The sequence below is a fragment of the Xiphophorus maculatus genome, chromosome 22, assembly GCF_002775205.1.
Source record: "Xiphophorus maculatus strain JP 163 A chromosome 22, X_maculatus-5.0-male, whole genome shotgun sequence".
NCBI lineage: Eukaryota > Metazoa > Chordata > Actinopteri > Cyprinodontiformes > Poeciliidae > Xiphophorus > Xiphophorus maculatus.
In genome coordinates, this window is record NC_036464.1 from 17,621,684 (window position 1) to 17,686,169 (window position 64,486).

The following is a 64,486-nucleotide window of genomic DNA, read 5'->3' on the forward strand; positions in this document are numbered from 1 at the left end:
CAATTCCTTCTCAGATGCCAACAACATAAACCTACTGTAAACATGCTACGTGTTGTCAAAAAAACCTGCCTTCGGCAAATATAAGAAGATGAACAGATGGTCTGTCCCCTTGATCTTGTTAGTCTGGGACTACATGAAGTGATGGAAGAAACTGTGACAGGCTACATTCACAACACAACTGATGAGTTTTCCAACATGATGAAAGCGAACTATCTGGAAAAAGGATACACATACTAGATTTGATTTGAGTGATGTTTTTTATTATTATTTTAAAGGATGCATCATCCTATTTTAGAGCTGGAAACCCCTAAAATATTTCAAGTGTAAAAAAAAAAAATACACTCAGCCTTTATATTCATTCTTGAAATTGATGAGTTAAGAAAAAAACTGTTTGGTGCTTGTTGGGTCCCAGCAGTCTCTGGTCTGTAAGGAGCTGCGTGTGACGGCTGATGGAGGATGTAAGAATCTGGATGAGCTTATGGCAAATGTGAGTTTTGTTTTAGGGGCCAGGAGTAACCAGTAACGCTGACCAAAACTCTGGTCAGGTAAGTGTTCACTAGGTTAATTCAATAATAGCTGACTATCAGGCATAGCATGACTGCCATACATCTCTTTCAGAGTACCAAGGATAAAGAGCAGATTCCTGTCGGGTATAGCTACAGTATTCAGTGTCAGATTGCAGTTGAAAGACCTGCATTTATGAAGAGAGAGACATGAGCTCACACACTCCATAACAATGACATAATTACAGCATTTCTTTTGGTGGATTTATTGGTTTATTTATTGGTGGATGGAAGCAACTCACACTTTTGGGTATTAAACATCGAAGCTGTAAAGTGTGTACGTAATTCTACACATTTAGAACCAGAGTATGCCACTGTACAATTATGTTGTAAATTTGCCCTTGTTGTAAAGCATTATATTATTTTTTATCATATTTCATTCTTGTGTGAATTTGCATTAGCCTTCAACCTTGCTGCTGGTATGCCTGAATTTCTTCTACTCTATTCCAATGTCTGATGCTTTCTAGATATCTTCCAAGATGAGTCTCAACTCATTTTTATAATAACAAAACAGGTGCTTGATAAGCAAGGACAATAATTTCATGACAAGTACTACTGCATTTTCATACAGTGGTAGTACCTCAGTGCCTTTGAAGTTAACTCCCCAGGCTGACCAATAACACCGATGACGCAAATCTGTCAGAATGTCTCAGAGACAGATGAGAAGGAGGGTTTACTTCAAGTTTTCAAAAGAACAATCCAAAAACAATTAAATAAAACCACGACTGGTACAAATTTGGCTCACAGTTAAGCCAAAGCTATTCATACAAAATACAGATTTAGAGAATATTTTAATCACTATTTGAAATTATTTTCATCAAAAACTTATGTTACACTGAAACATCTTGTTTATATACAGGTTTGTTCATCTGATGTTATTTTCAATCTGTTGTGACTTTTGTGCCACACAGATATCAAGTGAAGGTACATCAGATACTGTAAATGCAAGTACCATACATACCCTGTTAAACATACATATACTTTACGTACTGCAGGTATCTGCCTGATTTTATTTTCGTAAATTATGTTTATAGAATTTTAGTCCTAAAAATACCAGACTTTGCACACAACGTCGTAAGTTTGTCTATCCAATGACGTCACATTTAAATCATTAATTCAGATGTTATGATCGGTTACTCACAACTTAAATAGCCTGTTTCACGAAATACTTTTATACTCTTCAGTAATTTCTTGGGATACTTTCACGAGGATAAAAATATGTTGAAGTTGTAGTGCATTTAAGTAAATTTTTTTGGTACTCTCCACCTCTGTGGACTGTATGTTCTTCATGTAGAGGTCATTTTTTCTCTGACTATTCAAACGCCTTCACAATAGTTTAATGTAAACCTGTCAGTGTCCATGGAGTCTGTGTTGGCTCTGACATCAAGGTGTACTCTGCTCCGTCTCTTCTGCACACAACCCCACCTCTTGATTCCAAACAGGATTAGAAGGGTGCAGAAAATGGGTGAAGTTCATGAATAAAACTAATTTAATTTGAATACGCTTTGATGATGACGAGGAAACTGCCAAACGATATCTGTTCAGCTGGAGCCACAAAGTATTTTCTTAAATTCTTGCTTCAAAATGAGTCCAAATTTCAATGGAAGATGCGATTAATATGTGTTCTAATATTACCATTAGATAACCGAGTCCTTAATGTTTGACGCCTTTTGTGTTAGCTGAGCAGAAAACATCACACTAATTCTGAGTATCACGCTCTGTTATTTTGTTCTGATAATATGTGAGATGGTTTGGTAAATGTTGTAATATGAGCTGTCCTTGAAACATCTGACAGTTTGAAGGTGTGGATGGAACCCAGCCCACCGAGCATCGCTGTGGCCCAGAGATCATTTCTCACTTTGATGTGTGCTCCAGCTGCAGTCTGCAGTGTTGTCACAGACTAGGGGCAAACAAAATTTAGACCATTATTTATTTAATGGCAGAAGTGAATCCCTGGAGATCACAAGTGTTACTTCTTTGGTTCTCAGCAGGAACGCAGGGGCTTAAAAGCAACCAGACATTGTCATACTGTTAATGGGAAAATATTAGAGCAGCTGTTCTGAACTGTGACTGAAAACAGTCGCTAAAAAAGAAGAAGGCTGTTTGCCGGGATTTGTTTATATTTGTCCTCGAAAATCAGAATGTTGTGAAAAAAGTAAGAATTAAAAACCCATGGTGACACACCCTCCAGCATGTCCAAAGGTTTGCTGAGCCTTTGACAGGTCTCTCGCACTGGGTCAGTATGCTAAACAATCATGGGGAAGACTGCTGACTTGACAGATGTTGACGCCCTTCAAACGGAGCATGAGCCACAAAATGTCATTACTGAAGAAGCTGGTTGTTCACAGTGTCTTGTATGGATGGATATTAACAGACAGTTAAGTGGAAGGAAGATGTGTGATAGGAAAAGGGGAACCACAGGGAGATGACTGGACTGATGAGCAATGGTCCAGAGTTTGGTTTTCAAATTAAAGTAAATTCTTGGTCTGGAGGAAGAGTGGAGAGGCACAGAATCAACATTCATAAGAGTTCAGTGTGCAGCTTCCATAGTCAGTGATGCCATGTGTTGGTGCACTGTTTTCTGAAGCCCACACTCAATGCAGCCGTCAACCATGAAATTCTAGAGCACTTCATGCTACATGTATTTTTTGATTGGTTACTAATTTTTTGTAATACCAAATGTTGGATTTTCTTCACCCATAAGCCATATTCATCAAAATTTCAAAATCTAAAAGTTTGAAACATTTTCCTCTATGTGTAATGGACCTTTGTAAAAATGACCATGTGACTTTCTGAAATGCAAATAATATTGCATTTTTACACAATATTTGTGTATCTTTTTTATTTTGCTTTGTTTTTTTTAAATGTACTAGTGATTCCTTTTTCCTCTGCTACAGTTTGGTGATCCATCAAACTTGCAGTTGTTCCCAAGCGCCAGCTTAGCTGTGTTTGAAAGTGATCTCAGGAGGACCGGACACACAGTGCATATGCAAATAGATTTACAGACAACCAATTAAAATGAAAACCCTTCAAACAAAAGGGGGGGCTACAAAAGAGAGACCTGTCACAGCTGGAAGGAAAACATACAGAGAACAGAGACCCAAGGAGTCAGAGTCACAGTGTGTAGACGTTTTAATTATAAAGTTTTAGGTCATGCGCTTGTTCGGAGCAGGGCAAGTGCGGCTCGCAGTCTTCCTGTCAGCGAACTTCACACTCAGCACAGTTCATCTTTGGGGACCCAGCCTATCCCCCTGTGGGCTGGGAGTAGATAGTATAAACGGTTGTCATATGTTGTAAAGATCAAGGATAAGAACATGTGTAGACAGAGATTCCCTGCTTTGCAGTTGGAACATGACAGGGTCAGGCTGCTGTTATAGGCAAAGGAGACACTAAAGCTGGTGATTTGTTACTGTGTTTACACACCATGATAAATAGTTGCCCAGTAATCATCTACAGCCAACTGAGAAATTACAGATCATGTAATGTTTCTATACAACATAAGTTATTTGTTTCCATGCGGGTGTTGCTAAATGAAAACAAGTTAAATGACAAAAAGGGTGGGCTTCTCTGTGGGAGTTTTTACAGATTGTTAAGCCAATTTTCCAAAGACATTAATGGTGATTAATGATACTGTGTTATTAAAGCTATTTGTGGGATACAAATGAGGGCAGTTGGGTGGAAAGGCTCCTGAAATAGAGCAGGAGTAAATACATTAAATACTTGTTATCACCTTACAAAGGGCATTATAATTTAGCCTTGTAGCAGGAGAATGAGTGCCATTTGAGTTCAATGGGGTGCACAGTTCAGAATGCGTGTGAGCTCCTTTTGTCAATTTTTTAAAAGTCTTTTCTGGATTTAATATTAACCTTGTCAGAAACAAAAGTGCTGGTTGGGAATATTTACATCATCTACTCAGTCTGCCTAGGGCATGGGCGGTTCATTTCTCTCAAGGTATATACAGAGAGTTAATGGTGTTTTCTAAAGCTGGATGGAGCATAATGATGCAACTCTACCCCTCCTGCCCCACCTGCTATGGAACACAGCAAGTCAGCTGATGATAGTCTCTAACTTCTCCCATTTTTATAAGTAAGACAAATCTGTTGTCGTGGAAAAAAACTATTTCCAAGCACTGTTCAGGTAAAATCACTCAATCAGGTTTATTCATGAATTGTGCACAACTCAGAGAGCTCACAGGACAGTCAATAATGAAGCAAGTCTGAAACGGAAAGCTCTGCCAGGCAGAGCCAACACCTGAGTTTTGTACAAAGGGATAAGGGATCCAAAGCATGGGAAACAGACTGGTTCCCATGCAGCTGGGGAAAAACAATGTCCGACCTTGTGCATGTAACCCAAACAGCTTTAACTTGGTGGGAATACAGAACTTAGAATAAACATATAACAATACAACTAGCAGGTGTTGAGAAAAAGGATTAATTTTACTGCTTAAATACAGTTAATCTACAACATTTGTAACAGTTATGTATAATACTCTTATTTGGAACAGTTTTCTGTTGAGCATGGGGAAGCAGGGCCTTTTCCTCCCCCATTGACACAACAGAGCAATAAATTTGCATTCCAATGGGAGTGGGGACTACGGAGGTGTCTGTGAAATCTCATCTTAGGACGTTTGGCGCCAGGGATCTTCCGTATCAGGCAGCGATGGGCACGAAGTGGTCCGCCCTCTTACTTAGATAAAAAAACAGACACTTTTGCCATAATGAGGGGACTGTCCAAGTTTTCTGAGTCCCTACGGAGTTTCTAATAGGTCAAAGAACGGAACGCCTTGACTGCATATATTAAATAGGGAAACGCCTCTTTGATTTAAAATGGCAGGACAGAAAACGGAGAGAGAGTTTTTTTTCCATCTTTTTACTCCACGTGGGCGCCTTTGTATGTCTCTGTGTTTCGTGTTGTCTGTTTCCCCTTGTCTGTATAACATGTATATCTTTGTTCCTCTGCAGCTTTGTTGTCGATTGCTTTGTATGAGATTAAACTCTGTGATCTGTGACGTCAACACGCTTTGTTGTTGTTTCGTTTTACCAGCACGCGGTCGCTGTACATCGCTGCACGGAGAGCGTCACTCGCCAAGGACTCGGGGAGAAAAGAGGAAGAGCCAAAACGTTTTGTCCAAAGCTAGCATTAAATGATCCTCTTCTTTTTTAATACAGGTTTGACCTAATTGTAATTTTTCCACATCAGTTGGGTAATGTTTCTTTACACACACGTTTGCTGTAATGACATCCCATTCTCAGTTCATAGGGTTCAACATGATGTTGCCCATTCTATGCATGCATAGCATCTTATGGAGTTAATGTGTTAACTTAGGTTCGGGAGCAGGGCCACGTCCAACCCACACCTCTAATTTTCCAGGCGGCCTATTTATACTCTGCTCATCTCAGTCTGTTATGTTTCGTCAGCTATCAGACCCGTGACTCTTGCTACGATTACAAATCTTTGAATTCAACTCACCACGGAATGCAACGTGGCTATTCAGCTGTACCCTTCTGATTCAGAGGATGATCTTCAATACATCCATCTGCTGTTCCATTTATTAGACAAGCTCCAAGTCGCAAACACTTGCGCTGGGTCATCTTCAAAACTTGAGCTCCGTTTCGCACCTCATTAATGTCATTTCAACATCCATCTGAGGTTCATCCTTCACCTCCAACAACAGTCCAGTCCCAGGGCCGTAGACCGCGTAGAGGTGTCAGCCATCAGGCTTGTTCTCCCTGACCACCGCCTCCTTCCGGAGTTACTCAGCCAAACAACACCAACACAACCACATCCCAGCGCTCCACCGCAGGCGTCTCAACTCATCAAGGCCTCAACTCCCGGGTCGTCGCTCACCTTCAACACTCTATACATAAGAAAGGAATGCCTTTCAGCCGCTCAGACAACAAGTTAAGTTTCTTCCGACTCCTTTCATATTCCGTACTTCATCAACCAGCATCGCTTTTTTTTCATTATTTTAATACTTTGTTTTAGCCTTGCATCTAATTGGTTTTGTTAACAGCAGGAGTTGTAATATTAGTTTTTTTTGTAATGTCTGTTATTGACGTGTTGTTTGAGATTGTTATTTTTGTATATTCAATAAAATAAATAAATAAATAAATAAAAAAATCAAGCAGCATCGCCTTCAGCCGAACGTCCCAGGGCTTCCGGCTTTTCCTCACCGTCTGTTTCCTCCTCTAACATCTCCGTGACGTCATTCCAATGCCGGCTCGTAGACTTCCATCGGAGCGTCAGGCTACGCCCGGATCACCGCAGACTTCCAGAGTCTCTCAGCCAAGCAACACCAACATATCATTATTTTTCACTTTATTTTACAAAACCTGTTAACCATCTCTCTTTCATTCTCTTCTTTTTCTGTCTACATACAATATATTTTTAACATGCATAATCCCTTCATCCCTCCTCCTATACATCCCTCTACCCTTCACCCCCTCTCCTTCATCCCTTCATCCCTCATCCATTCATCAATAAATCTTTAAACATATATCTATGTGGCATAGTCCTTGCTAGTGAATGAATTATTTTGGGAGGGCTGAAGGTTTAGGAGTATGATTCCACACAAAATTATTTATCCCGGGGCCTCATGTGCAAATGTTACACAGGAGTTGGCATTTATAAAATAAATGTGGTGTGAAAGTTTACGTAAATATATGCAAACTTTTTACCTGCCGTGAAAATTTTCTGATGACAATAATACTACAAAGCACAAAAAAAAATTATCTACTTACACTATACTTTCACACTGAAATCTGACTCCATTCAGCATTATTTAAGCTAAGGAGCATCAAACCCAATGTTTTTAATAATTTTAATCTTTAATTGTTTAAACAATTTCCCACATTTATCTTCATACAGGCAACACACACACAAATATGTAAATAAACTAGAAAAACCTCACAAGAGGTGGAGTCACCACCAGCAGGCAAGGAGGGATGTGTCTTGCCCAAAGACACAATAACAGAGCCGAGCAGAAATCAAGCCAGCAACCCACCTAGACGAACTTCTACAACCATTGTCACCAAGAGGCCATACTCCCAACTGGAGCATTAAATTGTCCAAAATGCCTTGATGTGTGAAACAATTAAATAGTTCCTTTCAATGGGTCCAGAGGCTCAAGCATAACTCCTGAAAAACACTTGTATCAAACTTTACACTTGACACAATACAGTCAGGCAAGTATCTTTCTCTTGGCAACTGCCACACTCAAACTCATCCATTGGACTGCCAGACAGAGAGGCATGATTTGTCTCTCCAGAGAATACTTTATGCACTTCAGTGTATTTCCAGTCACAAAGTCAAACAACAAACTGCCGACTGGCTGTCAAGTACCGACTCATTAACCAGATAACATGAGCTTCTTTCACCTTCACTATACTCTACAAAGAGCAGAATTGCCGAAAGGGATAATATGCAGTGCAATATGCACTTGAAAATCGCCATATAATATTATTATAGCAATTTATTATTTTAGTAATAGGAGGAAATTGGTAGATTTTTTTTGTTTTAAATGAAAGCAATTACAGTAGGGCTGTTGTAAACTAATATTTTAATAATCTATCGATTATTCTTACGATTAATCACGTAATTGGATAAAAAAAAGATAAAATAAAACTTTGGTAAATCTAACATAACAGCAGAGTTACTATCGGTTACCAACATCAGTCCAATTTTTCACATTTGAGCTTCCCTATCAATAACTTTCCTGTAGTTTAGAAAATTAATCTTTAACACTAATAGCTCACTTTTTAGTTAACCTGAAGAAAAGTTATACAAGATTCTGAAGTTATATTCAATTTAATAAGAAATTGAATATACTAAATATTAAAAAATATCTATACTCCAGCTTTTGGTTTTGAGTTTAACAGATGAACTCTCACTTTGCCCAGACATTTATAGCTTTTGTGTTCATGTTAGCGATGGGATTTGACACATTTGTCAGGTTTACACGTCACGATGCGCTTCGCCACCCATTTGTTGAGACCGGGATGATATGAAATTAATTTTCCGGATCATCCGTAAAACTACACTTAGGTTAATCATCTAATGCGCAGCCGCCAGCAGTGTTCATTCTATCCGCTCACCTGTATAAATACTCCAGCATCGCTCCTCCCTGCCATTCGCTCTGTACCGCCACTAGGCAGCAGCTCTGGGAGGAGACAAGCAAAGCAGGTAAATTTTCCTCGATGAATTTTAATAATCGAGGTATAATTCAAGGAATTGTTTCAGCCCTAAATTACTGCAGTAAAAATATGTAATATTGTTGAAAAAGTGTCCATATCTCATAGCTCAGAGATTCAGGTCAAAATGGGTATATCTGTACCAAATGACAATCCATTCAATAGTCATGGAAATATTTTCTCACATAAGTGCAAATGTACCTAATATTGTTCCATCAGAAGTTATTTGGAGGTAAATTCTGGTAACCAAGCAATTTTCCATCCAGTCTATGTTTTCACAATTTACAAAACAGTGTTGTGAAAATTTGAAAAACCTTGAATAGCTGTTTTACAACATCAAGTTAAAATACGTTTCAAGAACAAAAATGTCAGTCTGCCTCTATAGTGCCACATTTAAGTGAAGAGAGTGGCTTGAGTAAATAGGCTTTATCCTAAGGACACATCTTTAGAAAGTGTCATGGCAATTCATTCAACAGTTATTACCGTCTGCAGTGGTGGACCAACTGTGACACTGCTATGCCATTGGCCACCCCAGCAGCATGACTAAAAACTGCCATCTGTTGTAATGTCATCAGATACAATCAATATGTTCCACATCTTTGAAGCAAAAGAGCAGGTTTAGGCAGTTCTGTTTCCTGCAGGCTCCGCACAAAGTTTTCTCCTTTTTCCAGCAGGTGCTCTGGGAATAGAATAAAACCCTTGTTTAATCATGTTTGTGGCTAAATCCAGTTATCATCCCTATGTGTTTTCTGCATACAGTGGGAAATTCTTCATGAATAATTTAGATAAAAGATAAAAATGTATGTTTTCAACGTTGACTGTTTCATATGCTAATGCTGAGTTCTTTTTCTTTTTTTTATTTTGTACTTGGGGATCGTGTGGATCTGAGAAGGCATTTGGCAGAGACACTTTCCTTACCTTTGAGATGTTTGAGAACTCAGTAGAGACCCAAAATATTACCAGAAAAGAAAGGGAGCAATGTTTGTTTCTGAAACCTAACATTTTCCATGAGTCTTTTATATGCAGTATCTGCTGTTTTCTTGTTTGCACATTTACACCTCGTTGAGGCACTTTGAATCTGTCTGCAGTGGCTCAGAGGCTCAAGTTGTCCTCGGGGATCCAACTGTAATGAACGACTAAGCTGACAGTCATCTGCAAGTAGTAGGACTGTTTTTTTGCATAAATCTGGACACTCCCCTCACCGCCTTTGGCAGGTCAATAAAGAGCGTAGTTGAGAAGGGATTGTGGAAAGTGATGGGGAGAGGGAGGATTTTTTTACTTGTCAAATCAGTGTTGTTCCACTCATTAAGCACACAGAGGTTTAAGCTGGTGTTGTGACTGAGGGGGGAGGGGACAGGGTTGAGTTTTTTTTTTTGGCAGGTGGAATTTCCATGCCTACTGTGGGAGCAGTGAAAAGCTTGACATCAGTCTATGAACAGGCGGAGCTGGGAGAAAAACAGACAATCAAATCAATAAGGCAGCAGTCAGCAAATCTCTGTTCTGGCTTTGGTTTTCAACCCCTTTTAGAGGGAAAACAACACATTTTTGGAACTCACATTGTTGACACTGAATAAGAGAAAACCTCTCCCTTTATTCTAAAATGTTCAATAAGATAGAGAAGTAGTTCTCAAAGTTAGGATGGGGGTTTGCAAGTGGGGGCTCCTCCAGAGGGGTGAGGGTTCTTCAGAGTCTCTTCTGAAATGAGCTACATACTAAACGTGACAATAAGTATTTACTTTGTATCTATTGTATGTCTTGTTAGATTCTTCTCGCATTGAGCAGTCATTGCCAGAGGTAGTACTTTCCAGGTCTGAGTAAGTATGGAAAAATAAAAATAGAAAAGATTTATACTTCCAGAACCTGTTACCCGTACCTATAATTGTCATATAGTATTTACCCTAAAAGTTGATGGTAAATACTATATGACAATGTAGTTTTCTGAAAAGAAAATTCAAACGTGAGAGGCTCATCTCCAAAAAAACAAACTTTATAATGATAGTCAACTGCTGACTCTTTAAATAAAGGTTTAGCAAGGTTGTGCCAGTTCTGCATATTAAATGGCTTATACTTGTACTTCATATAGTCCACAGGACTCCACTATTATCATTTGTCTGCATGATTTTAATGGTAATGATTATTAGGATGCAATTTGTTACATTCACTGCATTCATTGTTGGTCAAAGCTTTTCTGATAGCTCCATAAGAGGGGCAACTTTGTCTTGGTAGTTTTACTAAGATTTTTTTAATATGAGAGGACATTAATTTGCCCTAAAACTTCAAAATCGTTCAGCTCACCAGTTCGTTTTCTTGTATTTTTCTACATCCCACACTCAGATCACCTCAAGCTGTCTGGATTTAATGTGCTTCCTCACATATCGACTTGCTTCAATGGTCTTGCAGTTAATGCTGTGCATCAGCATTGATAGTGAAAACATTGGAGAAAGACCTTAATGTAGGCTAAATAGACATGAGGAAAGCAGGGGTGAGCAAGCTGAAATAAATGGGAAATTGTGACAATATTTTGTCTTTGTGTTAACTAAAACCAAATATTGGGATACAATTTAATGCAGCCATAAGCTACATTGGGGAAAAAAAACAGCAAGACCTGACAATGGAAGTGAATTGCTGACTCATTCTCTGTGATGAGGTTTGTTCACAAGTCCCAAGGTTGTTAACATTGTTTGTACTGACTGATATTTTTTTTTTTTAGTTTGGGTTGAGTAAAAATGTACTCCAACTCTTGTGCACTAAATGTTATGTTCATGTCTTTCTCAGTGCTATGGTTCTATTTGACTTTTTCTCTGAAAATGAAAAGCCCAAAAATTAAGCTAAATATCAGTTTTAATGTTTGAACAACACAAGGCTGTGGTACAAGGAAACAATACAGTTCATGTCACCTCTACAAAAGATAGCTTGTGTGATGTGTCAACTACTCAACAATAGACTTAACTCTGGAAGGCTGAAGAATAAAATAGAAATATCCTTTATTGTCCCACAAAGGGGACATTTCTGTGCAACTGCAGCGAAGTGACAGAAAATTAAAGTAGGTAGACCCACAAAGATAGAACATAGCATATATAAAACCACAAAATTAACTGTAAACACATTTACAGAATAGCACAATAGTGCTTCATGTTATTTCAGTGGAACAACAATTTTAAACAAAAAAAAGAAATGTGCCAAGAGGTGAGACTTTCAGTTGTTTTCACTGCTGCCTTTTTTTACAGTCACTAGACATCTTGCTAATATAGCTATCCTCATAACAGATATGCTGACAGAAATAAACATTGACACATGTCCAAACATTATGGTTGTACATTTTAGATTTAAAGAACTTTCAATGCTGTTTCATGTTCAAAGCAGAAATGCAACAACAACAAAAAAAGCTGATCATCCTGTCAAAAGTTGCAAAAGACTGATAATGCCACAACAGGGAATCCAGCTTACAAATTCAATGCATTAGTCATGGTCACTCCCAAAGGAAAGCACTGTAGTTAAAGTAATGTCCAGCTAGAATGGGGTCCCATAAAACTGCTAATAAATTTTCTGGTCCAGGAGAAAATGAAGAAGGATCAGAAGAGCTATTACCTTGTATATCTAATAGACAGGCACCCAATTAATTAAAACCTTTCAGTTCTCAACAACTCTCTTTAAATTAAGTCATGCTACTGATGGACAATAACTAGAGACATTTGCCAAGTATGACCTACATTAGCTGTGTTAGCTGAATACAATATATGTGATGGTTTTGCCTTTGCCTTGCACATTTTAAAATGAAATATTATGGCATTATGAAAACATTTAATGGCTGTCCAAACAAAATTTAGTTGTTTTGAATTTCTGACATATTTAACATCTATTTCTTGTACAAACTGGAAAAAAATACTTGCAAGTTCTGAAGCATATTTAAAAAGATCATACATCAACTAGATATCTCAGAACGGTTTCTCTGATACGTACAATTCTGCTTTTAAAATAAACCACGGTACAGCAACAGCCTTTGTTAAAGTTTCAAGTGATTTGAAAATTTACCTGGACAACCAGAAACCTTTGCATCTTGATCTCACCGACCTCAGATGTCTTAAGCAATATAAAGTATTAAAAGGTGGTATTATCAACTAGTTGTCTTCATATATTGCTAGTAGAATTTCAAATGTGATCAAATCATTATGGAGTTTCACAAGGATTAAATTTTGGTCTGTGTCTGTCATATATGTTCGCATTTTGCTTTGCTATTACACAGAAAAGTATACCCTGCTCTTTATATGCTGATGATACACAGTTGTACATTTCTATTTCTGCTGCTATAGTTAACTTCATATGTAATCTTGTCAACTACCTTACTAAAGTGAAATACTGATTGTCCAGTGTCTTGAAGATAAATTATAACATAAGCAGAAATTATTATTTTCCGTGTGGATGACTTGGCCCATCTTTTTTTTTTATCTTCAGTTGAATCCATGCTGTGAACATATCATTCACATTTTTATTAACGCAATCTGTTTTAGAAAAATAAAAATTAGGGATGCTTTTAGTTCTGGAAGACTGGATTACAGCAATGCACTTTTTCCTGAATTATCAAAACATTGTTTGAATAAACAGATTCCTGGTGCTTGGTCTTTAACCAACATAAAAAGATTTGAACACTTTACTCCCATCTTAAAATCTTTCCTCTGGCTTCAAATTAAACAAAGATTTTAAAAATACCAGTTTTTTTTTTTTTTTTTTTAGGAAGTTTTACATGTTAATTCCTACACTCCTGAGATCAACAGGCACATCTCTTTTCCAAAGTTTTATCTAGATTCATGTCCTTTATCTGTTTTGGGGGGAAATTATCTGGATATGATCTTTTGTATAATCTACAATTGTGGTCTTAGTTGTTTTTTAAAAATTTTTTAACACTCACAAAATACACTCCATTATATGAAATGGACTATAAAAAAGGCTGACTTGTCAAACTTTAGATTTAAAGAAAAACTAAGCGAGAAACTCGTTTCCCTACTTCTTCTCCCTTTGCCTTTTCTTTCCCTTTTACAATTCCCTTTATTCAATCTCATCATTTCATTCTCTCTTCTGTCTCATCTTCTCATTAACACTTCTGCCCTGCTGGCGCTTTGTCTCCTCTCTCTCCCTTCTATCAAGCGGCATGGCGACCCTTTTCTTTTGCTCAGTTCATCCCCCCACATCCTCACCACTTCTAATAAACAATGTGTCAGATGTACTAAAGTAACAGGAGGGCAGAAGACATCCAATTAAAAACACAATGCATTATTATTTCTCAGCTCCCCCTCTCTGCCATTTCCCGAAGCCCTTCAGATTATATAACAGCTCGGTGTCAGGGGAGCCAGCCTGTGGAGGACAAGTTGAGGGGGTCTTTGCCGACGATGCGGCTCACCAACTCCGGACTTTCCCCAGCAGCTTGCGTACCACCCCTCCCTGCTCCACCTCCTCCTTCTTCCCCTTCCACCCACCCACAAGCCCACCCCTCTCTCTGCTCTTCCTACACACACACACACACGCACGCACGCCTACACGCACTGAATCTTGAATGCACAGGGATTGCAGCAACAGCAGCAATGTGAGATGGAGATCTCCGCTGCGTGTGTGAGTGCCTGTTCCTGGTGAGTGCGGGGACGAGAGTGGATGAGTGTCAGTGATGCTTGAATAAGGTGTTTGAGGGAGAGCAGAGGGGGGGAGGAGATTGGAGTAAAAAGGCAAGAGGAAGAAAGGGGGGAATATATCACTGTGCATTGGAGACAATGTCTGTCTGCTTTTCCCCCTCTCCCATCTCGATAACCTGAATCTTTGCCGGATGTGCTACAACTACTCCAGCTGTCACTGCACTGGCTGCCTCTCTCTCGGTCCTCCCCTACCCTGCGAGCACTGCTCCAGAGGCTGGACGGCACCCTGGCACCTGGTAAATTCATGGATGAGCAACGGATCTACAGGGGATCTGTGCTTTCTTGTCCTTTTCACCTTTGATCTGTTTTCCAAGGTAAGACACTTTCTTGCATGCGTTTTGGGGAGTTGCACACATATTCTTGTGCACTGCAGTAAGAGTTATTTGCTCTGACTACTAAAATTGCAACTAGATGAAAGTGTAAAGAAGAAGCATCCATAATAATTTCACAGATTTCTGTTAAACTCACTACATGTGCTCAATTTTTGTGACAAATCTTGTTGAAATAGAGAAGAGGAATGCTTGCAGAAAGACATTTAAAGATTAAACAGATACTCTCAAAAAACAAAGACAGGTTTAGATTTTCCTTCACAGCCAAGTGAGGAAAAATGATGAGTGGCAGAGTCATTTGACTTTGATTAATATCAACTCAACATGATGCATGTCTTTGTAGCTGCTGACAGACCTGCAGTGTCTGAGGCAAAGGCTGATTATCGAGATTGCTATACTTGTGGATTGCCAGGGCTTGATAGAGAAGAATATTGATGAGAGCTCACTAATAGACTATTGTGTATTCAACTGTAGCAGACAGAGAATCTACTGTAGGAGAAACCCTCCACCTCTTTTTTTTTACATCAAGTTCTGTGAACTACAGAAATCTCCTGATGTGATTTTTGAGCTCAAATGTGATGAAAGCTAGTTTCAGACTTATCATGGCTAATATGTTTGATCTGGAGGAGTCTAGGGTACAGCATTACACACAAGGCTGCACTTGTCTTTGGTCTCAGCTGTTGCCTCCACCCAAAACCCCTCTCCTTTTTGCAGGTCATTCCTTTGCTACCTAATATGCACTCTCCTATTCAGAATTATGTGCTTAGTATGAGCTTGCTAAATGTGCATTCATCCCAATGTACTCAACTAAACATACATTTAAAAAATCAGTTAATAGCTCTATGCTTTACTTATCCATGACCTCCTTAAAGGTGGTACTCCATAGGGGGAGAGGGGGAATCGCTTCTCATATCTACATTTTGAGCCCACTCTCCTAAAGGATCTATTTCACAGTCTGTGCTCTCATTCAAGACTAAGGAGATTGAAGCTTATTTCATCCCAGTCCCCCATAATGGATACTGCATCTCGGTGATAAATGTTTAAAGCTAATAAAGTCATAAAGCAAACTTTCACAGGTCTTGCTCGCAGCCTAGATAGATACATATAGCTCTAAGCAACAGCTGGAATGAAGATGATGTGCATGTCTTGTCTTAAAGCTACAGTTGGCACTGCTTTGAACCGAGTATGTAGGGAAAATATATCACTGCATCGGGCGCAATCTAATTGCTGCACGAACCCCACACTGAGGCAACTACGCAAAACGTACTACATGCTGATCATGTACAAGAGAAGAAGGGAATACGATGCACTCTGTCATCAGATTCCTTAAATTGCCTGTCCGGTGAAAGGTTGGTGTAGTGTCACTGAAATTAATGCAAAACAGTAAGATAAAGATTCCCACTGCAAAGAAGAGTCATTGCACAGCAGAATGCATATTAGATGATTCGCATAATGACAAAGAATAAACAGATGTCTTAAAGCATTTTACGAAGACAATGAACTGAAACACTCAAGACTGAGTCGTGCTTATGAAGCGATCAGCATGCTGTGAGAATATTAAGAAGTGTTTGGCCACAATCGTTACTTAACCATTAATGAGAGTGGCTAGACAGTGCTATCATATGTAAATATACTAGTGATAAAGTTCAGTATTTATTATGTTGATACAACCAGACAGGAATACAAGCTGAACCAAGAAAAGCTGCATCAGTTTTCTCTGGTTCGTGATGAGGAAGAAATCATGATTCAGCACTGTTGCAGGCTTGCTATTGCATTGAAAATTGATCCAAGCCAACACTAAATGTCCCCATAAACAGATATGTTTCTACAGCATTCTGGCCATAATAATGGATGATGTTGCTGTGGCTAAAGATGCTTTATTACCCTAAGCACACACACACATTCAGCACTGCAGTTTGAAGAACTGAGGGGCAATTGGAGCAGACAACGTGGTCTGTCAGGGTACATAAGGAGATTTCAGAGGATTACTTTTGCAATTTTAGACTCAATGCATTATTCATAATCCTTTGGATAGCTGGGGCCAAATCAGGGAAGGACCTCAGGTCATTAGCAGAGATCGCTTGCTGTGAGGAGGAGGAGAAAAGAAGGCATCTGAGGAGGAAAAAAGGAAATTCTCTTTAAACAGCCTGACTGCATCCACGTATCATAATAGTCTCTCACGCCTTCTCTGTGTCTGACTTCCAACAATATTAACTCATTAAGGAGCTTTTCTTCATTTCTTTTTTTTTTGTTTTGTTTTGTTTGTCGTTTAGCTTCTTTACATGTGACATGGGTGCATAAGGGAATCGCACGTGCTCAAAGAAGACTTCCTGCAAATGTGATTACCTTTTCACTGGTGTGAGATTGGGGTTTCTGAGTGTGAAATAGTATGATCTCATGTGAATCAGCCTTGAACATTTTTTTTAAATCTGTGTAACCACTTCAACAAGCAACTTGACAAATCAAAGTGCATAGCAAGCAATCATACCACGGCAACAAAATTCATCTGCTCCGTATTTCAAAACCACTGTATGTAAAGTCATGGGATACCATGTTGTTTTTTACAATTGTTTTTTGCATGATAAGCATGAGCTGGTTCATTCGTTTACATACATGAATTTTCTGCCTTTAAAGTATTGCAGTTCCTGAAGTATGGCTACAATTGGGACTAACAGTTGCCTTCTAATATTGAGTTGTGCACAAGTAATCATATGTTTTAAAATATTTCCATATTTTGTTACATCAGAACCACAATAGGTTATGCATATATTGGGATCTTTTGTAACACAGCAACATAAAATTGGTCATAATTGCTAAATTACACATGTGAATCAATCCTTTTTAGAACCACCCGTCACTGCAGGGCTTTTAAGGTATGCTTTCAATTGCTTTACACTTTTAAATGAATTTTTATTTTCAAAATGCCTCAAGCTTAGTCAGCTTGGATGAGGAGTGTCTGTGAGCATCAAATTTGAAGCGTTGTGCTCGACGAAGTCATGTCTCAGGTAAGATTAAAATAAATAACTGCTTAGGGTAATTATTTATAAAACTAGTAAATTAGCTTGAAATTACTAAGTCGGGACACCATCAAGAAAACAATAGCCAAAACTAGTTCAGTTGTCAGTTGTTTATGAATAACTTACTGATAAGGCTTAGTTTTTAAAATTCAAAAGATACTACACATATACTGTATGTACAGACAACTTCTCTTCTTTACATAAGTTTATTAAAAAAAATAATCCAACCTCACAGTTAAATAGTTTGTCCAACAATGTCGTTAAGCTAGTGAGAAAATAAAATTAAATTATGATGCTAAAACCTCTGAGGAAAAAAAAACACAATAAAATCTAAAAATATGAACTATATAATTATGTAATGATGTCCCACTTCACTATGAATGGCATATATTGAGGGACCAGATTTTGTATATGAGGAAGTATCTTTATTCATTATAACTAATTAACCTTCATTTACACCAAAATATGTTGTGTATTCTTCACACAACACCAGAAATATGTAATGAATAAAACATAAAATAACGCATAGAATAATTTATAGTAATACCACAGTGTGCTATAAATATGTACGCTTAAAGCCCATGGTATTGTATTAAAGAACTTTGTCGGTGAGGCCAATTAGCTCTAGATTAATTTAAAAATGTACATTGACCAGAGATCAATCTTACAGCTCTGTAGTTTCCTTACCTCAAACTACAGAGAGGGTTTTTTTTTTTTGCTTCCTGTCAATAATTCAATAATTGACACTTTAATTAAGGCCAGATGTTTGTGGTGTTGGCCTGGTGAAAACCAGCTCCTTGTTCTACACTTCGTTTCGTACAGAAGCTCTGGACTCTGAGCTACTCAGAAACGATTGCTTGGACCCTGTTAAGGTTTTAAATTTTACCCTGTGGCTAACTTTTAGCCGTGGCATATCTAGTGCGTCAGTTCGACGCTATGAAACTTGTTGGAAATTGCTTGCGAGGTAAACAACCATCCCACACTGTGAAGCGAGAGGTGCTAAACTGAACCATTAATGTTAATTCAATATTTGGAAGCATGGCCAATATAATAGCCAGGCTAATGGAGTGTGCAACAACTGTGCTGTTCATTGATAAGCCGTGGATCTCTGCAGCTCCTCCAGAGAAATTATGTGTCTTGTGGTTGCTTCTCTTATTAATGGTGTCTCTGCTGGACCTGGTATAGATGGACACCAATGCATCTGTAGGTTTGCAGTTGATCCAAATGTATTACATTTTGACATGACGGATTAAAGTATACTTTGTAGTATGTTCAAAGCTTAGGACGATCTCACACTGCTTTCAACTTCCCAACTGAACCGTCTGGTTTTTTCTTTGGTCTTATTTTCGATCTTCAAACTGAACAGCTCTATTTCTATTCAGAGTAACTTACCCGGAGATTGTTGACTGAAAGTAACTGGCTGAATAGCATTGTTTCAAGGGCATCAAAGAAAAGGAAGACAAATACGTATGCATACCACACAATTGAGATTGTTATTTGCAAAACTTTGGATCCTATGTAGCACTTTTTGTTCTCTTCACAGTTTTGTATTGGTCCATAACGAACAATCCCAGTAGCATAGGTTTGTGGTTGTCAAATGATAAAATGTAAAAATAAGTTTTGGGAACATCCATGTTCTTTCAAGACATTATATATACGGTGTCTTCAAAAGTCCAAGCTAAGAGTTAGATTGGCATGGGCAGATAGCACGGTGATCTACAAGGCAGGAGTTCTGCAAAAAGTACAGTCCCCTGCCTTTTGTTATCTGCTCCGGTTCTGCTTTTGTGTGTGTTTATGCCTCGTGTGAGCGGACGCGTCTTAAAATGCCGGGAAAGGTGTCTCTTTGAAAAGGTGAATACAAGGCCCACACACACCAACACTTCCTTTTCGTTTCTTCCCTCTGTCATAGTCAGAGCTGCCATATGAAGAAAAAAAAAAAGAAGCAAAAACACCCACACATGAATACAAAAGCAACTGAGTTACAAAGAACAAAGTCAGTTTGGACAACATCAAAGAGTGTGCTTCCTTTTAAAACGATCCTGACCAAGCATTTTCTTTGTAAATGTCCTACATATTAGAAATTAACATTATGGCAATGTAGACATCTTTTTATAACTTTCTAAGAGATGGTAAAATGGACAGTAAGGAAAACATCTCTTCAGTGTCAGTGTCTCATCAGAACAATCACATTGATGGATTTGCAATGTCGCGGGATGATAGAACATAATTACTTTCGGGGAAGCAGCAACACTATGAATAGCTTGCTTTTGTGTGGTTATAAATGATTCATTGGGGTTTATTTATCGCGTGCTGTCTTGTCATATGAAAATGATTAACCAGCTCTTTCGGGTGTTTCCCTTCAACCATATCAGACATCATTTCATTTCCTCATGCTGCTTGATATATTTCATGCACATGAAATAGGAAATACTTTGTACCAGCTGAGTCAGAAAAATTTTGTTTTTATTTTTTTTAGGTATGGGTGACAGCAAAAAAAAAAACTTCTCAGAATTGTCTATGAGTGGCTTTTTGTAGCTATTTTATGATACCAACTGTGTTGATGATTTATTATTATCGCTGTGGATAACTTTTACTTTTACTTTTGTTTGACCTTAATTTATGCAGGTTATGTCCTACTGAGAAAATAAATTCTCAGCTACAGGAACAATATGTTCCAATATTATATACAATCATAAGAGTTATATACAAAACAGCAGTACAAAAATTTAAAAATGTGTGAAATAATAATTGATTGTAACACTATGGTCAAGCAAAAGCATGATATTTTTGACCCACATATTAAGTTGCCCCCAAAGGAATCAGACAGTTTAGTTTCCTTTTGGAGATGATTCCATGCTAATGGTGCAGAGAAGGAGAAAACTACCTTCCCTCTATTTTGTACGGACTGAGGGAACACAGAGAGTGATGGTATCTTGGGATCTGAGGCTGTGACTGATGTGTTTGGGTGACATAGGAAGATAAGTATGAGGGCAACATACCAAGAATTGATTTGTAAATAAAAGTGTACCAATGGAAACTGCATGTCAATAGACATGACAAAATAACTAAAGAATGCAAAGTGCAATGATGAATAACATGTTTAGATTCAATTATTAAGCATAGTGCCTCAAGCTAACTACAAAATTAATCTTCACTAAACATGCATTTTGGACTTTTTAGGATCTTTTCTGTTTGAGGAGCTTACCAAAGTGCTCAACTAATGTATACATTACATCTTTGATAATTCAGCTCAGTTTTCTTCATGATTCATTAATTGTTTGTAAAGACTTATACAAGAACTTTTTCTTGCTCTATGATGTTAGTGCTTTTGTCTAAAAGAATTGCAATTATAGCAGCGTGCAGTGCTGTCTTCAGGTCACTTCCACTTGGCAGTCAGGTTGGCCTCAGCTGACCGTAACCTTGAAATCTGCATCTGGATTTGGAACCAAATAGATGATAGTGACCTGCTATGGCTATTTAAGTGGCCCTCAAGGCTGTAGAGGATCACAAAAATAGAACTTTAAGATAACAGTTTATGTGCCTAAATATTATTTTATTAGTCAAATAAAATCATTTCTTATTTGTTTAGTGCCAAATCCTATCAGTGTTCAATATTATTTAATTTTAAGGAGTATTCATTAAATACAAAAAAGCTATAATATTTTATCAGTTTAATAGGCAGTTTTATTAATACATTAATACATTCTTGAGGACAGCCATTATCTTGGTTTGGCCCAAAAGGAAAATGAGTTTGACTCCAAAGACATAGATTGAGCTTTGCTGGATTTTTTAGTGTTATATTTTATTTTATTTTTTATTTTTTTTGTAGAACTTAGCAATGTACTTTAGCACAGAAATGTAAACACATTCCTAGACGTTTAGCATAAACTAAAGTAACTTGTATTTCGGGAAATAGATTCATGAATAATGCACTTCAGTTTTAGCTCTTTATCATGCTCCATTAACAGAGATATGAGCTTTTAAACATGTTACATTTTTTTATGTAATACATAAATAATGCTTTGGGTGCTGGGGAGTAGCTCTTTGTTGCTAAGAGTTTCTTAATCTTTCTAATTGATCCGTATATGTTCTTTTTTTCTTTATCTATTTTTTTAAACAGAGATTAAGGTCATTTCATTCATCCAGCTCCCTTTAAAATGTGATCACTGAGCATGCACTGTTCATATTTTGTGTCTAGTTTTTGACCTCACCACTCCACTCAGCACAGCTGAGGTCCAGGGAGTGATGATAATAAATTTCCCCCCGGGGACTTTCAGCGCCTACAGGTGGATACAGATGGAGGAGCTCAACACCAGTTATTATTGTAAAGTGTAGCATGTGTGGGCCACAGCTGCTCCGAGGCCATTTCTTCTGCTGGCGGGTACCTCTAACCACAGGAGGAATATATTATATAGTAAACACCTTTAGCTAGGAGGCTAAGCACCAAGCACCCTCCAGCCATTTCTTAGCAAAACACCTTGAACCACTATGGTGAATATACCATTAGAATGCTCAACGTAGCAGCTCACAAGGCATAAAAACGCAAAGAAAGTTTATTGAAAAGCAAGTGAATGCTAGAGTAAAATGTAAGCAATAGGTAGCTGATTGTACTGTAGCATAGTGGTGAAAAGTAATTCAGATATAAGATATAAAAAGCAGCAAAGCGAAATGTCTTATAAGCTCCTAGATTTGAGTCTGAACATGTATCTAATCTGTTCCTTCACATACATTTTATGTGTAGCTGTATATATATATATATATATATATATATATATATATATGTATATCAGATTTTACAGTGATCCAGCAGGGATCCCCAAAGACCACATCATCTGAGTCAGTACTGCTTCAGACATGTAAATACTTCTCTTTCACAACAGCATTAAGTAAAATAAATGTGTCACAGTGTAATAACATTACATTATTAACATTACTATGAATTAATGATACACCGAAGCACACATAGCTATACCTGCTCATATTGCATGTTATCTTAACAGCGAACGGATTTAGCAGTATTAGACAGCGTCAACAGCAAACGCTCCTCCTAACCCAAGTTGTGCATAGGAGTCTATAAACAGTTTTTAAATAATGGTAGAACCCGTGCGGATGGCAGTGTAGGCAATTATTATTCCAGAAAGGTCTCGAAGCAAATCATCAAACAGTTGGCAAGAAAGCTACATTGTGAGATGCCACTGCATGGGCAAAGGCTATAAGTGTTTGTGGAGTTGAGCGGAACAGAACAACAATGCCAGCGGTGAAGAGAAAACTCTTTTGTCTCTGTTTTGTGTTCCCATACAAACATAGCGGAAAATAAAGATTATGTGGGTAATCAAATGCATTTAGGTTTTAGTCTTAGGTCAGACTGGCTTCCTTCCACAAGCAGCTCTATGTGATAGACCAACATAAATACATGTATGGTTGGAAAAAAGACATATCCACTTTTAAAAATGCTTTTCAGATAGGTATTTTACATGTGTGGCATGCATACATATTGGGTATGCTGTCTTTACTGTGTTTTTAAAAAATATATTTTTTCATTAAAATACATTGTGGTTTCAGTAAGACAAGATGTGGAAAGGTTTTCAAAGTATTAATGTTTTTGCAAGACAGTGATGTCATGTAAGCATCCAATACACACAAAAAAATTATACATCTAGCAAAAAATTGCTGTGGTGCCAAAAGTCTGTTGTTTCCTAAAGACACCAAATTTTATAATAAAAAGAGGCGTATAAAAAGGAAACAAAATAAGGACAAACTCTGGTTATACAGAGTTGGTCAGCTGTAAACTTCAAGGGTTCTTACTTAGTTTGTCTTTATTCCATGAAACCATAAACATATATTTACTCTATTTTATAAAAAAGTAAATTTTTGCTTATAAAGTAACATGCAACACTCAAACTACTTTTTCTTCTTATTTCAGGAAATATGGTGAGCAAAGAGGACACCACATGCATGGTTTTGTCAAATTCAGATGATTCAGACTCAGAGGAGGGACCTTCGCACACGTCGCACTCTGGACCAGATTCAAGCGGGCAAGAGGTGAAAAAGAGAAACAAAGCCTTACAAGTACGTTTCAAAGATATCTGTGAAGCTCAGAAAGAGCAGCGGGGAAGACATTCAAGGTCTATTTCCTGCAAGGTAACACATAGAAAATACATGACCATGCCGGCTAGGCGCTCAATTCCGAATGTAACCAGGAGCACTGGTGTCCAGACCTCACCAGACCTCACTAAGCGATACAAAACATTTCCTTTCGAGAGGAAAAAAGGACACACATTTAAACATACAGCCATGGTAGAAGATTACAGACGACAAAACAATGGTTTTTTGAGCGACATAAAGACAGGGGGAGACGATGGGCAGCCGGTTGGAGAATCCTCCAAGTATAAGGGTAAGATTATAGGACAGACAAAAGCCCTGCTTCATCACACGGATGACAGCAGCGGCACGGAGGATTTGCTGTCAAGTGCCAACTGTGTGGATGGACCTTCATATCCAGACTCCTCACGTTTTACAGAAGAGGGACATTCGAGTGAGCAGTCTTCTAAAAATGAACCGGAGTACCAAGTGTGTGGGAAGTGGACTAAACACAAAGGCTCACTCAAAGACAACACTGACCCTGGTTCATCCTCAAAGCGCCAGCTGGGGGACTCTGAGTTCTCAGAACACAAGCCAAAGAGCAGTGGCCCTGTAGCATGGAACTCTTTGACACAAGTGGAGGCCATAGGAAGTCCCTTGGTGAGCTGTAAACGGAAAAAGGGTGCACAGCTAAATGAGCGGCAGTCTCAGACTTTTCCTCATAGTGTTAAATGCTCTGTGCAGTCGCAAGGGCAGTGTCGGACGAGGCATGCGTCAGCCTCCTCTAAACTGCAGAGAACTGCTGAGGGGGATGAGAGCTTTCCACCAGGAGGCATACAAGCTCCAGGCTTGGGGAGCAGCCAGCAGATAATACCCTTATCTGGAGACAAGGATATGAAAGCACAGCTGCAGGCCATGGAGAATCTCATCAGCTCAAGCCAGGAGACCATCAAGGTTCTTCTTGGAGTTATTCAGGAGTTGGAGAAAGGAGAAGCACAGAGGGAAGGGTAAGTATAGTGCAATTAATTGTGCAATTGTATACACAAGCCTTAGGTGAGAATCTGTTTGGTTAGAGGCTTGAAACTTTCAAAGCTTCCTTTTGTAAAAATTTTAAGTCAAAAAATAAAAACAATAAATAATAATAATAAAAATCTTTTATGACTCATAGAAACTCAATGCTTGTGAATCCTGGACACAATGTGCGTTTGGGGTGCAGAAAAACACACAAAAAATGTGAAATGCTTCCTCAGCCTTTTCTACTACTGCTACTACTTCTACGATTCTTTTATACTTTTATTCCTATTAATAATAGTAAAGTTGTGAAGTACAGATCCACTTTTAATTCATAAACTTTAGCCAGGATTCTTTTTAAATTTCAACATATTTTACAAAGCCAAATTACGATGAATTTGCTCACAATAATCATGACTGTGATGTTTCACATAGTTACATCATGTTTCACAAAATAGGTGCATCTTATGTTATTTAACCTGTTTTTACTACCTTGTAAAGCTGCAGTTGGATTTAAACCACATTACTAATTAATGTCACTGTTAGCTTCAAGGCTATATTAAATTCTGAGCTACAGAAAAGACTAAATAGTTTGCATTAAAAAAATGATCCCTCCTTTTAGGTTTTAAATCCTAAAAAAAAAAGAGCAATCAACATACTTTTTTTCCCCCTTACATGCAGGGATTTATGGGGAAGCTAGATAAAAGAAACTTCACCACTCTCCAATTAACTGGTGATAGGTGAGGGTTTCAGAATTTGGCTTTTTCTTTCCTTAGTTGATTCCTGAGTTCTGTGTTGTTCTGAATAATACTTAGATATTTGTTGGTTCTTCAGGTTTTTGCCTAAACCCACTTTGTTTTTGAATTTACTTTTTTTTTTTAGTATTGGCTTCTTAGTCCTGATTCCCTGTCCATTTGTCACACATGTCCTGAATCAGTGCATCGATTTATCATGTTTATAGTAGCTCATGTAAAATTCAATTTTTCCATTGTCCATTCATCAAGCGCATATTGTAGTGGCTTCTTACCTTTACTAACTTCTTTTTTTCCGGGAAGATGTTATTATACCTTATTTTGTTGATTCTGCTTTCAGGGCACCTTTTTATGAGGGGCCGTTTAGGACAAAATTTACGTTTTGTCTCTCACACACTACCAAAAAGTCTCGCATACTCCAAAAAAGTAGCCACGCACACTCCAAAAAATTACGTTTTGTCTCTCACACACTACCAAAAACTCTCGCATACTCCAAAAAAATAGCCTCGCACACTCCAAAAAATTACGTTTTGTCCCTCACACACTACCAAAAACTCACGCATACTCAAAAAAATAGCCTCGCATACTCAAAAAATTACGTTTTGTCTCTCACACACTACCAAAAACTCTCGCATACTCAAAAAAATTACATTTTGTCTCTCACACACTACCAAAAACTCACGCATACTCAAAAAAATAGCCACGCACACTCAAAAATTACTCACGCACATTCAAAAAATACTCAAATTGCGTATACACACACTACTAAAATGTCACACACACACACACAAACGTTAACTTTCTCGCTCACATACACTACTATCAGCTCGCGCACATACACACAAACGTTAATTTTCTCGCTCACATACACTGCTAACAGCTCGCACACACACAGACGTTTATCTCTCACATACACAAGACTAAAGTTGAACACACACACAGTACTAAGACTCGTTTTATGTATGTGTGAGAGCGAGACTTTTTATGAATGTGTGAGAGCGAAACTCTTTTTGAATGTGTGAGAGCGAAACTCTTTATGAATGTGTGAGAGCGAAACTCTTTTTGAATGTGAGAGTTGTCACGGAAGAGGCGGGGCATAATTTTTGGATCAAACTGCGCATGCGTAGATCCTAAACTATAAGTTTCGATTGTTGACTCACTGTATGTTCTATTACTTAGTATATTTGTGCTTTTAAATATATATAGAACGTTTAACTTTCTTGTAGATTAAATGTGCTATAGAAATAAATGAATCTGATTGATTGATTAAAAAGAGCAAAATTGCTGTAGTACAATCTGTCCACTGGGTGCCAGTATTACAGGAATTATTAACCGGCGCCAACTAGTGCCGAAGAAGAAAGAGTTTGCTATACCGAACATGGCTAACTCTAATTCGAAACGAGAGAGAATTGGTCAGGCAGCTGCCATTTTAAACACCATTCTATCTTCTCCGGAGGCAACCAGCACTTTGACAGGCGCATTAAACGATTCAACGACTGCCCGCAGTGCTACAGTAGATTCAGAACTCTCATCTCTGTTCCGTTCCGGAGCGGTGTTTAAAATGGCAGCTGCCTGACCAATTCTCTCTCGTTTCGAATTAGAGTTAGCCATGTTCGGTATAGCAAACTCTTTCTTCTTCGGCGCTAGTTGGCGCCGGTTAATAATTCCTGTAATACTGGCACCCAGTGGACAGATTGTACTACAGCAATTTTGCTCTTTTTAATCAATCAATCAGATTCATTTATTTCTATAGCACATTTAATCTACAAGAAAGTTAAACGTTCTATATATATTTAAAAGCACAAATATACTAAGTAATAGAACATACAGTGAGTCAACAATCGAAACTTATAGTTTAGGATCTACGCATGCGCAGTTTGATCCAAAAATTATGCCCCGCCTCTTCCGTGACAACTCTCACACATTCAAAAAGAGTTTCGCTCTCACACATTCAAAAAGAGTTTCGCTCTCACACATTCATAAAAAGTCTCGCTCTCACACATACATAAAACGAGTCTTAGTACTGTGTGTGTGTTCAACTTTAGTCTTGTGTATGTGAGAGATAAACGTCTGTGTGTGTGCGAGCTGTTAGCAGTGTATGTGAGCGAGAAAGTTAACGTTTGTGAATGTGCGAGCTGTTAGTACAGTGTATGTGAGCGAGCTGATAGTAGTGTATGTGAGCGAGAAAGTTAACGTTTGTGTGTGTGTGTGTGACATTTTAGTAGTGTGTGTATACGCAATTTGAGTATTTTTTGAATGTGCGTGAGTAATTTTTGAGTGTGCGTGGCTATTTTTTGAGTATGCGTGAGTTTTTGGTAGTGTGTGAGAGACAAAATGTAATTTTTTTGAGTATGCGAGAGTTTTTGGTAGTGTGTGAGAGACAAAACGTAATTTTTTGAGTATGCGAGGCTATTTTTTGAGTATGCGTGAGTTTTTGGTAGTGTGTGAGGGACAAAACGTAATTTTTTGGAGTGTGCGAGGCTATTTTTTTGGAGTATGCGAGAGTTTTTGGTAGTGTGTGAGATACAAAACGTAATTTTTTGGAGTGTGCGTGGCTACTTTTTTGGAGTATGCGAGACTTTTTGGTAGTGTGTGAGAGACAAAACGTAAATTTTGTCCTAAACGGCCCCTCATACCTTTTGCTTTAATTTCTTCAGACATTGTTCACCACAACTGCCTCTGGAGATCTGATTATTTTGCATGCTATATTTTTTTTTTTTTACCTGTCTTGTTTTTGGCACACAGACCTGAAGATCATTTCAAAACTGCATCAAAATGCAAGATTGCAAAGACTGTAGGCTTTCATACAAAGAATACAGACACTGCCCCAGAGAGAAACATAAACACAAAAGTCAAAAGGTTAAACATTATAAAAACATTAGAATGAAACTCATTCCTTAAGAGAAATAGAGCAAAAAGGTTAGGCTGGTAAAATCAAAACAAAACAACAAAAAAAAGAAAACAGCTGCATCAGCATTAATCCTTTTCAAAATCAAACATTTCCTTTGTAATGAAATGCTAAATGATTTAGTTTTTCTACAAATTACTGAATTAATATTTAGCTTCAGAACCGTGTTCTATGAAAGAAGCTTTAAATCTGCAGCTCATGGAGTCAATCGTCCTCTGGGATTTACGAACATGTATTCTGGACATGGACGATTGGACTACACTCCACAGTACCTCTGCATTTCTTGTTTTTGGCTCAGAAACAGTGTGTTAGAAGCCAGCCCTCAGGTTTTCTATTGGATTAAAGTTCCAGAATTGGCCAGACCTCTTCATGTCATTAAGTTGTCATGATGCTGTTCACTTATTGGTGCGTTTGGAGTTGCTGTCTTGTTGAAACTCCCTTTTCAAAGTAATTTCCTCATCAGCATAAAAACAACATGACCTATTCAAAAAATTAGATGTAGTTAAATTGATTCATGAGTCCTAGTAAACAACAAATACACCCAAATATATATGGGGAATACATCCCCAATGCAGAATGCTATTGCCAAAATGCTTTTAAATGATCTGTTTGGCATTTGTAAGGAAAAAAAAAAGTCATCTATTCTTCAACGTATAAACATTCATCTTCAGGCCCGACAGTGAGGGTTTTTTTAGTCTGTTTTTGTTGTTTGGCAACTTGTAGCTAGTATAATCCATGTTGGTTTTCAATAATTTTGCTTTTTAGGAGCTTCTTGACAAGAGTTCGGTTTCACTTTGCTATCTTCTAATCATTGCTCTAGACCAGTGTTTCTCAATTCCAGTCCTCAGGGACTCGTGTCCTGCATATTTTACATATATCTTTGTTTCAGAACAACTGATTCAAATCACTGCATTACCTCCTCTGCATGCCATCAAGTACTGCAGGAGCCTACTAATCATGCACTGCTACACCTGGCCGTAACTTTTTTGCCATATAGAAAGACAACTTTTACCAGAAACAGCGATTAATAAGGCTAATGAATTTGAAATGACAAGATTTGAAGAAAATTGTGTGTCTGCCACTGCACACAGAAGTGTCTCCTAGAACTTTTCAAAATAAATCAGAAAAAAAAACATGTTTACGATCTGTTCAGAAGTCGTGCAGTTGTATTTGGACAAATGGACAAAAAAGAAAAAACTGTGGACACAAATGTTTGTCAGAGGAGGCCCCTTTTCTGAAATATCAAAAAAAAAAAAAAATCATTAACAAAATAGCAAATAACTGGTCCAACATAAAGTTGTAAAAGCTTTTTAAGATTATAATCAGCGAAAGGTGTAAAAGTCACTGGCAGTGGTTATAAGTATTCGATGCATCAGAGATCTGAGAATCAGAAAAGGACAACCTCAAGCTGTTCTTTAATTGGAACCTGAATATTAAGCAAGAAAGAATCAAACCAACATATTGTTGCAAAACTGCAATAAAATATTTATTTCCTGAAAGATAAAGGCATGACACTCTGTTGCAATTAGAAGAAATGAGGGACTAAACATGATGTTGGGCAAATTTAAATGAAGGGCAATATGTTTTTGCTTCATGTCTGCTGTTTATGGCTTCACATCTTATCAGACTGGCATATCGGGCATCAGAATCCTTTTTGAGCCCTTCATTTTTGTCATGACCTTCAAGGTATTCCTGAGCTTGTTAAACAAAGCCAAAATCTGTTTTATTGGGATAAAGGCTGTCACAAAAGAATAATACGGATTTCTGTATTTATGTATTTAGTTTGGTGATATTTCATAGTTATGCTTGAGTAAATACCAGGATTCAGATTTTAAAATCATAACATAAAAATATGTGGTTTGTGAAATTCCACATAAAGTGGACATATTTATATTTAAATTGTTTGCAGATTGGGAGAAAAGTTTAATCAAAGTGAAATTCTTTGATTGTATACACAAACTTGGCCAATAAAGTTGATTTTGATTTTGTAAGCAATAACAGGTTACTTTTGTCTGCATTGTCAGTTGACTGTAATCCTTCTCTAATACACTCATCTTGTTCAAAATACAATGTGTCCTACATATTAAGAATGAAATTTATATTGGCTAACTAAAGTTCTAGAACTTTGTTCACAGCCAGGCTCTTAAAGCAACACAAAAACAACATCTATAAAATCCCAACGAATGCAGGGCAAAATTTTATTTAAGTGTAACTCATTCCCACTACAGAAGAAGGCACCCTGGTGCCACTGTAAGACTTTGTTTTAAAGGCCCAATTAGTGTGACCTCAGAGCACTGCCTTCCATCTCTACAAAATTCTGCCTGCTTGAAGCATCTGCAGGGTGCAGTGTTTGGGCATTGTGAGCCAGTGTTGTTAGATTACCTTCTCTGGTACATTCACAAACTGTATTTTCTGCTTTGACGTGGCTGGACAGTCGGATAGGCTTTTTAAAATCTTTGCTGCACTCTAAAACATATTTCTGATGTTAGCATCATATTTTATACATTGGCCATCTTATTGCAGTGTCAGAACATCCTATACACCAAAGAAATGTATCACGAGAGAACAAAATTAACCTATTTTTAGAGAAAATCCAGTTTTGAACATTATTGTTCAGAGGCTGGTGTTGTGACTTTATTGGGTTTATGTAAAACCAACTCTTGGAGGGCCTTGAGTGCAGTGCCAGAAGTTGATTGTTGATTTTCTTTTATTTTTTAGCAATTGTTAAGTATGCAATCTAAAATCTAATGTATTTTATTGCAATTGTTTGTGCAAGAACAACACAGTAGTTCATAACTGGATCAAAACATACAAATCTGAAAACTGTGGTCATGTGTTCAGGCTCTTCTGATGTAATATACTTAGATAAAATCCATGAAGGGCAATGTTGGAGCAACACCTGTTAAAGCCTGAAAAAGAATTACAATAGGACAATGATCCAAAACACACAGATCATAGACAGAGCTATGATGGTATGGTTTAACTCAAAATATATTTATGTGGTAAAATGGCTGGCTGAAAGCTGGTCGATACATACAGTGAAAGACTGGAACAGATGGCATTAGGTGGACTTAAGGACCACAGCCACACATGAATAGCTAAAATCCACAAACAATTAAAACCCTACTAAAAACACTTATAACTTCTCATTTCAATAGTTCAAACACCTGAATATGCATCAATGCGCACAATGGAAATGGTCTTAGCATTACCGCAGAAGCTAACTTAAACAGTTTTCCTCATTTCCTACCTTAAGTTTGAGGGTACAGCAAATCAGAGCCAAGTAAAAGAAATAGCACTCCTGGATTGGCTGTTTTGCAAACAGTAGCCAATAGTGTGTCAAGGATCATTGCACCAATGTATCATAACTTAAGAGTAGCATTTTTTTCTAATAATTTAAATATATTTTTCAAGAACATCGTTGAGTAGGTTGACTTAAAAATATTAGTAATGTGTACATGTTTTTGCAGGCCAACAAATAGTTACATTTAATCCTAAACTGTTATTCTGGCTTGGTGTGTAGTCAAAAGGAAATAAAAGAGAATAACACGACAGGTTGTACTTTTTAAAGCTGCTGACTCAATCCTTATCACAGCTGCTCCCTAAAAACTATGAATCTTAAATTCCCTGTGTGGCATGTTGCATGAACCCAGGGAGAACAAATGTTCTTAGTTAATGAGTAATATCTCTAGATTTTAGACTACAGGAATTAAAAGTTCTCACGGTTTTACTGGAATGAGACTTATATCGATGAACCAGTCAAAGGGAAAGGTCATCTGTAGCCAAGCAGCTGCTGCGTACGAAATCCCAGATGGGAGTACAACTTCATCTGAGCTTCCTCAGTTTATACCAGAATGGACGATAACTCTTGTAAAAACTGGGCTATTCAGAATATTTTAGTCTTAACTGCATTGAACTGAAGACAATCTGCACATGAATAGCTTTTTTTCCATAAGTGACCAGGAACAAGATCCAGATAGTGATTCTCAGCAAGTCTTTAAAAAGGAAAATAATTTTTTTGTCATTATTTTTACCAACATGTCATACCATCTATTTTATTATTATCTTTATTTTAGAGAAAAAGATGCAATAAATACTTTGACATTTCTTCATAGAAACTTTCCCGTTTGTCATTGCCTACTGCAGTCATTGGAGTGCTTGAGCAGAATTTTCAAAAAATGTCTGCAATTTACAGAAGAGTTTAGTAATTAGTGTTCAATCTTGTTTTGAATGTGCCTCTTTCAGTTAGTCCTGATTTTGTATCAAAATGACTGGAGAAAAAACCCTCAGGAGCAAATTTAACGAGTGGTTAAATGCTGGGTGCGGTTGCAGGCGTCTGTTGCTTGATTATGACTAAAATCATAACAATTGTTTTGGTCAATTTACGAGAAGACAACATATGATTAATCGGTGTTTTCCTGTTGGGAACCAGATCTGGAAAAAACAATCTTTCTTCAGTAATTTTGACTTTCTGCCAAATATTTTTTAAAGATTTGAAATATAAAGCTACTATTGATCGAAATGCTGGAAAATGCTTGCTGTCTACCAGATAACTTAGAACTTCTTCAAGTCCAGGCACTGAGGTCTGGTGTCCTGTAGTTTAGATGCGTGTCTGCTTCATTCAACACACCTGAGTCAAATAATTAGGTCATTAGCAGGACTTTGGAGAATTTGGCTGCATACTGAGGAGGTTCAGCCATGTGGATCAGTCACAGAGTGGTTTGATTAAGACGTAAATACCTTAAATAATAACCTCTAGCTTTTATCTTCATCACAGTCTTGTGAATTTAATAGCAAAGTTAACCATTAACTTTGCCATTGATTTCTCTGGTAACATCAAGTGGCACAACATCGAGTCATCAGCAAACAGCAGCTGACTGTACTCACTGCACTATGTGATGGTGAAATGTTTTGTTTTTAATATTTACCACTGGCCCATCACATGTCAGTGAATCAGGAGTTGGTTTTTTCCCCCTCCATTTGTTATAAAACCAAAACTTTATGAAATCAAGAAACTGATTAGGAGATGGGTGCTCACCATATGTTTCACATCTCTTTAAATTTAGTGAAGTTAGACTTTCCGGGTGGAGGTTTTTTGTGAGATCCAGAGAATAGGAAGCACAAACAATCCATTTATTTGTTGCATGTTTCACTTCTTTTAGGATTTTCCTTAGAATTTTTTTTGGAAAACGTACGTCAATTACACTCAAGGTTTAATTTGAGAAGCAAAACATGTGAAGGGGAAAACTAAATGAGGTTTTTATAGGAGCTATGTTCCTTGAAATATTATTATCAAAGATGATGCAAACATTCATGCTGAAACAAATTATTTTGGTGCCTGTTTTCATAAATGATAATGGGAAAGTTTGTACAATCCTACTACAAAAAAATTTTATATACACTGCATTGCATTATAAATGAAACATGAAGGGCCACACAAGATGGTGACCTTTGTTCTCACATTATGCAGTGCTCAGGCAGGCAGAGCAGCAGGTATGTAGGCAGGGGGTTGTGTACAGTGGAGCTCAAATCTTGAGGGCAAACCATGTCCCAGGACAACTGATACGAACAAACACCTCCGCAGTACATCATTCTGTGTTTCAATTCATTGTCAGTAGATTTGGTCATAGACATCCTTTTGTGAATGGCTGTGTTAAAAACATGTAGGGACTATTATTTGTGGTGAATAACGAAGAAAAGCTGTTTAAATGACATGAACCTATAGATAAATCCAGGCTGCACATCTCTGGAGCAGTCCTTGCCTTTGCGCTGAGTTCCTGTCCTTGCTCACAGCTGTTGGAGAACCCTTAATTTGAGAACAGGGCAGGGCGAATAAACCTGTCGCCCTTCAGCGCTCATCAGCATTTTCGATCTGCGCAGAAGCAGATCTGTTCCCCTCTTCAACGAGGTCACCTCCCATGCCATCGTAAGCAGGCGGGGTCGACCTCCTCCACATGTCATCCATCAGGGTGAAGGGCCGCCGTGACAGCATGCAGTTACATGTAGAACCTGAACACGATCGTTCTTGGATGTTTCCTATGTTGCTGAAGACTGCTGCATTAAAGCGCATGCTGAGCCAGTAACAATGAGTGCACTTGGTTAAGGAAATTTATATTCAAGGTTATGAATGATCTGAGTTCGAAAGATGGAGACTGTTAGAGCAATTACAGTCATGTAGTGCATAGGAGATTCTTTCTTCGGGTGAGAACACCTGAATTACTGTTGGTGATTTGTAGAGGGCTTTTAGCATAATGATTGCATTGCTAGATGAGAGAAAAGTATGGAGTGGCACAGATTGTGAAGATTTCTATTATGCAAGTTGTGCTGCAGAAATTATAATGCACTGCTATTGCAAAGCAAGACAACTCAGCCAGATAAAATTAGCAAATCTGCTCATCAATTAACCAAATCTAAGAGATCAACAAGATCAACATTGCAGCGTTTTTAGTTCAGCTGTAACTAGAACAAATCTGATTGCTCACGCCCATAGCTGTTGACATATGCAAATGCAACTATAATTCACACAAACGTTTCTCTTTCTTTTTGCAGGCTCTCATACAGAACGGGACAAGACACAGCCAACTGTGATACGTGTCGAAACAGCGCCTGCATCATTTACAGGTTCGCCCAGCCACACATATACATTAACGCTGCATTAATTCTGAACCGTCATCAGTGTGCTACATTAAGGTTCTCCTATTCTCAAACGGCCCAGCTGTTGTCTTTGCATAATGGACTAACTTTAACAAAAGCACTCTAAAAGCTATTTTAATGTTTCAGGGATTGTTTTTTGGGGCAAAATGGTTCCACTATTTTATGTACAATGACTATTGGTAGTATTCATACCCTTGGACATTTTTATCTTTTGGCATACATAGAATTTCCGATTAGCCTTCAAAAATGATGTAAGTGGTATGATGTAAAATGTGTTATTTTTTTAATTTGTTTATGTTTTTAGAAATATAGAAATATGAACTGTGGCATTGCCTGTATTCAGGCCACCTGACATAATACTTTGTAACAAAATGGATCTTGCCACGACTTTTCAACAGGATTTCTGTCAGTACTTCATGTCATGATCTAGACATGATCATGGCCTAGATGATGTCTAGGCCATGATCACATTTATTCCATTGTAGCTCTGGCTGTATGTTTGGGGTCATTGTCCTGCCAAGAGCTGAAACCCTGGCCTGGACTTGAATACCTGGAACTGTTTTTTGTCAAGGTTCGGCCTGTACTGTGTTCCATCCAGCCTCCCATCATCATTAACTAAATGCCTTGACTCTGCAGCATAAAAGCATTCCCGCAACATTTAGGGCCTGATCTTCTAAAGCAGGGGTGGGCACTCCTGGTCCTCGAGGGCCGGTGTCCTGCAACTTTTAGATGCATCTCTACTTCAACACACCTGAGTCAAATAATGAGGTCGTTAACAGGACTCTGGAGAACTTGACTGCACTTAGGAGGAGATTCAGCTGTTGGATTCAGGTGTGTTGGACCAGGGAGACATCTAAGAGTTGCAGGACACCGGCCCTCGAGGACCAGGAGTGCCCACCCCTGTTCTAAAGGCTGTTGTGTCGAAAACAGGCGTAAACGTGATCACACACACTGACAACTCCATGCCACAGACTTCTGCTTATTTCTAAAAAAAAGAAAGAAAAACAAGAGATTTTTTTTTACTCAAAAGACAGGTCGGTAAGTTTTTCTTTTATATATATTATGCACTACCTTCTGTGTGTGTATCACATAAAATCGTATGAAGAAGCTTGTAGCTGCAGACAATCAACATTGGCAACGGACGGATGCATTTTATCAAGCAGATTAGACTACATTGTAAATGAACAAGTTATTAATTATTTGATGGAGGCTTCGTACATTCTCACATTTTTGAGAAATATGCTGAATAGACTCTGACTAAATGATGTGAAGGAAATAGATGTACTTTACCACAAAGTGGGAAATGTATAAAATGATCAAATGTACTGATCGATTAAGTAGCAGCACAAATAGTAAACAGTTGAACATATTTAAAGTAGAAATATTTGTATGTGTGAGCACATGTTATTCAAATTTCTACCGTAAAATTATGGGAAATATTAGAACTTAATGTTCAGCATTACTCTTGTCTCTGGTTTTACTGCAGGGACAAATAATGACTCCAGTGTTGGTTTCTGAGGATTGTATGACCTCAATGTGACTAAAACATAAATTTACAGAGAAGCGGGAAGTTATATAAAGTAGGAAGTTTTGTGACCATGGTGTAAATCATCAGATCCCATAGAGCCGTTTAAATATTTACAGTTAGATTTGGCCTTCATTATTTTCTTATCTGTTATGTCTTTGTTATTTTAAAATAATGTTTTATTTTGCACAAAAAAGTTTAATCTAATAGTGTGAGTTTTTAAGCAACATAAGCTCGGTGTAATCTTGCGAGACAGGCGGAAAAATTATAAAAGCTTTGAAGTAATCGGTTCTGTCTAAACTGTAAACAGAAAATAGTTTGGATAGCTCTCTCAAAGAAGAAATGACAATTTACAGTTTAGTTCTGTAAGAGGAACAACACATTTAAAATTACCTCAAAACCTCAAACCACACATTCAAGCTTTTACCATGATTATGTCAAAAGTCAGTTATGTCAAACTAACCCAGATTGTTGCGAAAGGTCCTTGTGCAACTTGAAAGCAAAAGTTCAATTTCATTAAAGCTTGAAGGAAATGAGAAATCACTGATTTCTCACAGGCTACTACTGCTGAAAAATTGCTAAATACATATAAATTAAGCAAAATCAAACATGATAGTAGATATTAGAACGATCTCAAAATAATCTTGTTAAATAATAAAAATAAATAAATTAAAATTAAAATTAAAAACATCTGACAGGCTGAATACTAAAAAACTGTATATTTGACATTTTTTAAAAATAGTGTTTCTAAATTGAAGGTCCTGTTACTTGTTTCAAAAGCCATTCCTCACCTCAGGATGGGAAAAAACGTTAACTATTAAGCAGTCCATCTAAATCAATGTAAAGTGCCCAGAAAACCGAAAAATGTTCAAATACATTATTTTAAGTGCACTGCCAAAATGAATAAGTAGCTTTATGCAAAACATTGAAAAATGTACACTATAGAAAACATTTAGTTCAAAGCTGATGTTGAGGATGTTGATGTTATGTAAGGAAAAGCATAATGAATGGTGAATCCAATAATGTAAGTAAAACATCCATGCTGTCTCAATGGGGGAAGATTGACCTTTTGCAATCACAATATATCTTAAAGACAAAATAGGTTGATTTCATTCCACAGAATATGGTGCTGTGGTCATGATCTTTGAAACTTTAATTTTTTTTTTACTCTACTTTATTTTAGTTCTTGTGTATTTGTATTCTGTTCCATGTGTTTCATCAGACATTTCTCCCATTTTCTCAGTTCTTCATCAGTTACTCACCCTCCCTCACAGCTGCATGCTGTTACTAATCAACCACCTGCTCCTTGTTTAGTAATTAACTCTCCAGCAAATATAGCTGTTGGTCAGATCATTCTATTATTCACACAATGTTTTCTTGTGCTTCTCCTGCGATGTATTTTTTATTTATTTTTTACTTTTATTCCAATTGGACGTTTGTTTTTTGTAAGGTTTAGGATTCACTTTTTAAGTGAAGATGTTTGTTTTTGTCTGCTGTCTGCATTAGGGTCCTTCCATGAAAACCTCATATGCTCATTGATGCAGGTTTTCATGAGTGTGCTTGTCTTGCTCATATAAAACTTGCAGGAAAAATAAGTAAAAAGTGAAATAACTGACTTTATTTATGAAAGGATGTTTAAGTCTTTAAAGCCTGGAATTATTTGCAATTACATAAAAAGAAAATAGTCTGTCAAATTGTAATTTAAGTCCAGATTGCAAATGTGAAAGTGGCATATGCAATGTGCAGCTTTATGGATGTTGTCAGGCTGGCCAAAAATATTTGGCTGCATAGTCATTGAGGAATTCTCCACTTTAAATCCTTTGTATGGCTGCCTTTTGGGTGCTGGGTAGTAAAAGGAAGCAGGTACAAAACACCAGATAACACTGGCAAAATGACTATTCAACATTTTAATGAGTTTGGACTGAATGTAATCATATCTTGTTTGGAATCTAAGTTAAACAGACTGAAACTAAAATGGATAACTGCTCACAATTTTTTTTGTGTGTGTTTGTATTCTGAGATTTCTGAAACTTTTATTCAACAGCTCTACAAGAGAGAATTGTCAGATTGTTTTTGGCATTGGTAACATGAAACTGGTATATTATATACCAACTATTTAAAAAAAAAAGTGATTTGGGACACTATCGTTCTATTTGTAAAAACAAAAATGTTTATTTTCTTAAAAACATTACTTGATTTCATCTCACCCTGTGGACCGAGTGTTGGCTATCCTCTCATCCTGTGAGTTGGTGGATGTTACAAATATTTGTAACATATACAGAGTATAATTTTAGAGCACAATCGGAAGTTATGTTGTTATAAAACGTTTTGGTTTGTTGAGAAAGCACATTAGAGAGAGCACCAACAAATATTTGTTGGTCATTCAATTTATTAAAGTGATTTGTGTGGCTCTGACACAGTGCTCACAATTACTCTAAACAATTGTTCTCTGTTGCCATACTTTTACACTCTCTGCTTATGCTAAAATGAAAGTAATGGAAGTGCACTTGGCTCAGATTGTTTGCATGTTGGAACATTGCACATAAAAAGTCCTTAAGAGCAGTAAAAAAAAAAAAAAAATAACCATTAAATGTAATCAAACATCCTTGTACTTTTCACACTTGAGACCCTGATCTGAGCTGGATCTAAATGAAAATCTTCTCAATGTGAATCAGAACAGATGAGGAATGATGATTTAACAAAGATGCATGACTAAAGACCTTTCCATGCTATGCTGTTGTTCAGGAGCTTTAGTGTGAAGTTGGCAGCAGAAGAAGACTCAAAACCCTGTTCTCTGTCGATAGCTCTTAAAAATGTGGCAGAGACTTTAATCTGCGGAGTGACAGCCACACCTCCATGTCAGTACTAAACAGAGATGCTGTACCATAGTCAATAAAAATTTGAAACAGACTCGAGGCTCTGAAAAATGAGCCTGAGTCATCATAAGAGAATGACGTTAAACAGGCACTGACAGCGGATCTAAAAGCAGCCCTGCTCTTTCCCGAGAGAGACGGGATGGCTGGCCCTGAAATACAATAAATATCAGATTTGAACAGCATGTTACATCGAAGTCACAAGATTAATATCAGAGGACTTGCCTTTTTGTCTGACCAAAGCAACGTATTAAGCATTAAGTTCTGGATCTGCTTATCCAGTCATTAGGACATTGTACATGTTGAACTAAAAGCTTTTAAACAGATGGACTTTCCTGAATTAAGAGCCGACAGTAAGCGGTTCACCTTTTAGCATAAGGCAGTCAACTATCCAGATGTTCACCCAACTCTTGAAGTCGGAGTCAACAAGGCCAAAGGCAGCAATGTGAGTTGTCCCAAACACCCTCTACCTCTTTCTGCCAAACCAAAGCCCAACTCTGAACCACGAGCTCTTCAATGAGCTAGAACATGGGAGAGGAAATTGAGACGGCAGTCCTCGTAGCTGGCTCCCCTCTCAAGCAGTAAATAACATCAGAATTGATTGTTATACCAGAAAGGTCTGTCATGGTATTTCTTTATGTTGCCTGATTGCATCTTTGCTGTTTATGACTCAAAGTCAGCAGCAGACCTCTAGGACTTTGGTAAAACAAAGGGTTGGAAAAAAATAGAGAAAAGTTTGAACTACAAATAAAAATTAGAAAGCTGCTTTTGCTGGTTGCATACAGAATTTATATGCATCTGTCTCTTTACTCTGTGTATCCGTACTTATACTGGATTATGCCCTCAATTGCCTTCACAACTTTAATTCTCTACACCACAGACTGAAAAAGATGATGAAAACAGTCCTCTGAGTGTCATGATCTAAGTGTCGTTGTGCTTTGTTAGTCACCTTGGTTATACATTCAGATCATTTTGAGTTGATATTTTTGATGTCACTCATTGTCCTCTGCACATGATTTTCTATTTCAATTTGAGATTTTTTGTTTCTGTTTTGTATTCTGTTCTCTATATACTGATTGGAAATCTTATTTCAGTGCTAAAGTTTACATTTTGGTTCAGTAAGATCCTTTATTTTGTCTTGTTTAGATCCCAGTGTGTGCTTTGCTTTTGCTATGCAGCCCCTCACCAAGTTGCACTGCATTCTGTTGAAACCCATAGGAGGTGAATTTGAGGTCGCTGACATCAACAAGGCATATTTGTCCACATATCAGGCGCTTACTGGATGTGCTTTCACTCTGGTCTCTGTTAACCCAAGAGGTGGCTGACCATTGAAATCCCACAATATCAGTAATTTCTAAAAATGCTTACAACAGTCTGCCTCGTAACAATAACCATACCACATTTGTTCAAAGTCGCTTTAATTCCTGTTTTTTTTGCCATTTTAATGTTCTGTTTGACCTTTGGCAAGTTTCCTTCACCATATCCAGGTGCCTAAATACATTGTGCTGGTCCAATGTGAGTTGCTGATTAACTTTGTGTGCGAGCAGGTTAATGAACAGGTGGACGAAAAAAAGTGGTTCATATTTTATTTACTGCAATTTTCCTAAATATGACTTTTTACAAAGCAAAGTCAAATAGCACCAAAATAAATCAAGTTCAAAGTGGTACATGCTTGTTTGGAGGTTCGCCCTCCTCGGTTTAATGAACTTTATAAATCCCAGTAGAATGCTAGAAAGGAAAGGTAAATAATCCGTCTTTAAATAGCATAATATAGCAATATGTGAGATCTTTTTCAGCCTGCATTCAGCTGCTATGATGTCAATAATGTGATAAAATGAGCATTAATCACAATAAATTATTGCAACAAAGGAGAGTAAGACTTAATCAAGATGCACACTGTGACACAGAAGCAGCTTGTGTCTGAAATGTCAGTTCTTATTGACAAAACAGACCTCTATTGATTTGTGTTTTTTTTAAGAGTTTAGCAATTATTGTAGCTTTCAGGAACTAGGCTTTAACTAGTCGGGCGATGGCAATACAATTAGGAAAATATCTCTACTCTCGAGAAAAGCCAGTGAGATGTACTATTTGTGTCATAGGATTTTGATTCATTTTTATAAGACATGGTGAACCATTTTTACAGATACAGAAACAGCAAATGGGATTACCAAAGGAATGTGGACGCCATATAAGGGAGATTTGTCACACCAACACACTAGCTCTGACTAGATAGAGGACTAGTTTTCTGTAAGGTGTTGTAGTTTCTTTCTATTATTTAACTAATAGGATGCTGGTAAAACTAAATGTGTCAGTGTAGCAAATGTTTAGTTTAACTGGGAACAGACTGCATGGTAGCAAAAACTTTGCGCTTGGTTTACTCTCTCTAAATGGAAGTCATTTATATAACAAAACTACAGATGCTCTCCGCAGAGGACTAATAAAGTATGAGATAATCATTTTGTCTGTTCCATGTATCATTAAATAATTGTTTATTACAGTCTAACGGAATGACTTTTACAGTCACTGAACAAAATGGAGCATTTTGCAACCAGGGTGGTAATCCATCACAGTTATGTCTCTGCCAAAATGACTGTCACAAGTAGCAAAATTCTGCAGATAGTGCTGTACAACCCAGCTGCAAAGACTTAATGCTGGTGTTCCAAGTGTGTATGCATGTGTATATGTGGTGGACAGATACATCTCTATTGTGTCTCTTTTTTCTTCTTCTTCATTTGGCTGCTGTTTTACTCTGCTTTGCTCTGTTATTAAAGCCGTGTGATCCCATCACCAGTGGCCCTGTTATTAAAGTTTGCTTTACTGACTCAGTTAAACTGCTGGCAGTGCAGCAACCTTGGACAAATACTCTGTGACACTAATAAGGAGGACCGGCTACTAATAAGGTGGGCCGTATTAAAACCAGTCCAAAACAGAGAGTTAATGACAATTTCTCCTTTAAGTTAGACGGGGATTCTATGTTGTTATTGTGACCAAGTGTGTCACTCACTTTAGAGGATGATGTTGAATTTTAAAGAAATTGTGCATGTAAAATGCCCAATAAATTCAGGAATCTGGCAGCCGCAGAGCTAGAGCAGTCAATCTGTGGGTCGTCCAAACTCCAGCTCTCCCCTGACAGCCTCCTCCTACCTTTGCTATTGAGTAGTGTCTCATTTATCATCACAACAAATAGGGCAAGCATTTGGCAGGTGAGATAAGGATGGATAGGATGAGTGTATAGGAGATATATTACTGGAATTATTATTATGATGGTGTTCAGTAAAGTGGAGGAAAAAGTCCATTGCAAACGTAATTACTACTTTCTTGTGATGTAAATATGCAGAAATGAAAAATATTATTTTGGGAACTCACCATTCCAGTATTAAGGAGCTAGATGGATTTTACATATAATAAATGTTGTTTTTTTTTTAAAAAAAAAACGTTCCAGTAGGTCAAAAATAAGGAATATGTTGGACCTAATTATCTGTGTTGCATCATAGTTTACATAAACATGGATACGGCTTCCACCATTTTTAATTTGATAACATTTTGAAATTAAGCTGATCAAATGTAGTCCATATTTATTAAAATAATTGGTGAAACAGAGCCTCAGGTCAGATAGAAACCTCAAAGCAGATCAATACAACAATAAACCAATGGCTAAAGCTAATTTTAATATGTATCTTCCAGGCACAGAGTATAATTGTATAGCACAATCAGAAATTATGTTGTTATAAAACATTTTGGTTTGTTGAGAGAGCACATTAGATTATTCTCTCATTGATAAATATAAGTTTATTTTTCTCTGCATAACATACAATAGAGGTTTTTTCTATTAAATGTCCTGTGTATAACTTCTGCATGACAACCCGTGAGGGAAATCACTGTAATTTTCTGGCAGTTTATTTTAAATAACCCACCAGGAAACTGGTGCTCTCGGTGGAAGCCATTTTTTTTTTTTTTTTTTTTTTGTCAAGTGTGGAGCTTGGACTGAAAATGGCAAAGGAAGAGAGAGGATAATGGGAAGGAAGGCAGTTTTAGGTTTAAAGCACTGAGAATAGAAAATAGTTGACGAGATGTTTTACAAAGACACCCAGTAGCAAAATCCCTCCCAAGAGCAGCAATTATTGAATGGTGCTCAGCAGCCGCAGATAAACAAACAACTCACCACTGATCACAGCAATAGCTACTCACATTGCATAGATAAGGGGATGATTAATATGGTTTTCGGAGTGCCCTGGAAGGTTTCCCGTCTCCAACTGCTTCAATTTGTCTGTGCACAGAGATGATCTTAGATATGAGGCTTTTGTTTGCCGAAGCATCTGCCCTCTGGTGTTAAATGAACCGTGCAGCGCTGTTCTGGGCTTTTCTCCCAGAAGTTTGCACCCAGTGTAGAAAAATCGCATTGATCCGCCAAGTGATTAACTGCTTAATAATTGTTGAGCTTATTCTGCATTGCATCGCGCCGATGTTGCTCTAAACTGCTTGCTGTCAAGCCAACATCATTTGAATGTTGTTATGAATGTGCGCGGCTGGTGCGACAGAGGGAAACATTCGCAGCCATAAAAGCAAGAGAAGGTGGAACAGGGCATATTACATGTATTATTAAGAGATGAGCAATGAACAAGTGAGATAAAGGCATCACCAAAAATGTAGTTTCTCATTTCCGAGGACTCACTTCTCAGGAGACATACAAGAATTGGCTTTCATTTGAAGTGAACATGAAATTACAGGAGAACGGGTTTAATTTTGATCAAATCGAGTTACATGAAAAGGCTCCTTTAAATCAGGAGTGACGTCGAGGTTAAAGCAGCAATAAATTGGCCTTTACACGATTTTTGTCTTACTTTTTCATTTCTCCTAACACGGTGAAAAGCAGGTCTCAGCCTGCCAATCCAGCCCTCAATGAGGTCGCTCCTCTGGAGGCTTTAATAGAGCTCTGCTCTTAACTGACACTTATTGTCGGGGGGTGAGGACAGTTTCCAGTTTCATTATATCACTTTGAGTCAAGCATATCCTTTAGCAAACTAATTACTGTGCCTATCAAAGCGGCTGCTCTATCAGGGCAATCTTTGCACGTTAATGTCCGTTTCTCTGTCTGCAGATGAGAAGAAACCATGCATGTTTGACCTTGAGTTGTCAAATGTCATTCTTTTCTTTATTTCTGTTTGTTCATCTCCATTTATTCCTCAGAATGTCAGGGGTGAGGTCTGTAAGTCCTTGAAGTCACTTCAGTCTGTTGTGTAAAATATTTAGCATTAATGGAGAAAAATAAGCAAACACCAGTCAATTAAATGATCCAAAACACAAATTTGATTGTCGGGTAGACTTTATTTATGGTCATCACTTTTTCAGTGCACATAGCAAGCAGATAGCTAATTCTTTATTATCTCCTCTGTAACACATAAATTGCACATAGCAAGATAAGGCAAACCAGCAATTTACAAGAAATCAATAGCAATGAAGAGAGAGGAAACTGTGTACAATGATGCATTTTCCCCTTGCTTGAATACAGCCAGTTAATTAGGGACTCTCAATAGTTTCATTTGGATGAGATTAAGTCCCACATTTCTCCCCTCCCTGGGAGATTTAATCGGATAGTTCAGCTACGGCTTCACAACAAAATCAGACAATGACCAGACTGGGATTACACTCGTGGCTGTTGAAGTCTGATGTCAGGAGCAACCAAAATCCTGGCTTTTTTTTTTATTATTATGCAAATATAATCTATGCAGGTAAAGCCCATTTGACTGCGGTGTTGGAGAATGCAGAGAAACTCTCTTACTTCAAAGGAGTCTCTGAAATGTTGAACTGCACCCAGTATGTTCTGCTGGGATCTGTCAGTTCATTTGAATTCGTTGCCTCTATTCAAACAGCAATAAATTGATGAAATTAAAATTGCTAATTACTAAGATCACAAACATTAGTGTTACCTATCCCACATGCAGTGGTTTACTTACACTCATTATGGGGATGAGTGTAATATCCACCATAACTTTGGACTTTTTGTCATGTACCTGAATGGTAGTTCTTTCATCCTGGAATGATGCAAGTTTTATCTTTAATGAAATGCATACATTTTGATTTACACTGGATTTCCTGTAATCTACACAGAATAAAGTTCTATCAAAATAGGCTACATATAATACACTCACAACCCGATTAACAATCAATAATTGAATATATATTGAACATTGCAGAAAAACTTTTAAGCAAAGTCCTCAAATGTTTTGTGTAGTTAAGCTTACTGGTTTCCAAAAGCCTGACGTTAACCTGCTTGAACTATTTCAAAACCAGGTTATTGTCCTGATGGAATTCTCAAAACTTTCCAAGCCTTAGCCATTTGTTGCTTTAAATAGGATCAAAGAATTTGGGGTTATTCCCTTGCCTTCATTGTTCCCTTTTACTGCAGTTAATTAGAGCTGACAACAAATCCGTTGACAAGTTAGTCACTGTTTAATACAAGGTTCTTAGGTTGGAAATCCCTTTTGTGACTCCTAACATGATTCTTTGGGTTCAAGGGCTTCTCTTATTGGCTATGTGAAAATGTGCTTCGTACTGGACAGTGATAATGGTATTTCATTAGTTTGCAAATAGTAGGCGTACATAATTGACGGGTATAAAATAGATGAAATGAGATCAAATGATGTAAAGGTTATTTGAACATCTAATTTATCTTAGTGTGTGTGCACTTATATTAGGCTAGTATTTACATTCCACTCCTTATGTTTGTCTTGCAGTGTGGAGCTGGACTTTAAGCAACAGGAGGATAAGCTACAGCCCTTGATGAAGCGACTTTGCCCCATGGACAGTCGACAGTGCCCTGCTCTGCCTTATTCCAACGAAGTGTTCACCTCCACCCCAAAGCGCAAGTCCAAGTCAGAGTCCAAGAAGCATGCTCGCTGGAAACTTTGGTTCCTTTGAATAAAATGTAAAGCCTTTGAAAAAAAGCCATCTTTTTTGGGGCACATCAACATCTCCAGTTATTCATGGAGCAGTTAAAGGAATAGCCAGATGGAGGACCAACAAGCAGTGTGAATGGATACTGTCGGACCCCCAGTTGACATAAGGCTTTGAACGTAGACTGTCATGTCAGCTGGGGGAGAGCAGAGACACAAAATGTTTTCGTTTCAGTCTAATCTTTTTTGACGTGTTTACTGGACATTATTGGCAGCTTCAAACTCTAGGTAAGCAATTTTTACATACTTCTCTGTAAATATCAAGCTGTTTAGGTCAAGAACAACACTTTTCTTAAATTAATTTTCTTCTTTTGAATCATTCAGTGAGTGGTATGCACTATGTCTTTATTTATTTTCCTTAGAGCCATTTGCTTTGCATCAAGTGGAGGAGACATGCAGAGGGGTCCTGTCTGAAGGAACCTGTAATCTTTGATTGGACATCAACTCCACTTCCAGTAGAGCACAGATATTTGAAGAGGAAGAAGAGGAGAAACATAAAAAGACTGTCAGTACAGTAATCACCAGAGAATCAGCACTGTTATTGTAACCCTGTACTATCCTCTTCCCTTCTGCCATATTTGTCAACATGCTGCTCGCCTTTCGCCCCTGGCTGAACGTCACTCTCTGGGTATATCTTTTATTTTGTTTTTTTGTCTCTAATGTATATTTATGTGCAGCCAATTTCACCCATCCAGTTGTGATTACTGATCTGACTGACTCCTAATGTTCCCAATCTATATTTTAGGAAAATAATAACCATTTTTTATAACAAAGTACTGTGAAATCTTACATCCTAATACTTGGAAATCTCTTGATAAAGCAGGTATAATATTTTAAAGTATAGAACAAGTATTCTCAAGTTTATTCTTGTCTTATTTTTATCAAGATGGGCAATGTTTTAATATTTCTGCAGTATTTTCTATAAAAACAAAAAGTTTAAACAATTGGGTTTTTTTATTTTTATTTTAAAGTAACTTATATTTGACATTTCTCTCAAAGTCAAATAAGAGTTTGCCTTGCCTCTCTGTCACTTGACATGTTGCAGTGGAGCTCTGACAAAAAGTAGCAAAATCAGTCTTGTTTAATGTCCATCTAATGCTTCCAGAGATGTTTTGTGTCTTTGATCTACCTTGTCATTCTGCTGCAAGCCCCATCAGGCAACTCTGCTTATTCGGGAAGCACCCAAAACAACTGTGCACAGAACTTGCAGCAAAAGCAGAAGGGCTATATAGATATATATATATATACAGAGCTAAAGGAATATAATGGTAATCCATAAGTGAAAAAACACTTTGTAACCACCAGCTTGGGTCACGTAAATGAAGAAATGAAACACTCATGATGTAGCAGTGACACGGAACATGTTACAAAGCGGGTATTTAGTGATGCTTTACACTGGCTTTGCAACTGTAGCCCCCTCGAGTGTATGTTTTAAAATGTACAAGAAATGTCCGAAACTCATACCGGCCTCCCGTCATGAAACAACATAAAACACCTTCCACATTTATTAGTACCTCAGATAAAGATGTGCAGAAAGCCTTAGCAAATTTCCTTCTTTGCAAATACACTCCTCATTGTCTATATATTTTCACTCTGGATGCACATACAGTATTAGCAAGTCTGGTTGAGATGTTGTTACTTTTTAAAATACACTTAAATGACATATTCACTCGTCTTTCCCATTTTGAAGAGTGGTTAAGCGAGAATAGAGTCACTTTATACCTGTTAAGGTTACACAAGATATTGTGGAATAGTTAGTGGTAAGACTTGCAAAACTCTGATCAGTTATAAATAAACAAAAATACCTAAAGTACATTTATTTTATAGGAATAAATAAATGTGGATTTCATAATGGCCCCCTTGATTTTATTAAAAAAAAAAAAAAAACTTTCACACATCTTCACTGGATGTAAAAATAAATGTGGAAAATCCTGCCCTTGGAGAGGTCCAACTAGTAGCCATGTTGGACGCTACTTTCATGCAGGTAGCGTCCAACATGGTTACTAGTCGTATACAGTTCCTACATACTGTATATAACACATAAAATTTGGGGGTAGGGGTGTAAGTGACCTTTCAAAATGTCTGTCACTAAAACTTTTACTTCTGATTCAGCTTTGATTTAGGTATTTGAAATTAGGGGGCTTTTATTTTGAAAGGATTTTTTCTGAACTCTTGAAATAAAGCAATCTAGTAAAGAATCACACAACCGATTGCCACGTGGGGTGCAACCTGTAACAAAGAGCTCACTCACCAGGGTCATAGTAAAGAGCTGGACCACGAGAAAGTGCAATTTAGTGACCAAGTGCAATATAATGAATTTTTCTATTGTTTTTAAAAAATACAATTAAAATATTTCATCTGGAAAGTGAAACTGAATCGGTGTCCTGATTCCTTCCTATTCAGGTCATAGCTCCAGGTGGCCACGTCTAAGCCTAGCGATGGGAAATTCAAAGCGTGTACTGGTTTTGCACAGACAAAATACTGATTCCCTGCAAGGATTCCCCCCAGAAATATTACATTTTGATGTATCATCAGCTTAGTGAAGCAAGAAGGACAGTTCAATTCTTAAATCCGTTACAAATGAAAACCAAGGGATGTTCTGTTTAAGACAGCAATGAGAAAGACGGATAGTCTAAACAATACAAAAACGTTGTGCCATTAAGAGCTGTAATGCATTTCCAGAAAGCTAATTTGTGCAGCTGCAAAGCTATATATTTGTGACAATACTTCTCTGAGCAAGCCTCATGAAAATGTCTGTGGATATACTGACAACACAAGTGTCTAAATGCAGAGAATCTCACCTGAGCTCTTAGCACAAACCAAACCTATATTCACAACATATAGTCATATAGCTCACTTGGTCCCTGAATCATGCACTACCTTATTGCATGATTAAAAATGAACAGTCTGACTTCAAATGCATTACATCCTGACACCCCTTCCTATTACATTGAATTGTAATACATTCTCTTTCTTTTAGCTAATGCTCTTTGAAGTATTAAGCTTAAACTGTTTCAAAAAATTGTGACCTTGTTAACTTAAAACCTGTTTTATTGTCAATTCCTGACCAAAAAAAAGAAAGAGGAGTAGCAATTACAGAAGAACGTTGCTCTCACACATGGACTCACAGCACTGCAAGGACAAAAGTCATGTGACCTGCCATGGCCAGCTGTCCTAAATGGGCAGCCTTTGTTCGTGTACATGACAGCATTTGCTCCAAGTGTCCCATGCAGCCATAACAGGTGCATCACAGACTGACATCAAAGGATGTGTTTGACCTCTAATGAAGGTGGGTTGTAAAGATTGTAGGTGACTTTTGGTGTGTATCATTAAAATGTTATGCATTTCATAGTGCCTTCCAAAACACTTAATTTCTCCTTGAATGTTTTCCCATTTTCTCACAATATTACCAAAGAACCAATATTTTAGTTTTTTTTAGGGTAATAAACTTTATTTAAAAAGGAAGAATGTACAGCTTCAATATAAATCTCACACGTTGTTCCATGGTACCAGATTATAGTTTATATAAGCTAATTCACAAAAATCCCTTGAGAGATTTTAGCTGTAGTGTATCGTCGTGAAGTAAGAGGAAAATGACACATGGATTTTTAAATGTTTCACTATTAAAAATCAGAAAGGCTTGATTTGCATTTATATTCAGCATTAATATTTATATTCAAATTCACTCAGGTGGAAGAATGTGTCAAGAGAACAGATATAGATTTTACACTCAACAATAAAACTATGACCCATGCAGAAGAGCAGAGGGAGAATCTCATGTAAAGTTTGGCACAAGTCAAATATTGCACAACTAACAGGATGGGCAAGGGGAACACTGTATCAGATAAGTTCCCAATATGTTAGCAATGCCAGAGGAGCTGCAAAAATCAGCAGCACAGTGTGGACACATGTGAAAGAAATCCTGAATTTGCGCTTTTGACTTAGGAGCAAAATTGTGTGTTTGGAGCAACACAAATTAACCTGAACACACCTTCCTTACCTAGAAATATGGTGGTGCCAACAACATGCTGAGAGGATGCTCTTCTTCAGCAAGGACATAATGCTGATGGGACGATGCATTGTGCTAAACAAGACAATCGTGGAACAAACGCAGGCTGCAAAATACTGAACTCAAATTCAAGGGGAAGCATTTAGACCTGAATCCAACTGAGAATTTATGACTACACAAGAAGACATTTTTTAGAAATACTCTCCGTCTAATCCGACTGAGCTTAAGCTGTCATATATACATACACACATCAATGTCTGACCACTTCACCACTAGTGCGGGGCTTAGGCTATATTCACATTTTCAGTCTTTTGTGCTTCAAGTGAAATGGAGCTGGACCATGACAAGGGCTTAACAGTGGGGCTCCCTCCTCACTCTCTTCAAATGTGATTAGTCTTCAATAGAGAGAAGAGACACAACCTTCAAGTCTTGTAGGGGAGCAGCAGTTCCAGTCCATCAAACTGAGTGACCCCATCCAGCATCTATCCACAGCCCTTGTCACGACTGCTGTGACTCTCTTTCATTCCCTCCAGGATATTGCTTTAGTCTTTGTTTTAACAGTGTCTTCTTTCATTGTCCAACTTTTTCGCCTTTGCTCTTTTAAAAAAGTTTTTTTTTTTAAAGTCGTTCCACTTTCTTCCCAATATTTTACATTTTACATCATTATACAAAGTGTTCTCCATATATCACAGAACCTCTTTTGAACAAATAAATCAAAAATAATGTAATCAAAAAAAATATTGAGACTTGAAACTTTTTCCACATCGAAAAACATTACTTCCAATCTTTTTGAATTAATGTTCTTTAAAGTTATTATTGGTAATTATTCCCTTACCTGCAGTAGGGGGTCATCATGTAACCGTGAGCTTGTTGGCAAGGTAACTAAATCCTGGACAGGTTAAAGACTAATAGCCAATCAGATGAACACCATCTTCTTTTAGGAGTTTAAAGCATGAGACGGTTATGATACAACCGCTTCGGCTGTATCCATCCCGCTATGAGTCATCAGTGCATACTAGCTCTGCTAAGATCTTTTCTATCTTGTATTAATTCTAAGAAACATCAAATATAGTATTTTCCTGACCTGTTGATGTGACGACCTGATGAGTCAAATACAATGCATTTTAGTTTTTCTAGCTTGTTAGTCTCCATCTTTCAAATGATTTATTTCATTTTCAAGAAACACACAGTGATTTCTTACTATTTTAAGTAAAATCCCACTAAAAGAAAAATGTACAGCAGCCGTTTTAATGTGACAAAAGTCCAGTGAAAAATTAAAAGGGAAAAAAGCCACAATAAGCTCTTAAACAAGGACCTTGTTGAAGATTTCTCCCACCATGAGCTTACCCCTGGAATTATTTATGTCGATCTGTTTAACAAGAAATAAGGTTCAGCTTGTTAGCAAGTTGAGTACAACTTGCTAACAAAGGCTAAAAGGATCAAAAATATTGTAAAAAGGTATTAGCCCGTAGAAGGTACAAAGAGATTAGCTGCACTACATATACAATGTGATTCAGTGAAGGCGTTAACCAAAACCATAGTAAATATAATATGTCTGTACTAAAAAGTTGGGTTAAAAAACAGAATCTAATTCTTCAGAGAAAAATCAGCTTAGCTAATATGTAATAGGAGAATGTGCTACAGCCTGATGGAAAAAGAAAAAGTTTTCAACCATAATTCCAATAGGAATATTTTATATAAATACAACACAGCACATCCCCAACAGAATATCAGCCTCTGAGGTTATTTTTCTTCAGCTGGACTTGAGACATTGGAAGTTGCAAGATATCATGTAAAATAGAAAAAGCTTTGAAATTATTTGTCATGGCCTCTTCTTTGCACCACAAAAAAACTTGATATATCAAGAAAGATTTGTGAAATTTTAAAAGCTTCTGCACATACATATTCATTAATGAGGGGGAAGACAACTCTGAGTCTCACAGTTCAAACAGGAAGAAATCAATGGCAAAGGCAAAGTTTTACTCCTCAATGTTTGTTCTGTCACATCACTTGATCATAAATATTATTTTCAAGTTAACCACAGATCACAGAAAAATACTGTTAATGTTTTTATTAAAAAAAGTTAACAAAAAATAATTTGAAATCAATGCTTAATGATTATCTCTCTTTCTCAGGTTTATTTTATGTACGTTGGACTGGATTAGCTTGGAAAAACATAACAACGGCTAAAATCAAGCACAAACAGTGAAGCTGACAGGCTTTATTTGAATGATTTCTGTATTAATGTTGGTGTCTGCCCCCCTCTCTTTCCACAGTGACGACACAACGTAACCTAACTGGCTGCCCAGCTTGCGGTTACTAAAAGAGAAGTCCAACTGTTTGGTTCCTCTTTTAGAACCGTACAGTTATTACAGTTTACTTTAATGTTCTGAAAGTCCTCGTGTTGCGCTGCAATACGAGCTTACTGAAGCAAGAACTGACAAATATTACTGTCACGTTTAAAAATTCCTGAAAATAATTGCACATACATATCTTTTAGTAAAATTTTCATAAATACAGTTCATAAAAATGTTTTACACATCCCTTCAGACGACAGTATAAATATCCCAATTTATGTTTCTCTTGATGTTGTGGGTCTTTCTAAGATCAGTGCTTTCTGGGTGGTGTTACGAACAGTCTTGAGGAAAACCATGAGATTCGAGCCGCCAGTTCCAGTGGTGTTGAGGGCAGTACCCACTCCTCTGAGAGGGCAGCCCATGGCTCTGGCACGGTTACCAGGCACAGTGACATACTTGGCCACGGTTTTGAGATGATAGCTCCGTAAATCCACCAGAGAAGAGACGCAGGAGTTGTAGGCCTGGCAGAGGTCAGAGTCGGAGCAAGTCGTAATGAAATCTCGTAGCGATGGACACACAGACAGAGTTTCAATCAGCTGACGGTGTGCAGGGGGCATGTAATCTCTCATGCGTGTCAGGAAGGCTCCTAGATAGGACAAATCAATGAAAAAAAACTGAGAGGAAACAGAATAAAAATAACACCCTCTTCTGGAAAGATTTCTCACCTGGGATATCTACTGGCTTCACAAAAGGCAATAGTAGTTCACGGGAGGTATCTAAGCAGGTTAAAGGTCAATACAAATGCATCTTTACCTGTCTCATCCTCATGTTGAATGCATAGCAAAGCATCAAAGCATTGAATGGCTGAGCTCTGCGCTGCACTTCCACCTGACAGCAAAACCGGCTCGTTGCTAACGCCTTCGTACAGGAGCCCTCTTGGAAGCATGGGGTTATCTCGCCACCTAAAAAGTATTGAAAAGTCAAGATCCAGCTTATTCGCCACAAGTTCTTCTAATAACAAAGTGAAGTAACTGAGATCAAAAGGAATATCTAATAGGTTCTGTACTAAATTAGGAAAGGGAAAAGAGAATCATTAATATCTCAGGTAGTTGGGACATTGGGACAGCTGCAAAAACTCACCCTGAGACAAAAATCCTCAATGTTCCATGAAATGTGTTTGCCTCCACATGATCTGGATTGAGCACAAATCCAAGTTATTTTAATTAACCTCAATTTTGCCGTCTTCGTAAAAGGCAAACCGTATTAAATTATAAAATCTATCGATGTAGCTTTAACTGAAAATTACTGTGCATGAGTTGGAATGTTTCCTTCATCTTCTTCAGAGACTGTGTTACTTTGATTAGGCCTTTCTGTATGCCAATTAGGTTGGAGATTTTCATGGCGTGCATCACCTCCAGGGATCCCTGGTTAGAGTTGAGAGTTCAGAAATTACCTGCTAAGTTACAAGAGAAAATAACACAGAGACTGCAATAGAATTAAACAAGGAAGGGAAAAGATAAAACTGAAACCAGATTTTACATACACTGCTTATAAAAACACAATAGAGACCACAATTTATTTCTTCTTTCCTCAGTCAGATGTTTCGATACACTAAAACGAGTATACCTATAAACCATCTCGGAAAACACAGACGGCAATGTAAAAACTTTTATTTAAGTGTCAGTTGTTATCTTATCACATTTGAGTTATACTGAGGCAAACCTGTGGATGTACTTTGATTCAAAACCTCAAATACACGCATATTTTTTGTGACATCATGGGAAAACTGAAGAAATGAAACAAGAAATCTAGAAGACAATTGTGTACCAACCTCAGATCAAAAACAAAAGACCTTGTGAAGACGGTGGTTAAAGAAAGAGAACTTCATTGTCTAAAAACAAGTTCAGTGCTCACAGGTACTAAAATGCCATTGAGTGAGTAAGAAGTCATTAATGCAAAAGCAAAAAAGCAAAAAGTCACAACCTTTATTTTAGGAGGCATGTGGTGGGGTTTGATGAAAACTAAAAGTAAAGTGTTGGCCACAAGATCTGTCGTTACATTTAGGAGAAAAAGGAAGAAGCTTGCAAACGTGAGATTGACACTGTAACACTGAGGTATAGAGTTGACAGCATAATAATGTGACCGGAGCACCTTTAGAAGACCTAGGATGGTCTGCAAACCTGACTCTGTTACACCAGTTCTGTCAAGAGGAATGGGACAAAATTCCAGCAACCTATGGTTAGAAGATCATGGAAGGAAACCTGAAACACTAGAACCAAACGTAAAAAAAGTATCTACAAAATTCTCTTAACATTCTGATTTTCGCAAATAATTTTTAGAATCCTAACTGACCTAAAAAATGGAAAAAATATATATATAATTTATTATCAAAAAAGTGACAAAAATTGTTATCTTTCTTCAATACAGTGTATTAAACTATCTGATTTCAACTGCCAATGGTTTGGGGCTCACATGGGAAAAAGAAAGTCTGATCGGAAAACCACTGACCGTTATGCCTGAGCTGGCAGCCATCTCCACCAGCAACGACACCATAAAAAATCCCCTGCAAGTCTCCCCTCCAGGAAAGGAAAATATTAAGTCCATGTTCCTGTTTTTAAAACATCATGATGCAATATCCCACATGAAAGGATCACCAAAAAAAAAAGAAGAAAATGCAACATGGAAGCAAGAAAATGTTCTAGACTTACCCAATTTCCATATCCCTAAAACAAAAGTGAAACATCAATGGGACATTTGTTTCAGGAAGACTTTTGGTATTTGAGCAAATGCTACTAGGGATGTCCCAACATGATCCCAAGTAACAGCTCCAAAACCCCATCAAGACATTTCTAAAGGATCGTTATCAACCATTGCCTACATGTGCTGAGCTTACAAATGCAAAATCCTAGTTCCTGCAATTTATTTTTCAGCTCAAACCTGGGTTTTCAGCTTCTCTTTCCTCACCTTTTGCAAAGACAATCAGAGAGAAAGAAAGATACAGAGAATAAAAGAGAGAGAGAAAGAGAGACTAAAGTGAATTCCAGATATCCGTGTTATGTGACCTACTCTGCCTGCTACAGCCAGCTGGTATTGTATAGCTGAGAGATATACTATTGGTTTCATTTCATATAAAGCTTTTCTGTAGTTTTTGTCTGCTATTTTTATAACTTAGATGAATAGGTGTGACTTGGTGTCTGCTGATGCCTAGTCCTAATTGACTTTGATTGATGTTTGGAACAAAAAATTCCAGTTGGGACATCCCTGATTATTATAATGAAGGTTCTTAGTGTACACATGTGAGGTCAAACGTGTAAAAAATGACACTACTCACCCTGTGGGATCCTTTAATTTCCAGTTGGCTAAAACAGAATCTGCATAGGTCAGAATGGGTGGAAGGCCGAGCCTGCGAGATATTAGCCAGTAAGGCCAGGCCAGGGCTTTGGGAAGAATCTGCCAAGCAATCAGTATACTAAAGTTCAGTCAAAAGGCTAACTTACAAAACAACATGCTTCTGAGGATCCCAGTTAGGTCATTTTAGTTGGTTCACAACCAATCAATACAAAAGATATCCAATCAGCAGACTGGGTTGTTCCAGCAGGACAAATCTGACCCTGATGACTTCTTTGATTTTTTTTTTCTCACTAACTAAGACTTGAGAAAAAGTTTTCACTTTTACTCTTAGATATTACACATTTACCCACAAAGCTTTATTAAAATTTGGTATTTATCTTCCCACATTATTTCAGTTCTTGATATTCCTGACCTATTTTGTGAAGAAATCCTCCTCTTTATAACTTTTAATGCTTTCACTTTGAAAAAATGTTTCACTTTTTGGCTTTTTGAGAAGCTGCAACGAAACACCATCAAGAAAATTTGCAGAAACAATAATCTACACTGCATGAAACAGTGTATTTTAAAATCTATCACCAAATTTTATCTTTTGACTTCAGCATTTACCTTAAGGCAATCCTATTAAGAGGCCCTGTGGATATTTTAGCTTGGATATAAATGTGTGGCTGGTGGCCATGCTTTACCCTCCCATGTCACCAGTAAATAAATCATAGCATTTCCACTATCTTTCTCGAGTGCAGTGGTGCTTTACCTGTGCAGGCTCATGTTGTCCCTCCTGCCATACATATCCCATACTGATGAACCCCAGGGCAAGATGGGCCAGCCGGAGCTCCCGATGGTTACTTAAATGATGGGGACTCAAAATTGGCATCTGAATGGAGATTAGATTTACCTGTAGTTACTTTTTGGCGACAGTAAACACTGCTTCCTGGAGCTTAGGGGGTGGGGGGGGTGAAAATCAATCTGACTGTGCAATTTCGTAATTCTTATTGCAACAGACTTCCACGCTCTTACCTTATGAACTACATCTCGCAGTTTACGTGTCTCGATCAAATGTGTCAGGTTATTAGCCAAGTCCAACCACACCCGATAATAATCTGGAAGCTGAGTCTGGAAGATGATAAGAATAAAATGAGTTATTCATTGAGTTTCCTTTATTTGGGACTGTATTTGTTGAAGATGTTCATGTAGATTATAATCAGTTAAATCATCACTTCATGCCTGCCATGGAGAAAAAATAAAAGAAAATCAGCTAACTGAGAGATGAGGGCAGGGGGACGTCCAGCAGGTATAATTATGTTATTAGAAGATAAGCTGTTACTTTGTCTTTGGGGAGGAAATACAAATCTTTTCCTTTTGCAAGATAACCTGGTAAAAAAAAACAGCCTCTTGTTCCATGCTTTGCTTTGTTCTGTGTCTAGACCCTCAGCTATGGAGAAATGATTGCTTCCTGGAGGTGTGGACTTTGTTACTTTGCTAGTGTAATGCACATATTTTTTAGAGCTGTAAAGGGAAATATAAGTGCAAGTCACATTCTTCAAGTTTTTCAATGTAAAAAAATATACAAAAATATGAATGATTCCTTTTCACTTGACAATTTTGCACTATTTGTTGTTGGTTTAAGTAAAATCCCAGCAAGATACATTGAATCTTGTGGTTATGTTTTGAGAACATATACAAAAATTCATACAGCATGAGTATGTTTGTTAAGTACTGTAGTCTTTTAAATTACTTAGAAGACAAAGGTGAAAATAAAAAACTGACAGACTTTTGACAATTTTTTGTAAAGAACTTATTTTTGTATATTACTGCACAGTCACAGTCATGTGAAAGGTTCAACAAAGGCTAGAAACAACAGGCTTCCATCAAATCAATAACCTTCCTTAACATTACACAAGCTAAGTCAAACTTATCTGTTTCAGTCTACAGGGAATGTATGTGCTGCAGACCAAACATTTAGACTGTGGAGACAGAAGGAATATTTGGCCTCAAAATTTAATAAAAATAACCCTGCTCCTGCACAATGGATAACATCGTTATTCTTAGAGCATTTGTTGAATGCCTGCCATTTTAGAAAAGAAAAGATGACAAGAAATATTACCAGTGGCTCTTCAAGGATAAATCCAAGCTCTTCAGATATATCAAATGCATCAAAGTCTGCCTGCAGTGTTTCTCTGTAGTTTGTCTCCATATGCTCTACCCTGAACTCCACCGAAGCAGTTTGGCTTTGAAAGAAAAATCCCTCCGTGTGTGTCTGACTCAAAGATAGGAATTGTTAGACTTGCTCTGAGCTTGCTTCCACTACCTTTGTCACTTCCCTTTTTATTGCACTCTCTCTAACTCAAAGAGCCAATCAGATTTCTCGTGCAGTAATGTCAGGGGTTCACAGAGCAAAAAAAGCAGAAACTCTGTTTTGTGTTGTCTGCATAATACCTTCCTATTTTGCAGCAGCTGATGGGAGCAGCAGATGGAAGAGCAACAACTGTAGAGAAATAGGTGAAATTTTTTAGCTCACATGTGAAACTAAAGGCTGGGGGGTCAGGATTAGGGTTAGGGCTAATCCGGCCCACCCAATCTATTTATGTGGCCCTCTAGTCTCTGAAGGGACACTTAAATAGAACCTTAAATGATATTCTATCATTTAAACCAAAGCTGTTTTCATCTGTATGCTTCCAAATGACATCAATGTGAAAAAAATTCCAATTTTATTTAACTTTAAGGAGTAAAGTTGAGTGAAGAGACAGCTATTTATTTATATTTTAACAGTTTGTTTATGGGTTTTAAAAATACATTCTGCCACAACTGGCCTTTTGAGGACATTCATAATATTGATATGGCCCAAAATGAAAATGAGTTTGACACCTCTCTTTTAGATTGTAAAGATAACAAAATGATGTATCATATGTGTATTTGTGTTTGGTGATTATCCTGGAGTCAGAGTTAAGTGTGACTTAACTATTAAGCCTGACTATTCTGTTATTTCTTTGATTATGTTTACGAATCATAGCAATTTTGCTAAAAGGTTAAAGAAAACATAAAGTAAACTTTCCAAATCAGTTTCACTTGGAATTCAAATCCATCTCAAGAAGACAATAAAAGGCCTAGAGTTATAAATATAAAATAATCTGTGTTAAATTTGACCCTAATATCTAAGGAAGGCATGATTTCGATTGATCTGTGGGAAATGTTTGCATTTCAGTCAACATTTTTTTCAAAGATTACAGAATTGCTTAAAGGTCATCTTTTAACCTAAAACAATTGCTATGGAAATTCTTAAAGGGGCAGAGAAAACTGTTAAGAAATGAGAAAGATCGAACTTTTTCTTTAAATGTTTCCTTTCGTAGGCCGGAAGCGTTCAAAGCTCTGTCACTGAAAGACAAACAAGCAGAGCAGAGCCCAGAAGTACAGCTGTACACAATTCTTATACACTTTAGTTAAAACTTTATCCTATCTTGACACACGCACACGCACGCCCACGCACATATGTCGGAAAGAACCTTACTTGCACTAAGTGGTCATGACCTACATTATCTGATCTTTGAAATGCACCTACGCTTCTAGCACTACGTGCCTAAAAACTGCTTAGATACATACTTACAAGAGGAAATAAAACAGGCAAGTCTATAAAAAAAACAACGCAGACATATATACTACATTTTCCACCTCACAGTTCTGCAGAGAAAACTGTTACTGTAGGTTTTAGACAAAACAACTTTTTATTTTTTAAGCACATAACTCTCAGAGCATTTTCATTGGATATAGCTGGTGTTTTCAACTCTAAATTCATGATAGATTTTAGATGGCCGTCAGACGTTTATTTCTGATATTCATCTACAGGACTTAAAATCAAAACCACCTGCTAAATATTTTACTTTTATTTCAGAAGATTTAGCAAAGACAAAATTCCATAAAAGTCAGCTAATAATTATGAACATTAATTTCCAGGATTTGGTTCAATACTTTGTGCTGCAGTCTCTCTAGGAACCCTCAGAAGACAGTAACTTTCATACTTTCCCAGACAACAAATTATTGCTGAATTCAGATCACCTTTAAATTGTATCTTTTTTTAATTCAGTAGAATTACACCATAATTGCCTTGAATGAAAATATAAACCCAGCCATGAAAGAGTTATTTTATCTGCTGTGATAGTTTCCTGAACTCTTCAGTCTCTTATTAAAGCAATGTGCTTTGGAAGATAAGAAGTCACTTTTCCTTGCCTGATTAATGTGATAAGCCTGCAGGTTTCTGCTTCTTATTGGATGATCAGGTTCTTCTGATGTTTCCTCTCCTGGAAGAACAGTTGAATGCACAATGACTCAGTCATACAGAACCGTTGAAGCTACATATGTGCTCTGCTACACCGACTCAGGTCCAGGACCAATCATCATTTCCAGATTCAGTTGATGATTTGGAGGTTTTTTTTATTTTTATGAGAGCTTTGAAAATAATTTTTTATCCTCTAAAACTTGGAAGTGTGTCAACAACATACTTTCTATAATATGTTTTTTTTTTCTTGCCCATCCTAGTATCCATTTCAAAAGTGAGGAAGCACCAGAACATCCAATGAAATGAGCCAGAACTGAAACTCAGACTCTTTAAGTCTGAGTTTCATTTCACTTTAAACAGGCATTTGTTTCAAGACCTTAGTGAGTCGACTTAACTCTGAAAATGTAATTAATTCTCGACTGAGTTGATTAACAGTCACTAGTGGCTTGTTTTATAATTTTATCTGCTTACCTGTTTCACATCATTAATAAGTCATATGACAAAAATAAGCAGTATAAAGAAAAAAAAGCATATAAGAACTATCCAAACCAATTTGGAAAGCCCCATTTGAAAAAAGAAATTACTTTTTGTTAAGTCATTCTTTCATTGTGATTAAACAAATTTTTTTAAAGGCTGACATCAGTGTCACAAGCCATGTTCACACCCAGACCTGTGGTCTCAAGAAATCTCGTGAACAGAACTCAGCTGACAGCATACAATAGATGAAAAAAATCTTAAAAAGCACCTGATCCTGCCAAGAGCTAAAGAAATTCAAGATAACAAAAATAGCACAATGACTCACATCCACCAGTCAGGAAAGGGTTACAAAACTATTTCCAAGGCTTTGGGACTCTAGTGAACTTGAGTGAGAGACAGGCTCATAATACTGAACTCAGATTTCATGTAATTCCCTTTAATTAAATGGTGAGTCTTCCAAGTTGTTGTTGGCCGACCATAAGTACTTCAAAAGTGCATCAACGGCTGGGCTAGACAAAATAACCCAGAACTATATGTAAAGCACTCCAGCCATCACTAGTCCCTATTAAAGTCAAAATTCATGATTCAAGAATAACAAAAACAGACTAGCTATTAAATGCTGCCAGTAATCTTTCAAAGCATTTAGAGCCCCAAAAACTGTAGGAAAACCCAGTAGGTGAGATAGACAAGAAATCAGGATGAAAACTGGGGTGACAAAATTAATTTCAGGACCACTAACCAAGTCATCAGGCACAGGGAGTGCACAGAGACATTAAATTTACTCAAGCAAGGAGAGAAGTAGATAAATTGGCAAGAGAGACTTGAAATCAGGAACAATGTGCACTTCTTCATGGGGGAAGGTTGGCTCCGAGAGCAGAAAAGGTTTGTTAATTTGTACAAGACTTGAGTCACAAATCCCTTTCTTGCTGCCATCTTTCATTTCTTGTGTCATGTTCACTGTCTGACACCCCCCAATTGGATTATTTTCTCTCCCACGTTGACATTGTCTGGAGGCAAAAGACTGGTATCCAACTGGCACATGTACCAATGAGAATTTCCTCACTGTTCCGGGGAGTGCTATTTGTGGTTGGGTTTGTATAGGAATGAGATTATCAACTTGTGGAAAGTATTTAACATTTTCTATACTTGATGCCCTTAGCCAAAAATCACAGACTATATAAGCTCCTTGCTAATCCTGTTTTGTTTTTTGTGCATATTTACAGCGACTTCACAGATATAAAGAACAATTTCATGTTTAGTTCATTTTTTTCTGAGAAGGAACTAAACCTCTTTAGCGGAACGATCCAAGTTTCAGTTGTTTCAAATAAGCTATAATCAAGTATTCTCTTTCATTTTTTTGTATATTAGCAATATCAATAAGGTCTTTAGTCTTTTTTCTCTTGAGTGGTGAGATTTCTGGGCGGCCTTCTTATAATTCATTCGGAATTGTTTCTCATGCATACTCATCCTAGCTCTGGGCAAAATATGAATAATGTTATAAAATGATCTAAATGCTCTCTAAAAACATGAAATGATGCACAATCAATTGGGAGACAGAAGTTTGTTCATGTCTGCAAGTCCCTTCCTCAGAGGAATTTTTTATTTTTTTTTCTCCATCTCGCTGCCAGCCATCACTGCGCTAATAACAAAGTCAATTTCACAGCAAATCACTCCCACATGCTTCACTCACCTTAAGTCACATTCTGTTGTTTTGTGAATGGGTATAGCACCTCAGAATGTGTTATTTTAGTCTGCACACAAAGACAAAAAAAAGGAACAAGATTGTGGCTATTGTTACTTTGAAGGACAAAAAATAAAAATAACAATAAAATGTACCTGTTACCAGCCAGACCCAAAATGATGCTGTTCCAGCTAGAATAATTGGCCATGTTCTGGGGACCTTTTGAGTTGTGAGAAACTTAAGGGTCACCACAGCCTGAGGTTCAGAGTTGTGTTTTCTGGTTAAATAATAGAGATAAAAATAAAACATGAAAAACAGGGCATTGAGAGTTCTTCAAAGCACTCTCACTAGTATATCAAAAGTATTTGGCTGCAAATCGTGACATTACTTTATACTGAGGAGCGTCCAATTAGAATCACATAGAGTTATGTTTCAGTTGTCATTTGTTGTGTTTAAATTTTGCAGAATCATGGTCCCCAAATTGAGAGATAATAGTTATAACAAATAATATTCGGTTGTCGGTTAAAGTTATTACATTATTACTTGATTGCTTTTTGTCATTGTTTGGTGACAGTTTGGAGGGGAATCTTTCTTTCAGCAGGAATAAATCTCTAAGTAGAGATTGGTTTGATCTACTGCCATCACTGGATGTGATACTGCAGCTGATCTTGGATTTGATATCAAATTCATCCATTGATCCAGATTGATTGATCCTGAGCTTTTTGGAATTCATTCTCTCGCTGACTCTAATAAGAAAAGGATATGTTGAACATTTAAATGACAAAACATGCATAAACAATTCCAGAGATATACTTAAACACATATTTCAAACATTACTGTTAGGTTAACTGGCCACTATAAATTGTCTATGTGAGTAAGTCAGTGTGTGCGTGTGCATAGCTGTCTGTTTTCTCCAGGACTAAAATAAGAAATATGTTTATGAATATGAAGCTATTTTATTTATTCCCTTTTTTTTACTTTTGACCTCTTTCTGTCATTGTTCATAATGGATTTGGAGATGTTGGCGGCATGTTGGAAGATTTTTGTATGAAGTTGGAGTGTTCACTACCTAGAAAATACAAGAAGAGTACTTTTAAAGTTTGCTATGCTAATTAAACTAACGGTGCTAAGTCTTCACAAAAGATTTGAAAACACTGAAAAATATCACAAGCATATGTTTCTGCTTTTGTTTCATAATAATAATGAAACTCCCTTCTTTTATTCTTACTTCTCTGAAACCGTTATGTCCACAGAAAGTGTAACCATCTCAGCTTCATGAATAATTCATGAGCTTTTAAGACGGAAAGACTCCTTATTCTGTTACGAAATGATTTTGTTACTGAAGGTACTGGGTTTTCACTTTATGTTATTAATATTTTGCACCTTAATAAGGCCACAGTGTTGGCAGCAACTGTATAAGTGACAGTGCCTATGTACTTTATCTGTACACACATATACAACACCAAGATGAAAATATCCCTTTTCACAAAATAACAGTGAATGTGCTCAAATATTTAACGTTGGTTTTAAGATTGGAAGGGAACACTGAGATCTAGAGCATATCTATTACCAGCAGCGTAGAAACATGTTGAAAATGAGCAACAACAAAATATTCAAAAACTGTCCAAACAGAAATTGAGGCTGAGAGTAAAAGCGCCAACTATATTTTTTGGAAGTTAAGGTAGTGCAAAAGTGTTATTGAAAAGCAGTATGCTGGGTTTATCATGACGATTAAAGCTACCTTAATACCAGAGGAGCACCTGCTGTGTACTCTTTGAACTATCTGTTCCCACGTCATAAAACAATACAATCTACTGGGCCTGTCATATCCAAAAGCCAATGCAGGCCTCCACCTTAACATCAACAGT

The 64,486-nt window shown here is 37.4% G+C and overlaps 2 protein-coding genes across 2 annotated transcripts; one reads left to right on the forward strand and one right to left on the reverse strand.

Moving 5' to 3' along the window:
• The first annotated feature begins 14,354 nt into the window (after positions 1–14,354).
• Positions 14,355–48,393, forward strand: LOC102229346 (protein FAM196A-like). Its single transcript, XM_014470950.2, has 6 exons — positions 14,355–14,373; positions 14,585–14,747; positions 23,703–24,867; positions 35,081–35,152; positions 46,318–46,764; positions 46,899–48,393. Exons 3-5 carry the CDS (start codon positions 23,708–23,710, stop codon positions 46,499–46,501), a joined length of 1,416 nt encoding a protein of 471 aa, XP_014326436.1. The 5' UTR covers positions 14,355–14,373; positions 14,585–14,747; positions 23,703–23,707; the 3' UTR covers positions 46,502–46,764; positions 46,899–48,393.
• A 4,208-nt stretch (positions 48,394–52,601) lies between these two features.
• Positions 52,602–58,485, reverse strand: LOC102229086 (indoleamine 2,3-dioxygenase 2-like). The gene is made up of 10 exons (XM_014470946.2): positions 58,295–58,485; positions 57,208–57,303; positions 56,945–57,064; positions 56,174–56,292; positions 55,551–55,565; positions 55,351–55,450; positions 54,149–54,266; positions 53,983–54,034; positions 53,656–53,804; positions 52,602–53,488 (listed from the first exon to the last, which is right to left on the reverse strand). The coding sequence occupies exons 1-10, from the start codon at positions 58,382–58,384 to the stop codon at positions 53,118–53,120; spliced, it is 1,230 nt and encodes a 409-aa protein (XP_014326432.1). The 5' UTR covers positions 58,385–58,485; the 3' UTR covers positions 52,602–53,117.
• Between the last annotated feature and the right edge of the window lie 6,001 nt (positions 58,486–64,486).

Excerpts from the sequence above, each read along its gene's own strand:
- LOC102229346 (XM_014470950.2), top strand. The coding sequence starts at position 23,708 with ATGGTGAGCAAAGAGGACACCACATGCATGGTTTTGTCAAATTCAGAT. Across the intron at positions 24,868-35,080 it reads GGAGAAGCACAGAGGGAAGG|GCTCTCATACAGAACGGGAC; the intron begins GTAAGTATAGTG and ends TTCTTTTTGCAG. Across the intron at positions 35,153-46,317 it reads AGCGCCTGCATCATTTACAG|TGTGGAGCTGGACTTTAAGC; the intron begins GTTCGCCCAGCC and ends TTTGTCTTGCAG.
- LOC102229086 (XM_014470946.2), bottom strand. The coding sequence starts at position 58,384 with ATGGAGACAAACTACAGAGAAACACTGCAGGCAGACTTTGATGCATTT. Across the intron at positions 57,304-58,294 it reads TTATCCTTGAAGAGCCACTG|ACTCAGCTTCCAGATTATTA; the intron begins GTAATATTTCTT and ends ATCATCTTCCAG. Across the intron at positions 53,805-53,982 it reads TTGAGGATTTTTGTCTCAGG|GTGGCGAGATAACCCCATGC; the intron begins GTGAGTTTTTGC and ends AATACTTTTTAG.